Source organism: Dendrobates tinctorius, unplaced genomic scaffold (assembly GCF_039654945.1).
Source record: "Dendrobates tinctorius isolate UK_male_01 unplaced genomic scaffold, ASM3965494v1 ptg000211l, whole genome shotgun sequence".
Taxonomy (NCBI): domain Eukaryota; kingdom Metazoa; phylum Chordata; class Amphibia; order Anura; family Dendrobatidae; genus Dendrobates; species Dendrobates tinctorius.
In genome coordinates this window covers 20,760,238-20,832,326 of record NW_027361878.1, presented here as the reverse complement: position 1 = coordinate 20,832,326, position 72,089 = coordinate 20,760,238, and the positions used below count along the sequence as shown (strand labels likewise).

Here is a 72,089-nt window from a genome sequence, read left to right as displayed (position 1 = left end):
TCGGAAGGGAAGTAGTGATGTTTTGGAATGCAGACTTTGATGGCATGGTCTGTGGGTGTCATGTTGCCTTTGGAGAGCCCCTAATGTACCTAAACAGTGAAAACCCCCCACAAATGATCCCATTTTGGAAACTAGACCCCCTGAGGAACTTATCTAGATGTGTGGTGAGCACTTTGAACCCCCAAGGGCTTCACAGAAGTTTATAATGCCCAGGCATGAAAATAAAAAAAATCGTATTTTTTCCACAAACATGATCAATTAGTCCCCAATTTTTTTATTTTCCCAAGGGTAACAGGAGAAATTGGACCCCAAAAGTTGTTGTCCAATTTGTCCTAAGTACGCTGATACCTCATATGTGGGAGAAAACTACTGTATGGGCACACATCAGGGCTCGGAAGGGAAGTAGTGACGTTTTGGAATGCAGACTTTGATGGCATGGTCTGCGGGTGTCATGTTGCTTTTGGAGAGCCCCTGATGTACCTAAACAGTGGAAACTCCCCACAAGTGACCCCATTTTGGAAACTAGACCCCCTAATGAACTTATCTAGATGTGTGGTGAGCACTTTGAACCCCCCAGTGCTTCACAGAAGTTTATAACGACCGGGCGTGAAAATAAAAATATCGTATTTTTTCAACAAACATCATCTTTTAGTCCCCAATTTTTTTATTTTCCCAAGGGTAACAGGAGAAATTGGACCCCAAAAGTTGTTGTCCAATTTGTCCTGAGTATGCTGATACCTCATATGTGGGAGAAAACTACTGTATGGGCACACGTCGGGGCTCGGAAGGGAAGTAGTGACGTTTTGGAATGCAGACTTTGATGGATTGGTCTGCGGGTGTCATGTGCGTTTGGAGAGCCCCTGATGTACTTAAACTATTGAAACTCCCCACAAGTGACCCCATTTTGGAAACTAGACCCCCCACGGAGCTTATCTAGATGTGTGGAGAGCACTTTGAACCCCCAAGTGCTTCACAGAAGTTTATAACGCCTGGGCGTGAAAATAAAAAAAACATTTTTTTCCGCAAAATTATATTTTTGCCCCCAATTTTTTATTTTCCTAAGGATAACAGGAGAAATTGGACCCCAAAAGTTGTTTTGTAATTTGTCCTGAGTAGGCTGATACCCCATATGTGGGGGTAAAACACTGTTTGGGCGCATGGCAGAGCTTGGAAGGGAAGGAGCACCATTTGACTTTTTCAACGCAGAATTGGCTGGAATTGAGATCAGACGCCATGTTGCCTTTGGAGAGCACCTGATGTGCCCAAACAGAGGAAACCCCCCAATTATAACTCCAACCCTAACCTCAACACACCCCTAACCCTAATCTGAGCCCTAGCCCTAACCCTAGCCCTAACCCTACCCTAACCCTAGCGGGAAAATGGAAATAAATACATTTTCTTTTAGTTTTATTACTTTTCCCTAACTAAGGGGGTGATAACGGGGGGTTTGATTTACTATTTATGGCGGTTTTTATGTTTGGCGGCTGTCACACACTAAAAGATGCTTTTTATTGTAAAAGTAGTTTTTGCATCACCACATATTGAGAGCTATAATTTTTCCGTATTTTGACCCACCGAGTCATGTGAGGTCTTATTTTTTGCGGGACGAGTTGACGTTTTTATCGGTACCATTTTCGGGCACGTGACATTTTTTGATCACTTTTTATTCCAATTTTTGGGACGCAGAATGAACAAAAACCAGCATTTCATGAATTTCTTTTGGGGGGGTGCGTTTACACCGTTCCGCGTGCGGTAAAATTGATAAAGCTGTTTTATTCTTCGGGTCAGTACGGTTACAGCGATACCTCATTTAGGTCTTTTTTTATGTTTTGTCGGTTTTTTGCAATGAAAACAATTTTATATAAAAAATAATTATTTTTGTATCGCTTTATTCTGCGAGCTATAACTTTTTTATTTTTTTGCGGATGACGCTGTATGGCGGCTCGTTTTTTGCCGGACAAGATGACGTTTTCAGCGGTACCATGGATATTTATATGCGTCTTTTTGATCGCGCGTTATTGCACTTTTTGTTCTGTGGTATGATAATAAATCATTATTTTTTGCTTCGTTTTTTATTTTTATTTTTTAAGGGGTTCGCTAAAGGGGTTAACTAATGGGACAGTTTTATAGGGCAGGTCATTACGGACGCGGCGATACCAAATATGTGTACTTTTATTGTTTTTGGTTTTTTTTATTTTGAAAAAATGGATTTATTGGGGAATTTTTTTTTTTTTTTTTACTAATTTAGCGATTTTTTTTAAATTATTTTTAACACTTTTTTTTTTTTTTTTTTTTTTTTTACTTTATTACCTTGTCCCAGGTGGGACATCACTGTCCTGTGACAGATCGCTGATCTGTCACATCACAGATCACTGTGACAGATCAGCGATCTGTCACAGGCACTGCTGCAGACTTCCTCATGCCTGCGCTTTGCAGGCACTGAGGAAGCCAGCTTCCTCAGGCCCCCGTCGCCATCTTGGATTCGGGGGCCTGGAGGAAAGGAGCCCCCCGCAGCAGCGCTGCACATTGCGCTGCTGTGGGGGGCTCAGGGAAGCACGGAGGGAGCCCCCTCCCTGCCGATGCTTCCCTTTAACCCCCGGTACACCGCGATCGCGTTTGATCGCGGTGTGCAAGGGGTTAACGTGTCGGGGGCGGTCCGTGACCGCCCCTGACACATTGTGCCGGGTGTCAGCTATGATAATTAGCTGATTAGCTGACACCCGGCCGCGATCAGCGGCGCTCACCACGTGGGCACCGCTGATCATGGTGACGTAATATTCCGTCCATGGTAATTAGGTCCATGGTCACATGGACGGAATATTACGTCAATTGTAGATAAGGGGTTAACAAAAAAAAAAGGCAAATAAGAAAAACAAAACACAGGTTATTTTCCAATGACATCTTCCCTTGATCAACAAACGTAAATGCACAGCAGCACCATGTCACTGCAGTTTTTAAGCACATTGCAGATGTTCCAGTGCCGCCCCACCGAGTAATTTGACCCCATTATCCTCATGATTTGAGGGGTCAATCTATCATTCATAGTGTGCCTGTATGACAGAATATAATTTTGTAGTTTTTTTTCTGTACAACACAACCTAGCTGCAATATGATGTCACTTTATGAAAATACATATATATTATTAATCATTTTTTTTTTTTTCCCTCACAGACTGGGCGGAGGTGTCCTGTAAACTATAGACTTGCGTGCGGAGACTGATCCAGGATAGAAGACTCCTCTCTTTCTCTCTGTCTATGTTGTGACATGCACACTTGTGTTTTTCTGTGATATCAATGAAATCAATGCCTTAATAGTGTGATTATTTACCCTAAACAAAAGGCAGCAAAAAGGATGGAAATACCGCCCTAATCATTTCATTAAAAGCGGAGCTTAAAACCACTTATTGATCTGCTCTTCCATTAATCTGAGACATCTACGGGGACGTCACAATGGGGAAAAACATAGCCTGAGAATTTAACAGACACTCACATCACTCAGGAAATGCATCAATATCAAAAGATTAGCCATAAGGTACAGAATAAGTATGAAATTTATTGTGGAAATACTTTTGGAAAGATCAGTTATTTACACTGCTCCAATTATAATTCCTGTTCTGGAGAAAGGTGATTTAAATTACAAAATCTGACCCCTGGATGCATATTTCATGGTTCTTAAATGGAATCTGGCCGTGGGATTGAACTACCTAAGTTGTCTGTATAGGCATGTAGGCTATGAAAAGTTGAATAAAATGATACCTTGATATCTGCGATAAGATGTTTTATTCCAGAGTAATCCACATTTCTCTTAATATGTAAATGAGCTGTTAAGATCTATGGGCCAGACATAGATCTCCCTGAGAAACTGCTACCAGATATTATTTTAAATGAAAAAGGCGTTATCAGTGTGAGACATGTAGATCTGGAGATTGTCAGTTATTACATGTCTTACACTGCTAACACCTTCTTTCAATAAAATAATCTCTGGAGGCAGATTCTCGGGGAAATCTACATCCAGCCTGTAGATCTTAGAGCTAATTTACATATTAAGAAAAACGTGGATTTCTCTAAAATAAGACATCGGATCACAGATATCAAGGTATCATTTTAGTCAACTTTCTATAACCTTCATGACCATATACAGTAGATGACATAGGAGGGTTGATGCTACTAACAGATTCCCTTTAAAGGGAGTTGGTCAGCCCAAAGGGTCATCCTACAGTCTAATGTGTGTGGAGGCCCCTGATGCTTCTCCGACAGACGATGATGGGAATATAAGGATCTGGCATGTCTATTTTCAAACTGTCAATACTTTGGTTCTTGGTGAAATAAGCTGCCGCCAGAGGAGTCTAGGAGCAGCTCTTTCATGGAGGGCACAGGAGCGCTCGCTTCCTGTAGGAAATATAGCTGATACAAAAAAAAAAAACAACAACTTCATTCACACATTTGTGTATATTTTTGTGTCTATGTAAATCAGTCCATATTTCACATGTCAGCCATACTGTCTCCATGTTGCATCCGTTTATTTTCCCATCAATCATGAAAAACTGAAGGTGATGAGCAGTCTGCACCGATTATCCATTGACTCTTTACAATTGATCAGTTAAAAGCAGATGAAACACGGATGGAAAACTGAAGTAAAAAATGTGTCCTCGGTTTTTCATCCATTTTTTTTTTTTCCAATCCCCATAGATTTTAATGGCTGAGCCTGTTCCGCAGAACAGATAATAGTAGAGCTCTAGATTCTCACTGTTTGGACACGTGAATCCGTTTTTGAAAACTAATGTGTGTATGAATCAATGAAACTCTACAGGGTCAGTGTCATGTCCATCTTAAAAACTAACAGCACATGTACGTGTGAATGTAGCCTTAGTGTTCTAACTACTGCCATCCAAGCAGTAGAAACTGAAGTTTAATCAAATATGCTGTTAAGATGATCGGTGCACCCTTGGTGTGGCCAAGAGAGCACCATTCCACCAACCTCATGTCCTGCCTCACTCAACGTGAGATTCACAGCATTTATTTTCCTTGAGGGGAGCATTGTCTGCGGAAAAAGATCAGCGTTGTCAGATCACTAGTGATGGAAGCGGGGCATGCTAGACCAGTGGGCGGAATGGTGCACTGAGCCTCTTGGCCACAACGAGGACCCGAATTAGGATAATTGCTAAACTTCAGTTTCTGCAGAACAGGGGGGAGTAACTAGATCACTAAAAGTTACATTTTTATAGTGGCTACATGCTTAGTTTATACAGTAATTTTGGGCCAACAGATCCCCCCCCCCTCAAAAGTGTTACACAATTAAATAAAATATTTCCAATTTAAGGTAACGAACAATGTCATACGTGATTGTGGCTTACAGCATCTATAAGACCTTCAGAGCTGACATCGCTCATTTTCTGAACAGACGATTAATTGTCACCTTTTCAGCTGACATTATAGAATAATTTGATTTAGTAAAAGCTAACTGTCCCACTGCATTAAAGAAGTTCAGCTAAGTTGTTAAGGGTTTCCTTGTGATGCAATTTGACGGATCCTGGTCTCCTCTTAAATACTGTATCTATGTGATCTTTTGCTGTTGAACCCTCTGCAGTGCAAAATCAGCAAATACCACTGGAAGATTGTATTGTGGAAACATGGAAGCTTACTGCATATGTCACCATTTACATCGCAAAAGATTCAATCAGCTTAAGACACCTACAGCATAAATTTATACGTCGCAAAAATCCACAAAGTATACGCTCCTTGTGCGCTTACCCTTAAGAATTAACTGCATGCACCAACCTGTTATGAATGAGTCACCGGAAGAGGAAAAAACAAAAATGCAAGCTAAGTCCAGAAAACCGGAGAGGTTGGTAGCTAGCAGATTGCAGACCCCTGATCCTATTCACAACAACTAACAGTAGCTGTGGAGCGTTCCTACGGTGGTCCTAGACACCTCTTCACAGCCGGAGAACTAAATAAGCCTAAAGAAAGAAAGGGGAAATCTAAACTGCCCCAGAGCAGACCCCAAAGCAATAGACAGCCCCCAACATGTATTGTCGGTGAAAACAGATGAAAACACATATGAAAACACAAACAGAAAGACAGGCAGAGCAAACGATGGGGGCCAACTAACTAGATAGGAAAGGACAGAAAAGATGCTGGCTGCAATCCGCAAAAACCCTACCAAAAATGTCCCAACACGTCTGATAGGAAAAACGGCCCTGAAGTCACTAGACTTCAAAATCCATATATCAGCACTCCGATATATTCTGAAAACAGAGCAAAAGAGATTTAACCGATCAGGGACAAAAATGGAAAATCAGCAGAGCCCCAGCCGGGGCTGGCAGAACACAAAACTAAGCAAATCAGACAAAATCTCATGGAACAATAACAGAGCAAAACTTAGCTTTAGAAGACAAGAACTGAACTGGAGGCCAGAGCTCAGAGCAGAGAAATCACCAGCAACCCTACAGGGCGTCGGCTGCCTTATATCCACTCAGAGACTCCGGATGTCCAATCGCAATCCACCTGTTCAGGTGACAGGTTTCTCCCATCCAAATCAGTTTCACCACCTCCTTTCATCAGCAGAGGGAGTTAATCGGACATCAAAGGTGAACGAGAAAATGAGCTCACAACACCAACCCTTCCATCAAATGCCATGGACATCACACCTGGAAACAGTTTTCAGTGACAGCAAACAGAAATATAGATGCAGTTCTCGAGAGAAAGAAAAACTGCAGTTTAGGAAGGGTAAAAGAAAAGTAAAGTAAGGAATTTACAAAGTGACAGAAGCTCAAGTAAGACAAACTGGGGATATACTACATATGTCAAGATCAATTAAATGGCAGTGAATTGCGCTTCATCCCAGAATAACGTGAGACCATAAAGTGTTACAAGAGGTTTAAGCAGAGAGGTACTAAATATGGAACATGGGAATTTCCCACAATAAGTTGAGCCACCAGGCAGAGCATAATATGTAGAATCTATTTCTAAAGAAAAAGGGTAAAAAAAAAAAATAATTACAATTTAAAATGAACCTTATAGTGTATTGGAACATTCGAGCCTCAATTTGGATTTTCTTAGTAATATTGCATTAATATTATATATATATATATATATATATATATATATATATATATATATATATATACACACACACACACACACACACACACATACATACACTGTATATACCTCCATTGTTTCCCCCCAATGATACTTTTTATGTAGATATGCTGCCATCTAGTGGGATTACTTTATAATGCAGGATTGTGATATTGATCTTTTAGTCTACAGTTTAGGGCTTAAACCAGAGATGAGAAAATCGTTTCACAGGAACCTGGTGTGAGACCCATGTCAGTATTTAGTGACCACTGGACAGGACCTCTGCAAATTACCTCTCATCTGCTGGAATCACATTTAGCCATTTCAGCCTAAAAACAAAAAAAACAAAACAAAAAAAAAAAACCACAGTCCATACCACTAAGCAACGTGTCACTGTCCTAGGGCTCATTTAGACATGCAGTTACGTCAATTTTTCTACATAGCCTCCTCAGCGTCTCAAAAGTAATTGGACAAATAAACTTTACTATAAATACAATGTTCATTTTTAATAGTGTCGAGAATCCTTTGGAGGCAATGATTTCCTGACGTCTCCAAACACTGAGTTTTCTCCTCTGTGAGGCTTTGCCGGCCTTGACTGCAGCTGACTTCGGTTGTTGCTTGTTTGTGGGTCTTTCTACATTAAGTTTTTGTCTTAAGCCTGTGAAATGCTGCTCGATGGGGTTGAAAGCTGAGGTATGACTCGACCTTTGCAGAATATGTTTTAGGTCATTGCCCACCTATGCTGTGAAGCGCATTGTCCAATCAACTGGGCAGCATATGGCTGAATTTGAATAGAAAGTATCGCCCTGTACAATTCAGAATTCATCCGGCGGCTTCTGTCTTCAGTCATATCTATCTATATATACTGTATATAAAATTGAATGTATGTATCACCAACCAATCACTAAGCATCTTTCAATAAATGTCCACATCCAAAATGCAAAAGATGCAAGGCACTCACTGTCCCAATATATGTCCTATGAGGACCCGTAGAAGTGCCGTATTGCACGAAACGGCCATCGTCCAGTGCAGCTCCACTGAGAGATCTCTTGCTTTGCATGTATAATCCACAATAAAAGGACATATATTGGGACGGTGAGTGCCTTGCTTCTTTTGCATTTTGGATGTGGACATTTTCTGATTTGTTCACTTGGCATGGCACCTGTGATCCCTAGGAGTCGGAGGTAATTCATTATCCCGGAGATGTGCAGCTGTGCCGGTCATTTGTGCTCTCTCACGGCATTCATTCACTAAGCATCTTTCATTTCACCAGAGCTGTTTAAAAGAGCTGAGCTGTGATTGGTTGCTATGAGCAACAGTTTTCCCACCCCACAACACCTCAGCAGACACTGACCAGGTGGGAGAAATCTAGCATCCCTGGGAACATAAGCTCCCAGCCATTGAGAGCTCATGACAGAAATGAATCACCCCCTCCCGTGCCCATATCCCCATCACACATCCTCCATCCCATAGGCACATCTTCCCTCTTAAAGGGATCTCCGGTATGGAAGTTAGGGCAAATACCTCAGTGCTCTGATACTGACCCCAGACCTCTCTTAAAGGGATCATTGGTATGGAAGTCAGGGCAAATCCATCCAGTGCTCTGGTTTTGACCCCAGGCCTCTCTTAAAGGGATCTCCGCTATGGAACCCTCTGTATTTGCTCTCATGAAGTCTTCCCTTTATAGTAGACTTAGATACTGAAACACCTATTTCCTGAATCATGTTCTTTACTTAAGTGGATGTTGTGAAGGGGTTTTTGTTCACTATTGAAAGAATTCTGCGATCATCCATCACTGTTGTCATTCATGGACATCCAGGCCTTTTTGAGTTCCCAAGTTCACCAGTGTGTATTCTTTTTCGCAGAATGTTCCAAATTGTTGATTTGGCCCCTCCAAGCAAGTCTGCTATCTCTCTGATTGATTTTTTTTTTCAGACTAATGATGCACTGTTTGTCTTCCATTGAGAGCTCCTTTGACTGCATATTGTGAGTTCACAGCAACAGCTTCCAAATGCAAATGCCACACCTGGAATCAGCTCCAGACCTTTTACCTGCTGAAATGATGATAGATTATTGAGGGAATAGCCCATGCAGCCCATTAAAGAGCTTTTGCGATAATTGTCCAATTACTTTTGGTCCCTTAAAAAAGAGGCAGCTACATATTAAAGAGCTGTAAATCCTATTCACTTACTCAAATTAGGAAGTGAATACCATCCAATTAAAGCTGAGAGTCTGCGCTTTAAGCCGATATTAATTATATAACTATCTTGAATATGTTGTGGTAAACGGCTAAAATGACAAAACTTGTCATTGTCCAAACATTTCTGGACCTAGTCATTTTTTTTAATCATACCTGTAAAAAAGTATCACGTTTTTCATCAGCGTTTTTGATCACAGATGCACCCAACTTTCAGCAGAGTGCCATCAGAAATTGGTTTCATCAGTTTTTCTCAAATGAGAAAAAAAAAAAAGTTTCTTCAGCTTTTCCCATCAACCAGTCCGTGAAAAATGGAAAGGACACTAATGGATTTCTGATTTTTTGAAAGACCCATAGACTTGGCAATTTTGAGTCAACACTCAAATCAATAACAGACATGTGGCCATGATTTTTCATAATCCAATCGTCACGGAAAAAAAAACACACCCACAGACCATGATAGGTATGAGAGCTATGTGTGAAAGACATGGGAATAGAACTAGTGCATGATAAATGAAAGTCTCTCAATTCTAAATATTTTTCCATCTACTGGATAACACGGTACAAAGTTTGGATTGATTTTACATTTCTTTGCTAAAAACTTCACAGTCAGATGTTAAAATATTGAAAAGCCCGCAAAACAGTGTTTTAAGTGTTGACTTTTTTTTTCTTCAAACGTGAGGTGTGTTTTTCCCCAGGTTGCAGCATGCCCTAGATTGTTTTGTTTTTTTTTCCTGGTCCCTTATTTGCTTTATTTTAGTCCAAAAAATAGGCAGGTAAAACACCTGTACAAAATGTTACTAAATAAAGTCACTCTAACTGCTTGTAAAAAGAAAACACAGATAAAACCATTGAAAAAGCATGGAGTGTTTTTAAATTACATTTAAAATTGTGAAAAAGTGAGAAGAAATCAATGTCTAGCAGCAATCACTTAAAGGGAATGTATAAAAAAAAATGACCTATTGTTTAAAGAAAGTCACTTGCGCAAAACATTTGAATTAAAATATAAATTTCTGAGCTGATTATGACACTTTTCTGTTTTGTACTGTGTTGCTCTATTGCAAAGTTATTCATATTTTTTTCTTCTGGAGCTCAGTGTGTAAAAGCTCTGGGCATTTCTTCAGAGTCTTCTCTGGGGGCGAGAACTTTCACCCCTCCCTCCCAAATCCTCCAAGACTGCTAGAGCAGATGTGGAGCTGTGATTGGTTCGGTCTGAGAGGGAGGGGCTGAAAGCACTTTCACTCAGAGAAGACTCTGAAGAAACGCCCAGTTGCACTACAAGCAGAGATTTCACATACTGCGCTCCAGAAGAAACAAACATGAATATCTCTACAATGGAGCAACGCAGTGCACAACAGAAAAGAGCATCAAACTCAGGGAAGCGCAGGGATTTTACAAGATATTATACTAGCTATTAGACCATGTGCCCACCAGGAAGCCAGAGTTCAATATTAAGCCTATTGGCCCGTGTGAAAAATGAGATTTTTTTTTTTTTGCTTTTTACATAGATAAATGTTTGAAAAATTATTTTAACATGAAAAATAATTTAAGGAACAGTTTATTTTCTATTTAAAAATTTATTTTAAATTTATATATCTGCTTTCTAAACATTTACAGCATATCCCCAGGATAGATGTGGGAAGCCCCCACCTAGATACTGAGGATATGCCATAAATGTGAGAATAACTTTTTAAAATCAGTGTGATGGCTTCTCCATCCCTTCTCCCTTAGAATAGGATGTTCATTTCAGGAATTATATACAATTTATCTTTGATCCATTATAAATAATTCACTAATGGTTAAAAAAAAAAAAAAAGGAAACATGATCTTTCAAAGTGCCCATTTAGGAATAGATCCAGAAAACTATAAATTACAAAATCAGCTAAATGTCACTTAAATTCAGCTAATGGTTCCTATAAATCAGTCACATGGTGGATATAATCAAGCAGAGCTGTTTAAGTATACAGTCTATGCATTAAGGAACACAAGTCAGCATCTGAAAAGTATAGAAGAAAAAAAAAACCTGACCCATTTCTACCTGCCTTGCATTGGTATTGCAAGGGGAGTTCAGCATCGAAGATACATTTCTTCAGCAAATAGTAATGGGGGCAAATTAGTTTCTGCACTTTTGTCATTTCTCACAGAGGAATTTTATGGTCGGGCACTTTCCAGCTGCTACCAAACATTTGTGAGAATTAAAAAGTGAAAAGTTCAATATGGGGCAAAAGATGCTTTTTTGGTCTGATTTTAATATTTTTTTTCAGGAAAGTTCTTGACAGAATAACCCCTGTGTTACTTAGAGAAATTTACAAGGTCTTTGTATTTTCAGACTAGGCGTTAATAAGCCGACCTGCAGAATGGTGTTGAGAGTAATGTGCATGTGGATTGTTTGGTGCATTGGTACTTGCTGCATACATATTCTGAGCGAGTTGTTTTAGTGTGAACTGCTATGTGTATACTGAAATGACTGCGGGCCGTACGCTCTCCCATCCTGCTAGCAGAGACAGCTTTGCCTCAGGAGCCTAAAAGAAGCGCAGGGACTTAGGGCTGGCCAGATCCAGAAAGCAAACAGCTTGCAAGCGTTATACTACAGAATTAGAAATCCCTCCAGTCTGGAGAGGATTTTTAATAAGTGGTAAATCGTAACGTTGCCAGTTATTAAAACTATTTTCCAATTTTACCCATTCCGCATGAAAACCTGGCACCGCTGCCGGCACTCAGACCAGAGCGTGCGGCTACATGTATTTCTATGCAGCCGCACGCTCCGGTTCTAGTGCCGGCGGCAGTGCCAAGTTTTTATGCAAGTGAGTATGAGCCCTTAAAGGGAACCTGTCAAGTTCAGAAACACTATTTACCAGCAAACATAGTGGTGATCTGCAGGTAAATAGCATTTAAGCCCTGTGTAGCTGGCTTACGGGAGAAGCCTCTGCAGGGAGAAAATTAAGTTATATTCTCCCTGCAGCCATTTGCTACCAGTCATTGGAGCGGTGCAGGAACCAGCAGCCCTCACTATAGTGTGAACTGGTGTAATCACTACCATGCACTTTGACAATAAACAAGAGGAGTATTGTGTTTACACCTAGTATAAATTCTGTAGGGTTTTTTCCTGCAGGTTTCTGCACCATAATACGCAATAGCAATCTCCTCTGATTATTCTGCTTTTTCCTTTATTTGTTGAATTTTTGGCTCATATTTCAAGCAGGATTTTTACATTTAGAATCAAGATTTTTTTTTGCATTAAGCAAAAATGCAACTTTATTTTTTTTTTTTAACATGGGTTTTCAACAGGCTCCTCAATGAAGCCTATAAGAAATATGCACCTAACAACGCAGAGATCAGCAACGCACAGTGGCCTTGAATTTTCATATAATCACATCCACTTTGCTTGGATGGCTAATTAGTTAAGAATAATCATCAGAAAAAAAAAATCTATTTTTTCATACAGTAGTGATGAGATGCATAATTGCATGTATCCTAAATATATATGCATGCATGTATTGAACCAGAGATACAAAAGACCCTCGGTAGGAAATTCACGAATTAAGACGGTTAAATGCAGATTTTCTGCACACAAAAAAAAAATACAACAGGAAAAATACATTATTTATCTCCAACCAGGAATTAATCCGCACAGCAAGAAAATGCATTCATTGTGCACATGCCTGAGTGAACTGCCGCCTAAGAGTGCGTGCAGTATAAGAAGTTCTCCATAGACCGGGGTGCCACTCCAAAGCAATAGGCACAACAATTTCACCAAAAAAGAAATGCAGACGGCACTCACCGGTTAAAATCTTTATTCTATTTCTTTAAAACATCGGCATAGGGAGGATGGGAGCAAGAGTGGAGATGACGACAGCTGTTTCGCGCTGCAGTGGCGCTTCTACTGGTCACATTATTTACACCGTGGGCGCAATGTACAAACCCATCTTAGCGGTTGGAGATTGGCGCTTTGCAGGTACTGGCTATGAAAGCTGCTAGGTGAGGACACACATGATATATGCTTCTCAAACTTCTGTGTTTATCTTTCCGCAGTTTTCCACCAGGTCCTACCCTGTTGTTCTGTATCCTGGGCTATAAGAAAAAGGACATATTTCCTAGTCCAAAATGAGCCATAAACTGCATGGCGCGTGTGGCCGCATGTTACTAATTACCCGTCAGCTTGGCTACACTGTACAGTGTTACTTTATCTGTGTATCTTTTCATAGTCAGTTAATTGTCACTGTGCGTCCCGCACACAATAGTCGCTGCATTAGCACTAATTAGCTAATGGTGTATTCTATAGAGTCTGCAGCCTATGCTTTCACTCTGTAGAAAAAAAAAAAAGTTATTTCCAAGTGAGTGTAGGGAAGGTGACCTGACGGACGGACGGACTAGTCAGAGTGAAGAAAGATAGGTTTGCACAGTGTAGGTAGGAGACAGTGATTACAGTGGGGAAACAACTAGAAAAGTGTAGTGGACGTGCAGTACCTTGGGATGACCATTAGATGGCAGGGTGGAGTGTGAGCAAAGGACTTTACAGCAGCTTAGGGCTTTAGAAACCGTTGGTCATGGGGGGCGTGGTGACAGTTAGTGACAGTTTCAAGGAACCGGGGAAGTTATAAATACTGAGGGAGGGTTCCAGAAGAGTCCAGTCCCCAGGGGGAGCTCAGGTGACAGGAGGACTTCGCCAGTCTGTGTGCCCTGAAGAGAATCCGACCAAGGGGACTGAGGAGAGGAAACGTCAGGGGGGTGGTCCTGACAGGGAAGGACCGCAGCAGAGACAAGGCTCTGGGTGGAAGACACCGTATGTGTAACGACGAGACTGATTAGTAAAGTGCTGTTGGTGTACGGGCCTAAGGCGGCCACAGTAACCGAGCTGTCAGGATTGTCACAGTGTGAGACGGGACGTGACGTGTAAGTACGTCCCTTGTGTAACATACGGTGTTGGAGCGGCCCTGAACACGGAGGGCAGAGAGAGATATCGCGGTGTACCGCGAGGACCGTCAGCCGGACGGTGTGAAATAAACTTGGACCTGTTGCACCCAGAATCTGCCTCATCGTGTCTCTGTATCATCTCTGCGCGGTATAAAAGTAGGACCACCCCCCCCAGCTCGGCACCCCACCACCGACCCTACATTTGGCGTAGTCGGCAGGATCGCCGCCGCTAATACGCTATCTTCTGCGGCAGGCCTGCAACTGAAGGACTGAGGAAAACTTGGACTGCTCTATTTCGGATTATAAACACCTGTGGACTAAAAATTACTGACCTGTGGATTACAAATTGGGACGCTGTGTCGGATCTGTGTTGCTTGCAGAGGATCCAAGGCAGTAGCTGATTCTGCCCAAGATGGCGGTATTACTTCAGCGCAGAGGAGAGGTCCGGGTGTTTGCAGTTGTTCAGAATGGACTGGGACCCCCTCCAACGTACCCCAAAAGGAAGCAGTATATGCCCGGAGACCGACGTTTCCATATATTGGACCCTGGCAGATGGATGGAAAGGTCTGCCAACGCCCCACCCAGCAGGAGGAGTGGCACAGAAGAAAAACTTGGCTGCGGCTGTCTGACGCCATTCGAGTGCTGCCCAACGGACGGTATGAGATGCTGCGGGTGTCGGGGCATCGGCCGCCTAGAGTGGCAATGGCGGCGAGAGATGGAGCTGCACCAGAAGTCATCTTCAGATTTACGGGCAGGCAGCGGGATGCTGAGCCGGGGAGCGGAGCCTGAGGGGAGTCAGCGAGAACGGCTGCCACCAATACCAGCAGAGGACTTCTCAGCGGAGCCCCCGAGTCCGGAGGGAAGGCCCGCAGGACAGTGGAGCAAGGAACTGAGGCTGCGGGGGAAACTGCGTGATGATGGAACGGAGGCCGCAGCGCCAGGGAAGGTGAGAGTACCCCCGGCCCTACCAGTGCCTCCGCAAGCGGCCCCCACCATTCTGCTGCAGCACGCGGCCCCCTGCGCACCGGAAGGCCTAGTTACCACGGGCCCCGTGGTGTATGCAAAGCTGAGCGAGGTCCCCGCTCATGTCCCCGAACTACCCCGCCCGGAGTCACCAGTGCAGAGCTCACCCAAAGAAGATGCTGCTGCGCTTTCCCTGCTAATAGCAGCTGCATTGTTGAAATCGGCCGTTACTCCGGCTCTGTTGGAAGTAGTGGATGCGGCCTGTCCTGAGGCCGCGGTTATGCCGCTGCTGGAGTCGGCTGCGACCGATTTAGCGGGCCCTGTGATTCCAGCCCCCGAGGACCCGGTTCTCCCCATTTGCCACCTGACCCCAGCGGCTGCTGGGCCGCAGAAATCTTCGGCCGTTTCTGTCTTGCGGTCTTTTTCAGCGGAGTCCCGCCCACCGGACTCCAGGGCCCGTGCTGTTCCCTCCGTGTGGGAAGCGGAGGTGATCAGGAAGAAAAAGGCCCGGGAGCAGGAAGTGTGGAACCTGCTCCACACTCAAGGAGAGGCCGTCATGGAAAAGAAGAGGACTTGAATGGACACCCTCAGTATCCCCGTGGAGCCCTCACCTCTGTCCATTGAGAGTGGTATAGACTGTCAGGAGTTCGATGCACCGTTGTGCAGATTATAAGGACAGTTGCATTTAGAAAAAAGTTTTGTTGTTGTTTAACTGATGCAACTATTTTCTCTCTCTCTCTTTCTTCTTTCTATGTTCTTTATATACGAAAATATGTTTACCTGACAGAACGGGGATACGGAAAAGTGGAGGAGTGTCCAGGTCCAAGGAAGGGGGGGAGGAAGAAAGAGGAAATGCAATGTTATGTTATATTTTGGTTTTAAAAGTAAGAGAAAATGAAAAAAAAAAATTATAAAAAAATGGGTACTTGTGCTATTATAAAGTTGTATGATGTATAATATGCAAAGTAAAATGCAACAGGTCCGGGTAAGGGAAGGTCTGCGGGACCAAAGGAAAGTGTGAGATCCGGTAGGGATCTAAGAGTTGAGGTCTGGGAGACCGGGACGCCGACCATGACATGTAATTGAAAGAAGGAAAATGAATGGGAAGATGTGAGAAAGACAGCCGTCCTAGGTCAGGTCCCCGACACCACGGACACCCCTGAAGAAGGAAAGGCGGGCGCCGGCAATGATCTGGTAGGTGAGTGGCCTCGATCATGGCGTACCGGATAGTGAAAGGTAACAGTAGGGGAGAGTAGGGGAAAGATACACGCCGTAGAGAGAATACGGGTGTACCTTGCCCAATTTGAAAGGCGTTGTCATGTGGCGTGCGCGCTGGTGAGTAGCAGTAGGCTGCTCAGAGCTTAGTGCTCCCAGTATGGTTCGGCCCCCGCGGATAGTGGGTTTGGCTCAACTTCTGGTCCGACAACAGAACGTAGGTGTAGATTCAGAACGACGAAGGCAGGGATGACGATTGTCGAGGACGACAATGGACAAAGGAAGGGGGAGTGTAGGGAAGGTGACCTGACGGACGGACGGACTAGTCAGAGTGAAGAAAGATAGGTTTGCACAGTGTAGGTAGGAGACAGTGATTACAGTGGGGAAACAACTAGAAAAGTGTAGTGGACGTGCAGTACCTTGGGATGACCATTAGATGGCAGGGTGGAGTGTGAGCAAAGGACTTTACAGCAGCTTAGGGCTTTAGAAACCGTTGGTCATGGGGGGCGTGGTGACAGTTAGTGACAGTTTCAAGGAACCGGGGAAGTTATAAATTCTGAGGGAGGGTTCCAGAAGGTTCCAGTCCCCAGGGGGAGCCCAGGTGACAGGAGGACTTCGCCAGTCTGTGTGCCCTGAAGAGAATCCGACCAGGGGGACTGAGGAGAGGAAACGTCAGGGGGGTGGTCCTGACAGGGAAGGACCGCAGCAGAGACAAGGCTCTGGGTGGAAGACACCGTATGTGTAACGACGAGACTGATTAGTAAAGTGCTGTTGGTGTACGGGCCTAAGGCGGCCACAGTAACCGAGCTGTCAGGATTGTCACAGTGTGAGACGGGACGTGACGTGTAAGTACGTCCCTTGTGTAACATACGGTGTTGGAGCGGCCCTGAACACGGAGGGCAGAGAGAGATATCGCGGTGTACCGCGAGGACCGTCAGCCGGACGGTGTGAAATAAACTTGGACCTGTTGCACCCAGAATCTGCCTCATCGTGTCTCTGTATCATCTCTGCGCGGTATAAAAGTAGGACCACCCCCCCCAGCTCGGCACCCCACCACCGACCCTACATGAGACTGACTTATTCATAAAGATGCAGGTAAGGGGTACTTCACACTAAGCGAGATCGCTGATGTGTCACCAATTTTGTGACACATCAGCGATCTCGCTGTGTGTGACATGTATCAGCGACCGCCCCCCCCCACCGGGTATCGCTGATCGTGCACGATCGTCCTGGGCCATTTTTTGAGCAGCGTGAGACCAACGATCAGCGAGCTCCCAGCGCTGTAAGCAGACACTGGGAGCTGGTATCCAAGGTAAACAAAGGGTAACTAAGCACACACGCACGCGCTTAGTTACCCGCTGTTTACCCTGGATACCAGTTCCCAGCGCGAGTACGCTGGTATCCAGGGTAAACAGTGGGTAACTAAGCGACGCGCGCTTAGTTACCCGATATTCACCCTGGATACCAGCATCCTCGCTGGTCCTGATCGTGGTGAATCTGCCTGTTTGGCAGCTCATCAGTGATCATGTAGCGACACACCAGCGATCCTGACCAGGTCGTATCGTTGTCGGGATCGCTGGTGCGTCGTTTAGTGTAACGGGGCCCTAACATACAAAACCTGAGGCCATAGCGTTGGTGTTTTGTTAACATTCTAATCTATGGTGACAGCGGTTAAATGCAAGGTTTATATTTCATATAACATTTCTGAAAAGTAATAGTTTTTGAAGCTGCATAATTTCTTACAGTTCTAGCAGAGTGGATGGGCTTCATGCACACTGTGCTTTTTTTTGCTCAGTGTGTACTGAACTGCAGTGCAGGTTTCAAATCCACATGCGAGTTCCTCTTGCAGATATGCCAAGTTCTAGGTGTTGCTCATCCTCATAGAATTGCATTAGATGTGGAAAATGCAGCAGGTGAAAAAAAAAAGGATATGCACGTGTAATCTGCACAGGACTATATCGATAAAACTTTGTCAAAGCCAAATTTTAGGAAGTATGAAAAATGTCAAAGGAAAATTAAAATCCATAAGACATCACTAGGGAAGAGACATGCCCCCCTCCACATTTAACATATAGGGAAAATTACCTATAAGTTGAAGAGCTGACACTTCAACCTCCTTTTCACGTGGCATTAATTACAGTTAGGGAGAGAAAAACTAATGAAAACATTTGAAGCAGAGACCTCCTGCCATGGACAGGTTGATTAAAACAGTATACCAGCTGGGGAAAAGACAGTAAGCTTTGAGATCTGTTTATGTAAGTGGAGAGTCTGCCTTTGTTACAATGAAAGAAGCATTTTGGAACCAAAGGATTTTTTTTTTTTTTTTTGAGTGTTCCAGACGTAGTGTCTCTATTGTCCAGACATGAATATTGGGGTTTTGTATTGATCTGATATTTCTGGGATATTTTTTAGTCATCGTAGTGAAGGGAGGAACGTGAAACACTCACATCAATGTAGGGCTAGATCATCAACTTAATAACGGCTATGTTTGATCTCTATGTAACGGTAAAATCATAAGAAATATGATGTCAATATCTACAGCCTGCAACATTAAGATTAACCCCTTAACGACCGTCGATACACCTTTTAACAGTGGCAGTTACGGGTTCTTAACCCATAACGCTGCTTTTTGGCGCCACCATTGATTCCAGCCAATATTGCTTTCAAAAAGTCAAACAGTGCTCCCTCCCTTCTGAGCCCTGTCATGCACCCAAACAGTGGCTTTTCCCCACATATTGGGTATCAGCGTACTCAGAAATTTCACAACAAATTTTGTGGTCCATTTTCTCATGATACCCTTGTGAAAATAAAAAAAATTGGTTCCAAAGTAAATTTTTTTGTGAAAAAAATAAAATGTTCATTTTTTCCTTCCACGTTGCTTTAGTTCTTGTGAAGCACCTGAAGGGTTAATAAACGTCTTTAATGTGGTTTTGCGCACCTTGAGGGGTGCAGTTTTTAGAATGGTGTCACTTTTGGGTATTTTATGTTATATGGACCCCCCAAACGCACTTCATATGTGAGTTGGTCCCTAAAAAAATGTTCTTGTAAATTTTGTTGGAAAAAGAAGAAATCACTGGTCAACTTTTAACCCTTATAAGGTCCTAAGTCTTAACAAAAAAAATCGTTTCCAAAATTGTGCTGATGTAAAGTAGACATGTGGGAAATGTTATTTATTAACTATTTTGTGTGACAACGCTCTCTGATTTAAGGGTACAAAAATTAAAGGTTAGAAAACTGCTAAATTTTTGCCAAATTTCCTTTTTTTCATAAATAAACGCAAGTTATATTGAAGAAATTTTACCACTAACATGAAGTACAATATGTCACGAGAAAACAATGTCAGAATCACCGGGATCCATGGAAGCGTTCCAGAGCTGTAACCTCATAAACTAACAGTGGTCAGAATGGTAAAAAATTGGCTGTCACTAAGGCTTTAAAAGATATCCTGTAAGTTGGGGGTGTCAAAAAATGTTGACACAGCACATCCCAAAATTCCGCCCCCCACGAGCTCATTAAGTGGAGTGGCATGGGCATAACTTTGAGCTAGTAAAAAACATTATTTAGGTCTGGGTCATATAAGCTCACTGCGAGTGCTGTCCATTTTCCCAGTTGGAGTGCTTCCCTCCGCTAAGCTCAGAGCCATTTCCATGAACAGGTTTAGCAGTTATCTTTCGTGATATACAATTACAAGAAATAAAAAGGAATATCATATTCCGTTTTTTTCCCATTTTGTATCATCTTTCTATATTTTTGATTTTTCTAAACACTGCCTATCTTTCTGGATTAAATATATAAATGTAACAGCTCTGTTCCTCTTGCTCTGTAAACCGCACCCCTAAAGACATACACTACCTGTAACAGTTGTACAATCAGCCTGTATAAAAAATTGGTGGAGGCAGCGAATAGTTCTTTTGTTATTGCAGAGCTGACAGTGATTGTACCGGGGTGCATATACGTATATTCCATGTGTTGGAATCTGAGGTATATATATCATACACTCACTGCGAGTTACTCAATAACCGACCTAGTAATGGAAGCAGCTGCGGCCTCCTCCATCACCTCTCAAACAATTGCGTAATTGACCCAACGACTGGAGGCAGCAGAATTGAGTTCTCTTGACAATGGGTGGCAGCAGTGGGATCTGAGTGACCCTAGGCTGTGTATTCATCGCAAAACAAAACATTTAAAACATGACATACAAACAAGAGGCAAAAAAAAAAGCAACCAAAAACTGCAGTGTCAAAAACAGATGTGTAATAACTGTCATTCACGCATGCAAGCCAGCAGGAAGCCTAACACTTGAGGTCACCTACCTTTCACACCTCCCAATGCAGAAGTGAACAGATCTCAGTTTTGGAACCACTCTTGTTTATCATAGTCTATTAGTAGGCAATTGTTCATAATATGGGTTCATAGGATAACTCTTGAAATGGCTCCTGCCAAGAGCTTCATCTTAAAGTGATCTTGCCGGCATAGTCTCTTGTTGGACACCATCGGCCTGTATGGGACAAAGCCTACCTGGCTGGTGAACTCTCTAGATTGCTGAGGACAGAGATCTGGACCTCCAGTGCTGAGTCTTTGAGCAATGGATGACATGAATTAGTTAGGTGCCACAAGTTTGCAATAACAAATATTAAGAGGAGATAAAATTTGTAGTCAGACAAAATGTCAGGGTATGCTTCAGTACGAGGTCAGGGGCATGTCAAGTCTGTGCAAAGATGTGTAGCACAATTGCAAACTGATGGAAGCCCAGACCCTGGATTGTAAGGAATGAGAATTGCTGATCCTGAAGACATGATTGTATTCATTTTTCTTCTGCAAATACTAGAGTGTTGGAGTGCAGGAAAAATGCTGCTTAATATAAGCACTGTTTATTCCCATTTATTTGAATAGGTGAAAAATGCTGCAAAAATGCTGAAAGAATAGACATGCTGCAGACTAGAATCTGCTTCACATCTGCAAGGAAAAAAAATAATCAACATGTACATAAGATTTCAGAAATCTCATTCACTTTGCTGGTACTGTAAAACACTGCGTTTCTGCCTGTGGAAAAAAGGCATTAAAAATGCAATGTGTGCACATTCCCTGAAGGTGTTTTCCACTTATAGCCTTCTATACGCCTCTATTGGTGAGGAAAAAAATCAAATCAAATTGTACTCACCCTTCCCCGGCCCATTACTGGCTCTCTACCACTGCTCTCATGTTTTGGCTGCAGCGGTGTTGTGACGAGTACAGTGCACATCACCACTGCAGCCAATCACTGAGGTCAGAGGTTAAACTCGGCGACGTGTACTCTCAACATGACATCCCTGCAGCCAATAAATAGGGTTTGAAGCAGTGGTCGAGAGCCCATATTTTACTCAGCAAAGGGGAGTACCATTGAATTTTACATTAAATACTGGCTAATGGAAGCTCAAAGTCCATAAGTGGAAACCCCTATAAATCAAACCATGATCAGATGAAGTATGAAGACTAGTGATGAGCGCAAGCCTAGGGTGCTCGAGTGACTTGTTACCGAGTCCCCGCGGCTGCATATTTTGCAGCTATTAGCCACAAAACATACGGGATTGCCCATGTTTTCAGGCAATCCCCTGCATATTTCGTGGCCAACAGCCGCAAAACATGGGGCCGCGAGGACTCGAGCAGGTCACTCCAGCACCCAAGATACTTTGTGCAAACTCAAACACCTTAGGCAAACACGAGTAACGAGCACTTGCGCTCACCACTGATAAATACTCATCCTCCACATTATTTTATTTTAGTACAAGATTTTAGAACGTCTGAGTTATTAAACCGACTGCAGGAGAATCTCAGTGGCTGGTAATGGCCTGATATGATAATTTATGGAAGGAGAAATTAATTAAAGTTTATTAATAAAAATATGTTGGATTAAAGAGAAAAATCATTAAAATAATAGATCTTGATGTGCGAAGAGACAGAGTTCAAGAACTTAAAATGAAATTCAATAACTATGAAGAAAATACATTGCAACAAATTAAAAGCATATACCGTGTTACACTGCATATCACATATCCTCAATAAATTAAAGTAAATTAAGTTGTAAATCGTTCTGTATTCGGTGTCATTATGGAAAATGTAACATTCTGTGTATAAGTTACCTGCACATCTGTAATGTTGGCTTCTGTGGGTATTTTACATTTGGGAAGAACGATGTTCTCCAGGGTCGTAGCATTCAAATTGCAACAAGAAAAGTGACCTTTTATTTCATACTTTTGATACTTTTCTGATATTAAAATCTAAAAGTCTTTGTAAGTCCAAAGCAGAAAAATAATTTGGATGAATCTGCAATAAAACACAAAACTACGCCGGTTCCTCACAGAGCTTTCTGATGGATCACTTGTCAAGTGTGTTTACACGGCTGTATATCAGTCTGAGCTTTAGCGGTAAAGGTAGCTTTAGCAGAAGTGTAATAAAATGCATGATAGAATTGTTCCAGATCTGCTCTGGTTTTAAAGTGGTTACCTGGTGCCCATTTTTTTGGGAATGACATTACGACCCTATGCACACCTGCCAAGATGATTTCACAATTAGTAGATATTGTGCATGTGTCCCGTTGACATATCTCGGTAGATGTCGGGGGTTATAAAGGCAGAGATCACCTCTGATGCAGACATAATTAGCAGGGGATAACCCCTTTACAGGGTCGTTTCACTACTCTATCAACAAGCTATATTTAGGCTAGAGTCACAGCAGCATATAGTCACCCATCCAAAAGAATCAGGTCAATTATCCAAAGTTTGATCAGCGTGAGCCGATTTTCTTGGATAAGGAGAAGATGGATAAAAAAAAATTCTCCATCTTTTCCATTGTGTCAGTCCATGGAAATTGGATTGCAGTCAGATGTCATTTCCAGAGACTCATTGACTTGCTTGGCAGAGTACGATCCAAATATCGGATCCAACTCGGGAATGCTGTGATTTTCCCCAGGCCAGCTCTAAGCTCTGAGGTCTCTAAGCCTATGTCCCATCCATGGTGACACTGTTAGTGCGGTGAAACATGTTGGGGGGACGCTGATGCTAATAGTTGTTGTCCTATTCTGCCAATATGTATTAGCATACCGGGTGCTATACATTTTCTAAATATAAATAAGCAGAAATACTGCATAGAAAAACTGCAGACTTCTCTGGCAGGTTAGGGGCAAAAACATTTTATACCCTTTGTATATTCTTTATTTTAATTAATAGAAATTAAAGTTAAATTTTATAGTCTTCTAGTGAGGGGTTTATTTGGTGTTCTCCCAAATTTGGAAATTATATATAGTGCCTTGCGAAAGTATTCGGCCCCCGGAACTTTTCAACCTTTTCACACATATCATGCGTCAAACATAAAAATACCAAATGTAAATTTTTGGTGAAGAATCAACAAGTGGGACACAGTTGTGAAGTTGAACGAAATTTATTGGTTATTTTAAATTTTTGTGGAAATTCAAAAACTGAAAAGTGGGGCGTACAATGTTATTCGGCCCCTTTAACTTAATACTTTGTTGCGTCACCTTTTGCTGCGATTACAGCTGCAAGTCGCTTGGGGTATGTCTCTATCAGTTTTGTACATAGAGAGCCTGAAATTCTTACCCATTCTTTCTTGGCAAACAGCTCGAGCTCAGTGAAGTTGGATGGAGATCGTTTGTGAACAGCAGTTTTCAGCTCTTTCAACAAATTCTCGATTGGATTCAAGTCTGGACTTTGACTTGGCCATTCTAACACCTGGATACGTTTGTGAGCCATTCCATTGTAGATTTTGCTTTATGTTTGGGATCATTGTCTTGTTGGAAGACAAATCTCTGTCCCAGTCTCAGGTCTTTTGCAGACTCCAACAGGTTTTCTTCAAGAATGGTCCTGTATTTGGCTCCATCCATCTTCCCATCAATTTTAAAGGGAATCTGTCACCTACTCTTTGGCAGGCGATGAAAACGAGGTCGGTCCGGTCCGATGGGCAGTGTTCCCGATGTGTGCCGCCTCCCCATCCTTGCCCACCGTCCGCAGGTTATTGTTGAATTGGAGTAGGTGTACGCCATTTTTTGCGCGTGTGCCAAGCATTCATAGCTAGCGCACGCGCAGTATGCTTTGCCCAACTGCGGGCAAAGCCGAACTGCGCATGCGCCGGTTAACTAAGCCTCGGAAGTATTTTGCTGTGTTCCGGGGCTTAGTTAACCGGCGCATGGGCAGTCCGGCTTTTCCCGCAGTTGGGCAAAGCATACTGCACGTGCGCTAGCTATGAATGCTTAGCGCAAAAAGTGGCGTACACCTACTCCAAATCAGCAATAACCTGCGGACGACGGGCAAGGATGGGGAGGCGGCACACATCGGGAACACCGCCCATCGGACCGGACCAACCTCGTTTTCATCGCCCGCCAAAGGGTAGGTGATAGATTCCCTTTAACCATCTTCACTGTCCCTGCTGAAGAAAAGCAGGCCCAAACCATGATGCTGCCACCACCATGTTTGACAGTGGGGATGATATGTTCAGGGTGATGACCTATGTTGCCTTTACGCCAAACATATCATTTGGCATTGTTGGCAAAAAGTTTGATTTTGGTTTCATCTGACCAGAGCACCTTCTTCCACATGTTTGCTGTGTCTCCCAGGTGGCTTGATGCAAACTTTAAATGATACTTTTTATGGATATCTTTGAGAAATGGCTTTCTTCTTGCCACTCTTCCATAAAGGCCAGATTTGTGCAGTGTACGATTTATTGTTGTCCTATGGACAGACTGTGCCACCTCAGCTGTAGATCTCAGCAGTTCATCCAGAGTGATCATGGGCCTCTTGGCTGCATCTCTGATCAGTCTTCTCCTTGTTTGAGATGAAAGTTTAGAGGGACAGACAGGTTTTGTTAGATTTGCAGTGGTATGATGCTCCTTCCATTTCAATATGATCGACTGCACAGTGCTCCTTGGGATGTTTAAAGTTTTGGAAATAATTTTGTATCCAAATCTGGCTTTAAACTTCTCCACAACAGTATCACGGACCTGCCTGTTGTGTTCCTTGGTCTTCATGATGCTCTCTGTGCATCAAACAGAACCCTGAGACTATCACAGAGCAGGTGCATTTATACGGAGACTTGATTACACACAGGTGGATTATATTTAACATCATTAGTCATTTAGGACAACATTGGATCATTCAGAGATCCACAATGAACTTCTGGAGCGAGTTTGATGTACTGAAAGTAAAGGGGACGAATAATATTGTACGCCCCACTTTTCAGTTTTTGAATGACCACAAAAATTTAAAATAACCAATAAGTTTCGTTCAACTTCACAATTGTGTCCCACTTGTTGTTGATTCTTCACCAAAAATTTACATTTAGTATCTATGTTTGAAGCATGATATGTGGGAAAAGGTTGAAAAGTTCCAGGGGGTCGAATACTTTCGCAAGGTACTGTATATATCCCTCCAAAGACCATCTAAGTTCCGCCATTATTTTTGTTCTGTCCTGAGATCTTCACATTAGAAAATTTCCACTTTACTCCTCGAACATCTGGTAGGGTCACAGTCCTATTGAACGCGCTCATAGAGCACAAAGGTCTGGACAAATCGGCTCTAGATTGGACTGCAATGTAATCTCCCGACCAGAGTATGAAAGCGTAAAAAAAAAAAAAAAAAAAAAATGTATTATATACACACGCACACACGCACACACACACACACACACACACACACACACACATACAGTGGGGAAAAAAAGTATTTAGTCAGTCAGCAATAGTGCAAGTTCCACCACTTAAAAAGATGAGAGGCGTCTGTAATTTACATCATAGGTAGACCTCAACTATGGGAGACAAACTGAGAAAAAAAAAATCCAGAAAATCACATTGTCTGGTTTTTTTTCATTTTATTTGCATATTATGGTGGAAAATAAGTATTTGGTCAGAAACAAGCAATCAAGATTTCTGGCTCTCACAGACCTGTAACTTCTTCTTTAAGAGTCTCCTCTTTCCTCCACTCATTACCTGTAGTAATGGCACCTGTTTAAACTTGTTATCAGTATAAAAAGACACCTGTGCACACCCTCAAACAGTCTGACTCCAAACTCCACTATGGTGAAGACCAAAGAGCTGTCAAAGGACACCAGAAACAAAATTGTAGCCCTGCACCAGGCTGGGAAGACTGAATCTGCAATAGCCAACCAGCTTGGAGTGAAGAAATCAACTGTGGGAGCAATAATTAGAAAATGGAAGACATACAAGACCACTGATAATCTCCCTCGATCTGGTGCTCCACGCAAAATCCCACCCCGTGGGGTCAGAATGATCACAAGAACGGTGAGCAAAAATCCCAGAACCACGCGGGGGGACCTAGTGAATGAACTGCAGAGAGCTGGGACCAATGTAACAAGGCCTACCATAAGTAACACACTACGCCACCATGGACTCAGATCCTGCAGTGCCAGACGTGTCCCACTGCTTAAGCCTGTACATGTCCGGGCCCGTCTGAAGTTTGCTAGAGAGCATTTGGATGATCCAGAGGAGTTTTGGGAGAATGTCCTATGGTCTGATGAAACCAAACTGGAACTGTTTGGTAGAAACACAACTTGTCGTGTTTGGAGGAAAAAGAATACTGAGTTGCATCCATCAAACACCATACCTACTGTAAAGCATGGTGGTGGAAACATCATGCTTTGGGGCTGTTTCTCTGCAAAGGGGCCAGGACGACTGATCCGGGTACATGAAAGAATGAATGGGGCCATGTATCGTGAGATTTTGAGTGCAAACCTCCTTCCATCAGCAAGGGCACTGAAGATGAAACGTGGCTGGGTCTTTCAACATGACAATGATCCAAAGCACACCGCCAGGGCAACGAAGGAGTGGCTTCGTAAGAAGCATTTAAAAGGTCCTGGAGTGGCCTAGCCAGTCTCCAGATCTCAACCCTATAGAAAACCTTTGGAGGGAGTTGAAAGTCCGTGTTGCCAAGCGAAAAGCCAAAAACATCACTGCTCTAGAGGAGATCTGCATGGAGGAATGGGCCAACATACCAACAACAGTGTGTGGCAACCTTGTGAAGACTTACAGAAAACGTTTGACCTCTGTCATTGCCAACAAAGGATATATCACAAAGTATTGAGATGAAATTTTGTTTCTGACCAAATACTTATTTTCCACCATAATATGCAAATAAAATGAAAAAAAAAACCAGACAATGTGATTTTCTGGATTTTTTTTTCTCAGTTTGTCTCCCATAGTTGAGGTCTACCTATGATGTAAATTACAGACGCCTCTCATCTTTTTAAGTGGTGGAACTTGCACTATTGCTGACTGACTAAATACTTTTTTCCCCACTGTACATATATACACACACACACACACACACACACACACACACTGCTCAAAAAATAAAAGGGAACACTCAAATAACACATCCTAGATCTAAATGAATGAAATGTTCTCCTTGAATACTTTGTTCTGTACAAAGTTGAATGCGCCGTCAACATAAATCACACAAAAATCATCAATGGAAATCAAATTTTTGAACCAATGGAGTCCCTAACACTTATTTCTTATGTTAGCTGTTCAGATTTAGTGTTAGGGACTCGTAAAGTCAGGGGATCCTTGGCGTTTGGATTGCGAGTTTATCTGTCTTGGCCAAAATAGTAACTAATACCCCATGTTTATCTTTTTGCACTTTTTATCATTTTTGCAGGATGCAGCTGGGCCTCTTTATGTTGGTTTGGTTTTTTCTGTGCGATGCATGTATATAGTGCAGAACAGCCCGCCTGCTAATACTATGGGCGTGATCAATTGGCTGTTCAGACACTTTGCACCACACTGTGTGACTGATGTCCTATGCAAGCCTTATCTGTGTGCATTTTTCACACTAGGCAGCCAACCCCTCCTTTGTTGGGTTACTGGCTGTCTTCATCAGTGGGTTGCACCTGTGCTGCCCAAACCCTTTATCAATGGAGGTCTGCTGCATCCTGCTAGTGCATCAGTCAGGGATTGGTGAGTTTACCTTTCATATGTAAGTTTTTTTAATTTTTTCTTATGTTCGCTGTTTTTCCAGGATAACCTTGTATGCGGCTTGATTCATACGTCCTTCACAAAAACTAACCTGCCCAATTCCAGCCTTGCCGAAGCATCCCCAGATCAACACCGATCCTCCACCAAATTTCACAGTGGGTGCCATCCAGCTTGTCCTATTGCAAGAGGATTGTGAACACCACAGCAGGGTTTTCTATACTTTCCATTGTTAAATAAGATTTGGTTCAGGTGATCACCTAATCAGAAGCACATTACGTAGAATGAGGTGTACTCTGGTTGGAATTCAACTGACACTGGAATGGAATGGCTGTCAGACATGGAGAGAAGCTGATTTTTATAAAACTGTGCAGTGATCTCAATTTTTGCCAGAGCTGTATATATGAAGCAGTCACACTTGGGAGGGGAGATCCATAGCCAGTCTGAGTATTTTGGTCCGTTCTCATACCAATTTGCGAAGATATCCGAATGTGCACTTAGTTTTTCACAGCACACACATCTCAACCTAACTCCTAAAATTACACATGGTGACATTTTCAGGGGACAGCATGGTACACATTGGCATTGACCACATTTTTTTTTTTCTCTCTCAAAGACTGAGAAAAAAAAACAAAAAACTCAACACATGAAAGCCTAAGGAAAAAAAAGGCATTGGGGACTAGATCATGGCCGTCGTCTGTTTTCTCCAATGCAGTCATGCAGGTGAGGAATCACGGGATACTCAGGACCAGAGTTCTAGTGATCATCACATTTATGACAGATCTAGTTTGTTTGTGGGAAAATACCTTTAATTTGATACGACGTGGATGAGGGTATTCTGAAGAGGAAGATTTCCACATGTCAGATCTTTTATTCTAGTAGACATGGGCAAAAAGAACTGCTGTACGAAATATCTGGTGGTGACTTCTACTTATACAGACATATTACACTTAAAATGTGGCATTTCACCTCTGGCAACACTTAAAGGAGAAATAGCAGTAGATGGAATTCCAACTGTATTTTCCCAACTGGGTTGTTTCCTATGTTCGTGGCATACAACTAGAATGTCTTGTCAGCAGAGGTCCAGCTGTGATACCCCCAACAATCTCTACAACAAAGTGGTACCAGTACAAAGACGACGCAACGTCACTTAACATTTTTCCAAGTGGCAGGATGGAAGGCCGTTCTAATTATTGTCAGAAGTTAAACCTACTACAGCCTGTGATCATCACAGCATTGGTAGCTCTTGCATTTAACAGGTTGTCTGCAATGAGAACTTCATTAATGGTTCTCACATTTATTGTGCTTTAGGACACTATCACAATATATGTACATCTGAATTACAAAGTGAAATCACCCAGACCTGCATAGCCACATAGATGGGTGGAGCACTGTCAGTTGCTGAAGAGGTGGTCACGATACTCCTACAAAAAAAAAAAATTGGGAATACAGACCACCTCTCCATTGATTGGTGCATATCAGATAGATGTGGGTCCCAATGGTGGGACACATATCTACTATACTATTTTGGCATTTCCATAGGCAGCATTCCAACGCCAGTCCACAAGAGCCACCAGTAGATCATGTTTTCAGGATATCCGCACTCCTCTTTCACACTTCAGTTATTTGCATCAGTCAAAATCCGCCAAAAAGGCGTAAATGCGGATCCGCTGTAACTGATGGGAACGGATGCAATAGGATCCGTTTTATGACGGATCCGCAGAATGAAGAATTTTAAAGGAGCCACTGGCCGGGAGACAGAGAATTTTTTTTTTTTGCCCGGCACCCAGACAGAATTTCGGGTTAAATCAGTGTGTGGAGGATCCGCTGGCCAAAAAAAACGTTGCAAGCTCCGTTTGGAAGTCTTTGAGGATGTTGACGGACAGCAACATTTTGGCGGATCCGCACAAAAACGGATGCAAAGGACGGCAATCCGTCAAGATCCGCCATTAAAGTCAATGGGTAAAAAAACGGATCCGCAAAGAAAAATGGCGGATCCGTTTTTTTCCCAAATCGGCGGATCTTGACTGATTGTCAAAAACGGAAGTGTGAAAGAGGCCTTAGTGATAACCCCATCACATGTGCAATACATAAGAAAATCCTTTCAAACATTAGCTGTTGGTAGCTCGAGGACTGGAGTTGGGGGAACACTGCTGTATGCAAATGACAAAAGTCTACAAAAGGCAATACCATTTTAATTATTGCTGATTATGTAGGTGGCACAGGTCTGAAGACCTCTGCTCAGGACCAGAAGCACTCAGCAACCAGGGTGAACACAGAATACGTTTCACTGCCGCCCAATCAAAACAGGCAATGGATTGCAAGTACTGGGGCAAAACTAAAAGTGACCCGAAAAGACCTGCATAGTTCTTCTGTCTGCATGTACCATGCAAAAAACCTCACAATTGTGGTGAATGTGTAAAGACCTTTCCTGGACTGTCCATTAAATCCCTTTAAACTCAGCCTGAGTGCAATTTGTCATTTAGATTTTTTTTTTCTTTTTTGGTGGGGGGGGGGGGGCTGCATTTAATTCAGTGTAGTATATGAAGAAATTAAACCATTTCTGCATGCATTATAAGTATGGTTTTTGATTTTAGTCATATTCTTCTCTCCACTAATTTCATTTTGGCTATTAAAAAAAAAGAAAAAAAAAAAAGAAAAAGAAAAAAAAACAACTTGCACCATTAGGCTCACGCTAGATGCTTGGCTGCTCTACCTCTTGCCACTAGAAATAGTGACAAACTCTGTATGGCTGGTTTAACATGTCTGACAGTCACAATTTAAGCATGGACAACGTCCACACCAGGCGCGGGGGCTCCAGCCCAAACCTTAAAGGGAACCTGTCACCCCCCTGGGCGTTTTTAACTAAAAGAGCCACCTTCACAGAATGCAGCCTTAGTGCAGGGCCCAGACAGCAGCACAGGGGCATGATTGACGGCTATGGGAGGCGGGGCACAGGGGCCTTCAACAGCATCTCTGAGCAGCAGTGGAGATTCGCCAAGTTGTAGGTTTCTTCCTTATATTTAAAAAAAAAAAAAAAAACCTTTGAATTCCTAGAAAATGCCTTTTTCTAAAAAAAAAAAAAAAAAAAAAAGTCCTGCAGGCCCCAGAAACTTCTGCCAGTACTTTTATAACAACCAGTACTTTTGTAACAAATGTTAGGGCAGTCTGCCCTCTGGTGGTGGACTTGTGTACAATCTTTTACTGTACTGCAGAATTACATCAGTCTGTATTACAAAGCAGACATTACGTATAATCAGATCAATTGTCCACATTTATAAATAAGGAGGCCAAGTGAGAAGCACACTAAGGCCGGGGTCACACTAACCAACGCAAAATACAGTCAGTATTTTACAGGCGTAATACGGATGAATGACCCCTAAACAGTGCTCCGTATGTCATCCGTAATCAAGGTGTGGTCGCGTATTTTGCGCATGTAAGCATCCGTATGTAATCCGTATGGCGAGAATTTCTCGCAGGCTTGCAAAATGGACATATAATGGAGCCCTATGACAGGGTTTCTAACAAACGAAAGAATAGATAGACACATAGAATGTGTATATATATATATGTATTCTATGTGTCTATATGTGTATACATCTATTCTTTTGTTTCTTTATTAAAACTGTCAGTGTGAGTTTACTGTATAGCGCACTGAATTGCCGGCTTTGCTAAAAGACACCTGGTGCGTATTTCTCGCAGGTCACACGTGTGGTCCGTGTGTAATCCGTATTTTTTGCGCACCCATAGACTTGCATTGGCGTACTACGGCCGTAGCACACTGACAATCGCAGCATGCTGCGATTGGCACGGAGCGTAGAATACGGATGAGAAATATACGGCTGGTGCGAGGGACCCCATTGGAAATCATTGTTCCGTGTCTAATGCGTGCTTTTAGGGCCTCTCACTCGGCCGTATTCCTCGCCAGTGTGACCCCGGCCTAATAGAATCTCAGGAGAAATTAACTAGACTTTGAAACAGAAGTAAACATTGCCCAAATCTAAACAAATGAGCCCCTTAGGCTACTTTCACACCTGCTTTTTTTGCGCTGCGCACCGTGCGCAGTGCAAACGCACAAAAAACGCATCATGCGTTTGTGTGCGTTTTTTTTGCGGGTTTGGGTGCGTTTTTTTAAAAACGCATGCTTTTTTTGCGCATACGTGCGCATGGTACCCATAGACTACAATGGGTGTTTGGCTGTAAAAAAAAACGCATTGCGTGCGCATGCGTTTTTTGGGGGGCAAGTCGGACGCACAAAAAAATGCAATGGGATGCATTTTGTGTGCCCGAGCGCACACAACAAAAAAAACGCATGCCCATACAAACGCATGTGTATGCGCACCCATGTAAAAGATAGGGGAAAAAAAAACGCATACTTTTTTTGCGCTAAAAAAACAGCCCAAAAAAACGCAAGTGTGAAACCAGCCTTACAACTGTTGTAACATTATTAAGTCCGCTTCCAATTTTCAGATTTCCTCCCCGTGTTGTAGTTTTAAATGCAGCATTAGAAATTTACATGGTCACTGAAGCTGTATAGACCCAGTAAGACGTCTAGCTTCAGAGCAGCACTCACAAGCTGTATAACAAACTGCTTGTAAGCATGTGCTCCAATGCCTAGGAAACCGGTCACTGCAGAGGTGACTGGTAACCTTGTCAAGAGGCTGTATACTATAAAAAAAAAAAATAATAATTTTTGCAACTTAAGAGGTAAATTAGAAAGCTGCTTGTTCTTACAAGCACTTTGCAATTTTAAGTGCTTGAGCATTAGACAATACCATTTTAAGGAGAAAAATGAGGTGTTTTTTTTTTTTTTTTAAAGAAAGGAGTGGGAGATTGAGCCTCCTAGGGTATGCACATCTTTCAGCTGCCAGCATATCTGTATTCTTGCAGAATAATGCCGGTGATGTTTTTCTATATGTTTATTGTGGCTACTTTGCTATTGACTTATTTCCGCCCTCCCTCTTTAATTCCATACATAAAGCTGCCAGAAAAATTGACTGGTCATTTTTTTTTGTAGCTGCTTCACAGTTTTCAAAGTAATTAAAAGTTGCAAGAGACAGAACATACACATACAGCAAGTGGGTTTTTTTTTTTGGTGGTTTTTCATGTGTTCCAAGCAGGAGTCACTGTGCACACACCTTTATTGTAGTTATTCCTCATGCACGATTTATAAACCACAATAAGACCAGGGCTATCCAACACTCCGTATTAATGCATAAACAGGTAGCCACTATGGCTACCATGCAAGTTGTGATGTATTTGTTCCTATTTCCAGACCAGACAGCCTTGCTGACAGGTTACGGGAGAAATCTGCACCTTTACAGTACAAATATTGATGCTGTCACATCTCGGTGACATTTAAGACAACTCTGATTTCTAATGAACTGTTCACAGTTGTGAACTTACATGGATCTGCAATATGACTGAGCGCATTAGATCTTATTAGAGAATTCCTACCGAGTACATGGTGTATACAAAATACCCCCCTCTTTCAAAATTTGATGGCATGTACTGGAGAAACAGATTTTTTTTTTTACCTTTAAAAACCGTATGGAGAAATTAGCAACCAGTTTTATATTAAAAAAAAAAATAAAAAAAGTGAGCAGATGCCTCCAAATTCTGTAGAACTTTTAGCTTATTTTTCGCTAACCCAATCACTTGAACGGATGAGTTCTGTGGGCAAAATGGACCATCAGTCAAAAGAAAAGGAGGGGGGGAAAAAAAAAAAAAAAAAAAAAAAAAAAGTCACACTGATGTGCGACTACACAATATAAAAGGTGTGCTGTGTCGACCAAAAATGGATGTGTGAATAAAGCCCGACAGACGTTTAATTTAAAGGGGTTGTCTAGCGCAGCTCACTTACATACTGAAGGCCATTGGTGCTGAATGATGTTGCATCGGTTTGCCAGCATAGAGCTGATCGTGCATGTGCAAGAGGTTGTAACGTCATCGCCACTGTTCAGATGTGATCGATAAGCGAGTGGAACCGAATAATCCTTTTAAAACAATTTCCTACAGGTCATTTGGAACAATCCTTTGGGGGGGGGAATTACAAAAACCTACTGAAATCCCAATATTACCCATTAACAAGAGGAATGTGTGAAATCTTTGATGAAAAGGGAAAAGATAAAAAATGCAAATGGGCTATAGAAAAAGCTGCAGAAATACAGAGCACCATATTCACACTGAGCACAATAAAGAGTCTCTCCAATTACAAGCACTCAGTGAAATTTTATTTACTGCTTCACCCCTGCAGATCTGCCCATACTGGCCCCCCAACACAACTTTTCCATGAGTCTGTAGAGTTCATTTATTTTGCTCCATTGAAATAAAACATAACAAGCTGAGGATAATGTACAGATAATGGGGAACAGATTAAAGCGCAGAGGAAGGTGGAAGGGAGAGAATGTGATTTTGGGGGAAGGGAGTGTACAGAACAGCACAGAGCAGGTCACTTATAAAGAATGTCGTAGTGTCCGGGTCGGTAGAGCAGGAACACCTGTGGATCTGAGCCCTCAGGAAACACATGGGTGACTGTGCTGCCCCCCTCACCCCTGTCCATATATTCAACCTGGATAGAAACATTCAAGGCCTGGGAAAGAGCAATGATGTGAATATGGTCACTTTCCTTACACATGGGCTCAACCTCCTGAGCAGGGATAATAGAAGGAAAAGAAGAAAAAAAAGTTAGCAGTGCAAAGTCATAGTAAATGGTGAATTACAAGCTAAACACTTAAATGCATTATTGTGTAGTGTACAGGGACCAATTCATCATTTGCGATTTACTGAAATCACTTGTCTTGTGGCATTTGCTTCCATTTTTTTCAGTGTCAAATGATTAACCCCTGGGTTATTTTCCGATTTTTTTTTTTGCTCCCCTTCTTCCCAAAGGAATAACAAATTCTTTGGACAATATGGCCATGTGAGTGCTTGCTTTTTGCGGGACGAGTTGTACTTTTGAACTACACCATTGGTTTTAACATCTCGTGTACTGAAGAACAAGAAAAAAAATTTCCAAGCGCAGAGAAATTGCAAAAAAAAAATCCTGCCCTTTTTATTTTATCTTATTATCTTAACCGTGTTCACTAAATGCTAAAACTGACCTGCCAGTATGATTTTCTGGGTCATTGCAAGTAATTAGACACCAAACATGTCTAGGTTCTTATTTACGGAGGTGAAAAAAAAATCCAAACTTTGTTTTAAAAAAAAAAAAAAAAAAGGGACCATTTTCTGAGACCCGTAGCGTCTTCCTTTTTCATGATTTGGGGTTGGGGAGGGCTCATTTTTTGAGCACCGAGCTGACGTTTTTATTGATACCGTTTTGGTGTATACACGATTTTTTGATTGGGCGATTCTGAACGCAGCGATACCCAATATGTGTATGTTTGATTTTTTAATGTTTTATTTGAATGGGGTGAAAGGGGGGGGGTGATTTGAACTTTTACATTTAATATTTTTAAGTTTTTTCTTTTTACATGCTTCAATAATCTCTATGGGAGACTGGAAGTTGCAGTTGTTCGACTGGCTCTGCTACATATAGGTGATGATCAGATTGCCTGTATGTAGCAGAAATGCTCACTTGCTATGTGCGCCGACCACTGGGCAATGACAAAGGTCTGCTGGAAACCTCTGTTTGTCATGCCAACCCACTGGTGACCCACGATCATGTGATGGGTAACCAATGGGTGGGATTTCCGACACATTTGCCGGAAGTGCAAGCTAAATGCCACTGTCAGAGACTGACAGCAGCATATAACGGGTTAATAACCTCGGGTGGATCGCGATTTCACCCGCGACTGTTCCGAGGCGCATGTCAGCTGTTCAAAACAGCTGATGTGCCGAGAAAGATGTGGGCTCAGCGCCATACTATTATGTCCAACGCCGGAAAAGGGTTTAAAAAAAAAAAAAAAAAAAAAGCACACACGGGTTCATCAATTTGGTGAAAAGTCAAAAATGCTCTTTATTTTTGTCTTTAACCAGTCTTGAGATGTTTTAACACCAAATAAAAAAATGCCAAACTGAAACCACCACCAGAAATCTTACGCCAGGTGAAGACTAGAGTGAGATGTGCCTGACTGACACTGGCTCCACATTGCAGCCGGCTGTCACGATTACAGAAGCCGCTTTGTATACTCAGAGCGGTGACTGAACCAGCGCCGGCACTCTGCCGCTATGACTGAATTGAGAATGCTGGCTAGGAGATTAAAGATTTTCTCCCCTCTGCATTTGGCCGTGTGCAGGTCAGCATCGTAACGCTGTTAACCTTGAGATATGCGCTCAATCTGCAGATTAACAGCGTTATTTCTGGTGACAGGTTGGCTTTAAAAAATGTAGCAAGAAGTACAGAGAATAAGGCGTGGATACTAAATGACCAAATTACTGCAGAAAAGTGGAGAAAAAACAACAATGAATTGGAGCCATAGTGTCTAAGACACTATAAATGAGGGGGCAAAAATGGAACAGTACAGTATACAAATAAGTTTACTATTACCATAGAAACCACTGCCGACAAGACAATTCAGACTTTTTCCAACTACAGTATGTATTAAAGGGAATCTATCAGTAGGATTAACCTTCCTTACTCCTCTATATGGGCATGTAGGTTTTAGTAAACTGAATAAAATGACACCTTGATATCTGTGATCTGATGTCTTATTCCAGAGAGACATTTTTCTTAATATGAAAATGAGCTGTTAAGTGCTATAGGTCAGATATAGATCTCCCTGAGAATCTGGTACCAGATTTTAAAGTGAAAAATGTGAGTGTGAGACATGTAATGACTGACAGTCCGCTCACTTGGTATACATGTCTCACACTGCTAGCAGTATTAGAAATGAAAGACAGCGTTAGCAGTGCTAGATATGTACATCAGGAGAGCGGACCGTCAGTCATTACATGTCCCACACTCACTACCTTTCATTTAAAAATAATCCTGTAGCAGATTCTCAAGGAAATCTATGTAATTCATTTACATATTAACAACATTTCTCATAAATAAAACAGGAGATCGAAGGTATCATTTTATTCAACTTTCTATGACCTATATACCCACATAGATTAGTTAGAAAGGTTGATCCTACCATCAGATTCCCTTTAACAAAATGAAAGCTACATAAGCTGGTTCACTACAAATGTGGCACTTACTGAATTTATAGGTTTTGACTATTAAAAATCTCACTGAAATATAAAAAGGTTTAAAAGATATTTATATTTCTGGACAGTGTAAGTTTAATGGATGAAAATTCTGTGATGGCCTATTATGTAACCACAGACATGTTATTGTTAAATGGTTGGCTTCTAATATGTTATATATTCTCTCTTATCAATAAAGATCTGATTCAACAGAAAAAAAAAAGGAAATATAAAAAAAGTCATAAAGGTTTAAGCCAAGAGAGGGAAAATATGCACGCTTTATATCTAACAAACATATAGCTACTACACGAGTGCAGCGTGATCTTCCCATCTCAAAAGTATAGCTCATTGTACACTGTCGATTGTTTTACCTGCTGGCAGAATTCCTTGACGCTTCTTCCACCTTCTATAAAGTGCTGATAGAAGATACTTTCTCTCTGCAAGTGTCCAGAGGTCAAAAGACGCAGATAGACGACCACATAATCTGAAACAGTCTGCTCATTAAATGCTGCTAGGAGCTCAGACACTGCAGGACGTTTCTCTGCAAGAGCAATTAGATCCATGAACTGTGAATGAAAAAAAAAAAAAAAAAAAAAATATAGTACAAGAAGTCCCATAGACAGTCGCCACAATGGCCAAGGCACATGAACAGGGCATCACAAAACAAGTGTTCTAAACTGGAAGGGATACAAAAGTTAAAAGGAGAAAAGGTATAAGAGTATTAGGGAATAAAGCTTACTGTGTTATGGAAATCTTCTATTGTAAATTCTGTAAACCCTTGTCTGATTAGCTCTTCTTTGCTACGCATTGCCACCTCCTTAAACCTAGAAGAGATAGCAAAAACAAGATTAAATATGGACTAGAAAAGGGGAAGAAAAAAAAAAAAAAAAAAAAAAAAAAAAGCTTGATTCACAAGTAGTGACAAACGAACATGCTCCGGATAAAGTGTTATCCAAGCATGCTCGTGTGCTATCCGAGTATCTTCGGAGTGCTCGAAAAATATGAAAAGTATGTTTGAGTCGCTGGGGCTGCATGTCTTGTAGCAGTTCAACAACCGCAACACATACAGGGATTGCCTAACAGGCAACCCGTGCAAGAGTTGTGGCTGTCGAACAGCTGCAAGACATGCAGCCGCGGGGACTTGAACAAATTCTTCAGCATGCCAAAGTCACTCAGAGAACGTGCGCTCATCACTTTTATATATTAACCACGCCAAAAAAAAAAAAAAAAAAAAAAAAAAAAAAGGCACCATAGGGCAGTATTTCAGGTGCTGCAGTGGAGCAGCTTTATCCCATAGAGATTCTGTACCCCTACAATACGACCTGGTCAGGATCGCTGGTGCCTCGCTACATGATCGCTGTTAAGCTGTCAAACAGGCAGATCTCACCAGCGAGCAAGACCAGCGAGGACGCTGGTATCCAAGGTAAATATCGGGTAACTAAGCACGTGCGTCGCTTAGTTACCCGCTGTGTACCTTGGATACCAGCGTGCTCGCACTGGGAGCTGGTATCCAAGGTACACAGCGGGTAACTAAGCTATGCACACGCTTAGTTACCCAACGATATTTACCTTGGATACCAGCTACCAGAGTCTGCTTACAGCACTGGGAGCTCGCTGATCCTTGGTCTCCCACTGCCACACACAGCGATGCACGCTGACCAGCGGGAGACCAGCGATCAAAAAAATGGCCCAGAACATTCCTGCACGATCAGCGATACCCGGCAGGGGGGCCGGTCGCTGATGCGTGCCACACACAGCGAGATCGCTGATGTGTCACAAAATCAGCGATCTCGCCATGTGTGACGGGGCCTTAAGTCTTGGAATAGATGCCAATTTTTCCAACAAGTGGGCGTATATGCTTAGAGTAGAGAAGATTTGCACCCTCATTACTGTGATGGTGGTGACATAACTTTGGAATAGATGGGCATATAGAGAATAAATAAATTGCTCCATAATCTGTAAAGCCCACTGAATTTCTGGCTGCAGAATGAGTTAATCTCTTGTTGAGTTTGCTCTGATGGGAAGTTTGTAATTCTTATCGTTCTGGTTTCCTCTCAGTAAAACCCCATCAACACATCCGTCGTATAAGTATGACTCAAGTCGGAAGAGGGTGTATGGAGCAGGCTCATGGGGTGAGCCCGCCCCATACCCGGAGATGATGGCTGCATATTACAGCCAGTACATACCTCTAACAATAGGTGTTAAGAGCAGTGCTCAGCTTGTGATTGTTAAAATGTTGCTGTCAAAGTGACGAGAGAGAGCGAAAAAAAAAAAACACCTTTCCTCATTTAAGAAAAATAAGGGTCATCACAGCAATTCAACAAGATAAAAAAAATGCTGTAACAAGTGAACAAAATCAATCCTCTCTTTCCACAAATAAGTCATCTCACAGCTCCAACCACCAAAAAATAAAGTTATGAGTCCCGTAAAATGGTGACAACTAAGAAAAATTTACAAACTTTTTATTTTTTTTACCAATAAAAATAATGAACATTTGTCATTCTTATCACAAACTGTGCACCGTTACAAGAATTCCTAAAAAACTGTCACAATTGTGGGGGGGGTTCCCTCCACAATTTCTTCTCACTTGGAATTACTCATTTTCTAGTAAACTATGCGGTAAAATAAATGGTCATTCAAAAGTACAACTCGTCCCACAAAAAGTAAAAAGCTCTCATGTCTATGTGAACAGAAAAAGTGAATCTTGCCTTGTTGTTAAGATATTTAACAAAGTCTAACTGCAAGATTTATTTTTAGCAACAAATATATTACAGAAAAAAGCCCCCAAAAGTGTCTGTAGCCATTATCAATCTGTATAAAACCTAAGTATTAAATCACTTAGAAGAACATGGATATATGCAAAGTGTAAGTGACTAAAAACTGCACCCTTCACATTCAAAACCCCAACATTATGGGAGTAATCTCCTATATAATACCATACCGTATCATGCACAATTAATAAACTCGCTGCCTTACCTTTCAAGTTCGTTTCCTCCATCCAGCAGAGCTTCTAAATAGGAATAGCCAAATGCTCTGTAGAAACAATTGCCATCTGGTCTTGTTCGGCGTATGTAAGTATATCTTCTGTGCAAGTCCTGGGAAAATCAATGTAAGCAGCTCTAAACTTCAGTTCTTACATTAAGTAGGTCATGAATCAATACATTTGTTAATAAAGCCTGCATGTGTTGAGGCTGTTTAACAGCCACAAGATATGCAGCCAGAGGGTCTCTAACATATTCCAAGCACGCAGAAGACACTTAGCACCCGAACATGCTCGGATAACACCTTATCCGAGCATGATCACTCATCACTAGTAATAAACTGTACTATATACCTTTATCTTGTCTTGGTAAATTTGGTCATCGGGAGCGTATTCCTGGTCGAGCACAGAGACGTCCAACCGGTCAGATAGCAGCGGAGTGTGTCCAGCAATCTAAGATAGAAGAGCAAGTATTACACTCCATTAAACAACAGCCTGCATCACAGACCTAAAGGTACTGTCACACTTAGCGATGTACCAGCGATCCCAACCAGCGATATGACGCGGTCAGGATCGCTGGTACATCGCTAAGTGGTCGCTAGTGAGCTGCCACACAGGCAGGTCTCACTAGCGACATCGCTGGGGACGGGGGTCGCTACTTACCTGTCACACTAGGCGATCCTGCGTCCTCCCACCCGGCTCCACGCGTCGCTCGTCGTCACAGCAGGAAGCTGACGACGAGAAGCGGTCCTGAACGTTCTCGCGCGATCAGCGATAACCAGCGGGGAGCGGGTCGTAGGCAAGTATCAGACACAGCGATGTCGCTAGCAATATCGCTATAACGTCACAAGTTATAGCGATATTGCTAGCGATATCGCTTAGTGTGACATGCCCTTTAGTGGCAGTCATTTGTTCAAGCATCTATTTCAATTAGCAGGAAAGCTGACAAAGCTCAGTGAAAGTATCCAGACGGCACATCTTGCCAATGTGGTGCAATATTCCCTCTAACCATCAGAAAGAACAGGCGATACTCACCTCTTGCTGTATACGGTCCTGCTGGGCAATAATTGCTTCATCGTATGTAAGGCAATTTACACCTAAAAATATACAAACATAAAAAGGATAAAAAAAAATGATTACAAGAAGTAACCTCTAAAAGTCACTCGGGTCTGGACATAAATCCTACATTGCCAGTTGGGTGAAAGTCCCATTGATGCTGTAATCTCAGGCTTGGGTGCCATCTAGATTTTTTAGAAACAATTTACAAGTTACTAAGAATATTAAAATTAGAAGGCTTTATACAACAGGGAAATTCTGGGACTTTTTCTGATGGGGATTTTTTTTTTTTTTTCTGTTGGGAAAAAAAAAAAAAAGTGGTAAAGACTTTTAGGTTTACCCTTTAATTTTTAGGTGGTTCTGCTTATGCTGAGAAGTTCCTTTCGTGGACCGTTCAACAAACAGCCTTCTATTTTTTATGGAGGTCTTCAACGAGTCTTTTAAAATACGGTAGTCACAATACAGGAAGAGGAAAGAACAAAAAGCAAACATCCGGAAACAACCATGCGGGTTCAGCAACTAAAGGGCTTTATGGTTAACAAGAAAAACAAACCCTATTCTCTGGCTGTGTTTTTTTTTTTTTTTTTTAATTATTATTCCTCTCACCCTCCCTGGGTTCAGCGCAGAATCTCTGCAGCAAACAACCTAAAAACTTAGGGGCACTGGCTACCCGGAATACAAAGCTGTTTACTCCAATGTCACCTGAGCGTATTCTAGTACGTATTTCCAAGTCAAAACCAGGCGTGAGCTTAAAATAATGTAAATCCTTTCAGCATACTTAGCTTTCCAGTAGGTTGTGAAATGCTGATAATGTATTCTCTAAAGGGGTTATCAGGAGTGATACTAATGCCCTACCCATGGGATAGTTCTGACACTGGGCACCCCCACAATCAGTGTATGGACAAGCAACAGTACAATTCCATGTACAATTCAGTGGCCAGACATGATCTATAGCCCCCGGAAGCAGCCACCACATAGTGCATGAAGCCGGGCTCTTGTACAGTGTTTACATCAGGCCACGGATGGCTCTGACAGACACTATGCACACACCGGGCGCGATATACAGGGTCCAAGGGCATGCCGGCCAGGGATATTCTGTGCTATACAGCGGTCATATATCGGACCCCCGCACTCCGACCCCAGGCCCCGCCGCCGGCCTCCCTCCTTTCGGGTGACTAGGACACAGGGATGCCCCATGGAATGTGCCCATTATACAGATGGGGCTTTGTACATATGGTCATTTTCTATACTGAACAGAGGAATTCAGTAATAACTAAGTACACCCCAAACAATAACATTTTTAACGGTGACACCGCCCTGTAACAGGAGCCTCCCCCTCATACAATGCGGTGAGGAGAGCGTCAGCCTCCGTACTGATACCACCCGCCCACAGTCCGGTAACGCTGCGGCTATATACTGGGGGTTACACGCTGCTTGCACCCGGGCATCACCGCCTCTCATCTCTTACCGTCACAGTCGGTCTGGAGACGATCAGATTCCTCAGCCGCCATCTTCCCAAAGGTCCCCGCTTTTGCTATCACTTCCGGGAGACCCGGAGCGGAAGTCAGGCCTTCACTCTTCACGAGACCGCCGGATGTCACATGCGCTGCTGCTTATAGCGTAAATTCTGAGCTCCCCTCAGTCAGTGCGCGCTGGCGCCTGCGCAGTGTGCGCCTTGTGGTTTACCTCACGGTTGAGGCTAAATCCAAGTCAGCTAAAGGACCTGGTCCTAGACCTAGCTTTCCCACACAGAGTCGGCTATTTCCTAGCTGGCGGAGGGACCGGGTCCTTTATCTGACTTGGATTTAGCCTGCTCTCTATAAGAATGCTGAATCCCAGGAGACAGAAGGACACTTATTGTATATAGATATATATGAATCCTGTCTTGTCATTTTCTGCAGTAATACTGAGCCGCAGACTAGATCTGACTCTGATTACACCTTTATTTATATGCGACATTCATACTCCAGAATTTTCCCCTTAAGGCCTCTTTCACACATCAGTTTTTTGCCTTCAGGCACGATCCGGCTTTTTTTGGAAAAAACGGATCCGGCAAAATGCAATGCCGGATCCGGTTTTTCCCCATTGACTTGCATTAGCGCCGGATCGTGCCGGATGGCATTGCGTTTCATCCGTTTTTTGCCGGATCCGGCAACTTGTCTCATTCCGGCGTCTTGAAAAAACGTCTACTGTAACGTTTTTTGTCTCCGGCGAAAAAGCCGGAAGCGCCGGATCCGGCGCTTCCAGCTTTTTGCTACAATGAAAGTCTATGGGCGCCGGAATGCGCCGGATCCAGCAACCGGATCCGTTTTTTTTAAGTCTGCGCATGCTCAGATCCAATTGGCCAGCCTCCAGGAACAGAGACGGATCCAGCAAAAAAACGGATCCGTTTCTACAGTTCTCCAAAATTTATGCCGGATCCGTTTTTTCTAAAAAAAGCCGGATCATGCCTGACGGCAAAAAACTGATGTGTGAAAGTAGCCTAATTCCAGTGTGTACAATATTCTGCTCCAATCTCAGCCGCGTCCTGTTTACTGGTGATCATTTTTGTAGATCACACAACCACAGATTTTTTTCTGTGCATGCACCTAGTAGTGTTTTAACCTTCGTCAGATTTTCCGTTTTTTTGTTTTTTTTTCCCCATCACGTTTTTATTTTTCCATCCACATCACCATTGGGATTTTTTTTTTATTTTCGCGGGACATTTTTAGGCCTCTTTCACACTTCCGTTTTTGACCATCAGTCAAAATCCGCCAGTTTTTTAAAAAAACGGATCCGCCATTTTTTTTGGCGGTTCCGTTTTTTTCCCCATTGAGTTGCATTACCGGCGGATCTTGACGGATGGCCAACCGATAGATCCGTTTTTTTGCGGATCTGCCAAAATGTTTGCGTCAGCCAGCATGCCTGGACGGACCCTGCAATGTTTTTTTTTGCTGTAGGATCCGCATTTTACAGTGCGCATGCCCGGAGAAAGGAAGTCAGCCGGAGATTTAACCCTGAAATCCTTTCTGGCGGACGAAAAAAATTATCTCTCTCTCTCTCTCGTTTTAAAATTCTTCAGCCAACGGATCCATCAAAAAACCGGACCGCTGACATCCGTTCACTTCAGTTGACAACGGATCCGCTTTCCGCCATTTTCGCGGATTTTAACTGATGACAAAAAACTGAAGTGTGAAAGAGGCCTAATTGATACCATTTTGGCGCAGATGCCATGTTTTGATCACCTCTCGTTTCATTTTATTGCAATGTTGCGGCGACCAAAAAAAATGTATTTATTGCTTTCGTTTTTTTCTCGTTATGCCGTTTACCGATCAGATTATTTTAGATTTTGATTAGCCAGACCTTTTTGAACACGTCAATTCCAAATTTGTGGGGGTTTTTTAATGGAGCAAAAAATACGTAATTATGACATTTCAATTTTTTTTCTCGTTAAGGCCTGTTTCACACTTCAGTTGTTTGCCGTCAGTTGCAATCTGCCAAAGTGGGAAAAAACGGATCCGTTTCTTGGATGGATCTGCTGCAGCTGCTAAGTACTTGAAATTTAAAGGAACTGATAGAGAGAGAGAGAAAGGAAAAAAGCGTTACATTGTCCGTCTACTGCAGCCGGCGGACGCTAAAATTTAAACAGAACTGTCAAAAAACGGATGTGACGGACAACCATCAGTCAAAATCCGCCGCTAATGCAAGTCTATGGGGGGAAAAAAGCGGATCCGCAAAAAAAATGGCGGATCCGTTTTTTTAATAAAAATGGCAGATTTTGACTGACGTCAAATAACTGAAGTGTGAAAAAGGCCTATGCCGTTTACCGATCAGATTATTTTAGATTTTGATTGATCAGACCTTTCTGAACACGTCAATTCCAAATTTGTGTATTTTTAAAATGGAGCAAAAGCAATATTTTTGTCTTATATTTTTATGATATATGACGTAACTGAATCATGCATTGTGAAGGGGTTACTACTATAACTATTGGCCAAATGGACCAGGTCCTTCTGCCAACTTGAATTTAGCCTGCTCTCTGTGAGAAAGCTAAATCCCAGTTGGCTAAAGGACCAGGTCCCTGTGAGTGTTTTAATACTAGACCTAGCAGGATAAAGGACCAGGTCCTTCTGCCAGCTTGGATTTAGCCTGCTCTCTGTGAGAAAGCTAAATCCCAGTTGGCTAAAGGACCATGTCCCTGTGAGTGTTTTAATATTAGATCTATCAGATTAAAGGACCAGGTCCTTCAGCCAGCTTGGATTTCGCCTACTCTCTGTGAGAAGGCTAAATCCTAGTAGGCTAAAGGACCAGGTCCCTGTGAGTGTTTTAATACTAGACCTAGCAGGCTAAAGGACCAGGTCCTTCTGCCAGCTTGGATTTAGCCTGCTCTCTGTGAGAAAGCTAAATCCCAGTTGGCTAAAGGACCAGGCCCCTGTGAGTGTTTTAATACTAGACCTATTAGGCTAAAGGACCAGGTCCTGTGAGTGTTTTAAAACTAGACCTAGGAGGCTAAAGGACCAGATCCTTCTGCCAACTTGAATTTAGCCTGCTCTCTGTGAGAAAGCTAAAACCCAGTTGGCTAAAGGACCATGTCCCTGTGAGTGTTTTAATATTAGATCTATCAGATTAAAGGACCAGGTCCTTCTGCCAGCTTGGATTTAGCCTGCTCTCTGTGAGAAAGCTAAATTCCAGTTGGCTAAAGGACCAGGTCCCTGTGAGTGTTTTAATACTAGACGTGGCAGGCTAAAGGACCAGGTCCTGTGAGTGTCTTAAAACTAGACCTAGGAGGCTAAAGGACCAGGTCTTTCTGCCAGCTTGGATTTAGCCTGCTCTCTGTGAGAAAGCTAAATCCCAGTTGGCTAAAGGACCATGTCCCTGTGAGTGTTTTAATATTAGATCTATCAGATTACCCCCAAGGGTGGTTTGCACGTTCATGACCGGGCCAATTTTTACAATTCTGACCACTGTACCTTTATGAGGTCATAACTCTGGAACGCTTCCGTGGATCCCAGTGATTCTGACATTGTTTTCTCGTGACATATTGTACTTCATGTTAGTGGTAAAATTTCATTCAAATAACTTGCGTTTATTTGTGAGAAAAACGGAAATTTGGCGAAAATTTTGAAAATTTCGCAATTTTCCAACTTTGAATTTTTATGCCCTTAAATCACAGAGATACGGCACACAAAAAACTTGATAACTAACATTTCCCACATGTTTACTTTAGATCAGCACAATTTTGGAACCAAAATTTTTTTTTGTTAGGAAGTTATAAGGGTTAAAAGTTGACCAGCGATTTCTCATTTTTGCAACACCATTTTATTTTTAGGACCACACCACATTTGAAGCCACTTTGAGGGGTCTATATGCTAGAAAATACCCAACAGTGACACCATTCTAAAAACTGCACCCCTTAAAGTGCTCAAAACAACATTCAAGAAGTTTATTAACCCTTTAGGTGCGTCACAGGAATTTTTTTGAATATTTAAAAAAAAATGAACATTAACTTTTTTTCATAAAAAAAATACTTCAGGTTCAATTTTTTTTATTTTACCAAGGGTAACAGGAGAAATTGGACTGCAAAAGTTATTGTGCAATTTGTCCTGAGTACGCAGATACCTGATATGTGGGGGGGAACCACTGTTTCGGTGCATGGCAGAGCTCAGAATGGAAGGAGCGCCGTTTGACTTTTTCAATGCAAAATTGGCTGGAATTCAGATTGGACGCCATGTCACGTTTGGAGAGTCCCTGATGTACCTAAACAGTGGAAACCCCCTACAAGTGACCCCATTTTGGAAACTAGACCCCCCAAGGAACTTATCTAGATGTGTGGTGAGAACTTTGAACCCCCATGGGCTTCACAGAAGTTTATAACATAAAGCCATACAATTAAAAAATCATATTTTTTCCACAAAAATGATCTTTTCACCCTCGATTCTTATTTTTCCAAGGGTAACAGGACCCTAAAAGTTATTGTGCAATTTGTCCTGAGTACGCTGATACCCCACATGTGGGGGTAAACCACTATTTGGGCGCATGGCAGAGCTCGGAAGGGAAGCAGCGCCATTTGACCTTTTTGGCTGGAATTGAGATCGGACACCATGTCGCGTTTGGAAAACCCCTGATGTACCAAAACAGTGGAAACCCCCCACAAATGACACCATTTGGGAAACTAGACCCCCTAAGGAACTTATCTAGATGTGTGGTGAGAACATTGAACCCCCATGGGCTTCACAGAAGTTTATAACATAAAGCCATAGAATTAAAAAATCATATTTTTTCCACAAAAATGATCTTTTCACCCTCAATTCTTATTTTTCCAAGGGTAACAGGACCATAAAAGTTATTGTGCAATTTGTCCTGAGTACGCTGATACCCCACATGTGGGGGTAAACCACTATTTGGGCGCATGGCAGAGCTCGGAAGGGAAGCAGCGCCATTTGACGTTTTTGGCTGGAATTGAGATCGGACACCATGTCGCGTTTGGAAAACTCCTGATGTACCAAAACAGTGGAAACCCCCCACAAAATGACACCATTTTGGAAACTAGACCCCCTAAGGAACTTATCTAGATGTGTGGTAAGCACTTTGACCCCCCCAGTGCTTCACAGAAGTTTATAATGCCCGGGCGTGAAAATAAAAAAATCGTATTTTTTCCACAAACATGATCTTTTAGTCACCATTTTTTTATTTTCCCAAGGGTACCAGGAGAAATTGGACCCCAAAAGTTGTTGTCCAATTTGTCCTGAGTATGCTGATACCCCATATGTGGGAGAAAACTACTGTATGGGCACACGTCGGGGCTCGGAAGGGAAGTAGTGACGTTTTGGAATGCAGACTTTGATGGAATGGTCTGCGGGTGTCATGTTGCCTTTGGAGAGCCTCTAATGTACCTAAACAGTGGAAACCCCCCACAAATGACACCATTTTGTAAACTAGACCCCCCAAGGAACTTATCTAGATGTGTGGTGAGCACTTTGAACCCCCCAGTGCTTCACAGAAGTTTATAACGCCCGGGCGTGAAAATAAAAAATTCGTATTTTTTCCACAAACATGATCTTTTAGTCACCATTTTTTTATTTTCCCAAGGGTAACAGGAGAAATTGGACCCCAAAAGTTGTTGTCCAATTTCTCCTGAGTATGCTGATACCCCATATGTGGGAGAAAACTACTGTATGGGCACACGTCGGGGCTCGGAAGGGAAGTAGTGATGTTTTGGAATGCAGACTTTGATGGAATGGTCTGCGGGTGTCATGTTGCCTTTGGAGAGCCCCTAATGTACCTAAACAGTGGAAACCCCCCACAAATGACCCCATTTTGAAAATTAGACCCACAAAGGAACTTATCTAGATGTGAGGTGAGCACTTTGAACCCCCAATGGCTTCACAGAAGTTTATAATGCCAGGGCATGAAAATAAAAAAATCGTATTTTTTACAGAAACATGATCAATTAGTCCCCAATTTTTTCATTTTCCCAAGGGTACCAGGAGAAATTGGACCCCCAAAAGTTGTTGTCCAATTTGGCCTGAGTACGCTGACACCCCATATGTGGGAGAAAACTACTGTATGGACACACGTCGGGGCTCGGAAGGGAAGCAGTGACGTTTTGGAATGCAGACTTTGATGGAATGGTCTGCGGGTGTCATGTGCGTTTGGAGAGCCCCTGATGTACCTAAACTATTGAAACTCCCCACAAGTGACCCCATTTTGGACACTAGACCCCCCACGGAACTTATCTAGATGTGTGGTGAGCACTTTGAACCCCCAAGTGCTTCACAGAAGTTTATAACACTCGGACGTGAAAATAAAAAAATCATTTTTTTCCACAAAAATGATATTTTTGCCCCCAATTTTTTATTTTCCTAAGGGTAACAGGAGAAATTGGACCCCAAAAATTGTTTTGCAATTTGTCCTGAGTAGGCTGATACCCTACATGTGGGGGTAAAACACTGTTTGGGCGCATGGCAGAGCTTGGAAGGGAAGGAGCACCATTTGACTTTTTCAACTCAGAATTGGCTGGAATTGAGATCAGACGCCATGTTGCATTTGGAGAGCCCCTGATGTGCCCAAACAGTGGAAACCCCCCAATTATAACTCCAACCCTAACCCCAACACACCCCTAACCCTAATCTGAGCCCTAACCCTAGCCCTAACCCTAGCCCTAACCCTAGCCCTAACCCTAACCCTAATGGGAAAATGGAGATAAATACTTTTTTTTAAATTTTATTATTTTTCCCTAACTAAGGGGGTGATATCGGGGGGTTTGATTTACTATTTATGGCGGTTTTTATGTTTCGCAGCTGTCGCACGCTAAAAGACGCTTTTTATTGTAAAAATAGTTTTTGCATCACCACATATTGAGAGCTATAATTTTTCCGTATTTTGACCCACCGAGTCATGTGGGGTCTTATTTTTTGCGGGACGAGTTGATGTTTTTATTGGTACCATTTTCGGGCACGTGAGATTTTTTGATCGCTTTTTATTCCTATTTTTGGGACGCAGAATGAACAAAAACCAGCGTTTCATGAATTTCTTTTGGGGGGGTGCGTTTACACCGTTCCGCGTGCGGTAAAATTGATAAAGCGGTTATATTCTTTGGGTCAGTACGGTTACAGCGATACCTCATTTAGGTCGTTTTTTTATGTTTTTGTCGGTTTTATGCAATGAAAACTATTTTATATAAAAAATAATTATTTTTGCATCGCTTTATTCTGCGAGCTATAACTTTTTTATTTTTTCGCTGATGATGCTGTGTGGTGGCTCGTTTTTTGCGGGACAAGATGACGTTTTCAGCGGTACCATGGATATTTATATGCGTCTTTTTGATCGCACGTTATTACACTTTTTGTTTGGCGGTATGATAATAAATCATTATTTTTTGCTTGGTTTTTTATTTTTATTTTTTAAGGGGTTCGCTAAAGGGGTTAACTAATGGGACAGTTTTATAGGGCGGGTCATTACAGATGCGGCGATACCTAATATGTGTACTTTTATTGTTTTTTTTTTTATTATTTCCAAAAAATGGATTTATTGGGGGAATATTTTTTTTTTTTCTAATTTATTTGGCGATTTTTTTTTAATTATTTTAACACTTTTTTTTAATTTTTTTTTTACTTTATTAAATAGTCCCAGGTGGGACATCACTGTCCTGTGACAGATCGCTGATCTGTCACATCACAGATCACTGTGACAGATCAGCGATCTGACACAGGCACTGCAGAAGGCTTCCTCATGCCTGCGCTTTGCAGGCACTGAGGAAGCCAGCTTCCTCAGGCCCCCGAAGGCCCCCGTCGCCATCTTGGATTCGGGGGCCTGGAGGAAAGGAGCCCCCCGCAGCAGCGCTGCACATTGCGCTGCCGGGGGGGGGCTCAGGGAAGCACGGAGGGAGCCCCCTCCCTGCCGATGCTTCCCTTTAACCCCCGGTACACCGCGATCATGTTTGATCACGGTGTGCAAGGGGTTAACGTGTCGGGGGTGGTCCGTGACCGCCCCTGACACATTGTGCCGGGTGTCAGCTGTGATAATCAGCTGACACCCGGCCGCGATCAGCGGCGCTCACCACGTGGGCGCCGCTGATCGCGCCGACGTACTATCCCGTCCATGGGCATAGGGGCCCAGGTCCCATGGACGGGATAGTACGTCGGATGGCAGAAAGGGGTTAAAGGACCAGGTCCTTCAGCCAGCTTGGATTTCGCCTACTCTCTGTGAGAAGGCTAAATCCTAGTAGGCTAAAGGACCAGGTCCCTGTGAGTGTTTTAATACTAGACCTAGCAGGCTAAAGGACCAGGTCCTTCTGCCAGCTTGGATTTAGCCTGCCCTCTGTGAGAAAGCTAAATCCCAGTTGGCTAAAGGACCAGGTCCTTCTGCCAACTTGAATTTAGCCTGCTCTCTGTGAGAAAGCTAAATCCCAGTCGCCTAAAGGACCAGGTCCTTCTGCCAACTTGAATTTAGCATGCTCTCTGTGAGAAAGCTAAATCCCAGTTGGCTAAAGGACCAGGTCCCTGTGAGTGTTTTAATACTAGACCTAGCAGGCTAAAGGACCAGATCCTTCTGCCAGCTTGGATTTAGCCTGCTCTCTGTGAGAAAGCTAAAACCAGTTGGTTAAGGACCAGGTCCCTGTGAGTGTTTTAATACTAGACCTGGCAGGCCAAAGGACCAGGTCCTGTGAGTGTCTTAAAACTAGACCTAGGAGGCTAAAGGACCAGGTCCTTCTGCCAGCTTGGATTTAGCCTGCTCTCTGTGAGAAAGCTAAATCCCAGTTGGCTAAAGGACCATGTCCCTGTGAGTGTTTTAATATTAGATCTATCAGATTAAAGGACCAGGTCCTTCAGCCAGCTTGGATTTCGCCTACTCTCTGTGAGAAGGCTAAATCCTAGTAGGCTAAAGGACCAAGTCCCTGTGAGTGTTTTAATACTAGACCTAGCAGGCTAAAGGACCAGGTCCTTCTGCCAGCTTGAATTTAGCATGCTCTCTGTGAGAAAGCTAAATCCCAGTTGGCTAAAGGACCATGTCCCTGTGAGTGTTTTAATACTAGACCTAGCAGGCTAAAGGACCAGGTCCTTCTGCCAGCTTGGATTTAGCCTGCTCTCTGTGAGAAAGCTAAATCCCAGTTGGCTAAAGGACCATGTCCCTGTGAGTGTTTTAATATTAGATCTATCAGATTAAAGGACCAGGTTCTTCAGCCAGCTTGGATTTCGCCTACTCTCTGTGAGAAGGCTAAATCCTAGTAGGCTAAAGGACCAGGTCCCTCTGAGTGTTTTAATACTAGACCTAGCAGGCTAAAGGACCAGGTCCTTCTGCCAGATTGGATTTAGCCTGCTCTCTGTGAGAAAGCTAAATCCCAGTTGGCTAAAGGACCAGGTGCCTGTGAGTGTTTTAATGCTAGACCTAGCAGGCTAAAGGACCAGGTCCTGTGAGTGTTTTAAAACTAGACCTAGGAGGCTAAAGGACCAGGTCCTTCTGCCAACTTGAATTTAGCATGCTCTCTGTGAGAAAGCTAAATCCCAGTTGGCTAAAGGACCATGTCCCTGTGAGTGTTTTTATATTAGATCTAGCAGACTAAAGGACCAGGTCCTTCAGCCAACTTGGATTTAGCCTGCTGTCTGTGAAAAAGCTAAATCCCAGTTGGCTAAAGGACCATGTCCCTGTGAGTGTTTTAATATTAGATCTAGCAGACTAAAGGACCAGGTCCTTCAGCCAACTTGGATTTAGCCTGCTGTCTGTGATAAAGCTAAATCCCAGTTGGCTAAAGGACCATGTCCCTGTGAGTGTTTTAATATTAGATCTAGCAGACTAAAGGACCAGGTCCTTCAGCCAACTTGGATTTAGCCTGCTCTCTTTGAGAAAGCTAAATCCCAGTTGGCTAAAGGACCAGGTCCCTGTGAGTGTTTTAATACTAGACCTAGCAGGCTAAAGAACCTGGTCCTTCTGCCAGCTTCGATTTAGCCACCTGCTCTCTGTGAGAAAGCTAAATCCTAGTTGATTCAAGGACCAGGTCCCTGTGAGGGTTTTAATATTAGATCAGTTGGGACGCCCTCACACCCAGGGCTGTAGGGTACTCGGTACCGGTCCCGATGAGCCTCAGTGGGAGATGTCACGGCAGCTGGGACCCGGCCCGTGACCCTGGGCGCCCATTGTAACAAGGCAAAATGTTCAGTGTGAATGAATAAGTCGTGACGCCACCTATGGTGTTCGGCAATGAAGATGTTAAGCCGACGCTGCAGACAGATCCTCTGGGACAGATGGTGTGGTGCAGCAATGATGTTATAGCCCTCCAAAGGCAGGGCTGTAGTCCTAGGGCAGAGTAGATGTAGTGACACTTCGATGGTGTAGTGTCGGGCACAGGGGATGTAGGCGTGTCAGGCAGGTTGACGCAGGAATAAGTGAAGGACACCAGGGCATGTAGTTCCAAAGCTTTACTCACAGTCTGTTGTGGCACAAGAGCCCGCATCAGTGCCGTGTCCTCCGGGTCAGGAGCTAAGCCAACTTCCAGGCAAGATGAAGTACTCCCTTCCAACACTCCACCAACATATGTGCCTTTTCTGAACGTCTCCCTCTTAGCGCCTTTAGTGAAGTACTCACAGTACTGAGTTACACTGGAGTTCCTCTTGTCAGATGTTCCTATGAACTCTACTTGTGCAGCAGACAGCTGTAGCCTGCTTCGGGGACTCTCTGCTACCAAGTCCTGGCTCACTATCGTTGCTGTTGTGCCCCCAAGTCTTGAGTGGGAATAAAGTGGTGACAAACTTCTATTCCTCCTGTGTCTCTTGCGGGACCATTATTATCCAAACAACCTCGGGGACCGGACCCCGGCCTTGCGCTTAGAACTTGGGAAGGGTTCTCCTTTAACCCTGATCCTTGGTTCTCTTCCTCTCCTCAAGTTCCGTACTAATCCGTTCCTTCAAATGGAGAGTCAGGCTTTCTATCAGTGTTCCTTTCCTTTGCCAGCGGACCAAGATCACTGAGGTTGGCTGTAGCACTTCCTTCCATCCATCCCTCTCAGGGGATCTCCTTTCACAGACTGCCCTCGTCAGACTCCTGTGACTAACTAACTCGCTCCTATCCTCTTCCTGCTCTTTTAGTGCAAACTAAACTCCACCCACCTCTCAGCACGCTTTGTGTTCCAAGCAGGGAGCCACCAAAGGGTGCTTTGCTACACTACTGTGTTGTGTGGGATGCAGGTGTTGGAGTGTGGTCAGGTGTCTCCACCTTACCTGGATTGTGGGGTACCACACCTCAGGAGGAGGTGCAGTACCTCTGTGGCGACTGAACCCTCGGGGCGTCACACTAGCAGGCTAAAGGACCAGGTCCTTCAGCCAGCTTGGATTTAGCCTACTCTCTGTGAGAAAGCTAAATCCCAGTTGGCTAAAGGACCAGGTCCCTGTGAGTGTTTTAATACTAGACCTAGCAGGCTAAAGGACCAGGTCCTTCAGCCAACTTTGATTTAGCCGGCTCTCTGTGAGAAAGCTAAATCACAGTCGCCTAAATAACCAGGTCCTTCTGCCAAATTGTATTTAGGCTGCTGTATATGAATATTCACTGGAAGACTAGTTTTGAAAGTCAATTAATTTTTTGCACGTAGCCTTAGTGATGTGTAAGACAACCATCTGATCTTTTTCATTCTCCACCAGGTTAAGCACTATGTCTCCTCTGCTGTCCCGTTCTCTGTTGTTTGGCTTGAGCTGTGATGTCACTTCAACAGGGCTGCAGCCAAGCATAGATCTCAGTGACTCATCTGATGTTGCTGGAAGGATTTGACGAGGTCAGTGATTTATGCCGATGTTTAACTGTTTTTAAATCTGCAGCCAAACAACATGTCCCGATGTCTTGATGAAGACACAATTCTGGCTCCATGGAGTGTTAATAAGGTCTAATTTTGTTGTGTTAAGTTTTGTGACGCAACAGCGATCTCACCAGTGAGATCGCTGTGTGTGACAGCTATCAGCGACCGGCCCCCCTGCCGGGTATCGCTGATCATTGTTGAAACGACTGGACATTTTTGGGGTCGCTGGTCTCCTGCTACCCATCATGCATCGCTGCGTGTTACAGGCGGGAGACCAGCAACCAGCGAGCAGGAGCTGGTAACCAATGTAAACGTCAGGTTTCTAAGCGACGCGCGGCGCCTAGAAACCCGATGTGTACCTTAGTTACCAGCGCGCTGATGCAGGGAGCTGGTAACCAAGGTACACATCGGGTTTCTACGTGCCGCGCTCCCCTTAGAAACCCGATGTGTACCTTGGCTACCAGTTCCCTGCAGCAGCGCGCTGAAAACTAAGATACACTGCGAGTAACTAAGCGACGTGCGTCGCTTGTCGCTGTTCCTGATCGCTGGTGAAGCTGCTTGTTTAACAACTCACCAGCGATCATGTAGCGACACACCAGCGATCCTGACAAGTTTATATCGTTGTCGTGAACGCTAGCGAGTCGCTATGTGTGACGGGGCCCTTACACATGTAAGCAAAAAAAGAGTAAACTGTGTCCACACCTTTAAATTAGAGGTATTCTTTGTATTTACTGTATCTTTAGTACACCTGGATCAGACGGGATTTATGCCTCGTAAGTCAACGGCCCTAAAAATTAGAAGATTGAACAGAGTCAGCATGGGTTTGTAACTAATAAGTCATGTCAGACTAACTTAATTTCTTTCTATGACGGAATCACTGATTGGTTGGATCAAGGAAATGCTGTAGATATAGTATATCTTGTCTTCAGCAAAGCATTTGACAAAGTATCTCATACAATCCTTATTGAAAAAATGACTAAGTATGGAATGGACAAGGCAACTGTTAGGTGGATTCATAATTGGCTTAGTGATCAGACCCAAAGAGTGGTCATAAATGGCTGCACATCCAGTTGGAAGAATGTCTCAAGTGGGGTACCACAGGGCTCTGTCCTGGGCCCTGTATTGTTTAACATCTTTATCAACGATTTAGATGAAGGAATTGAGGGTAAACTGATTAAATTTGCTGATGACACAAAGCTAGGAGAGATAGCTAATACTAGAGAAGAGAGAGAGAGGATTCAAAAAGATATAAATAAACTGGAGCAGTGGGCAGCAACTAACAGAACGGTTTTTAACAGGGAAAAATGCAAAGTACTACATCTGGGCAATAAAAATGAAAAAAGCATATACAGAATGGGAGGAATAGGGCTAAGCAACAGCACATGTGAAAAAGACTTGGGTATACTAATAGATCACAGACTGAATATGAGTCAACAGTGTGATGCAGCAGCAAAAAAGGCAAATGCAATTCTAGGATGTATTAACAGAAGCATACAATCTAGATCACGTGAAGTCATTATTGCCCTCTACTCCTCTTTGGTCAGACCTCATCTGGAATATTGTGTCCAGTTTTGGGCACCACATTTTAAAAAAGACATCAACAAACTGGAGCAAGTTCAGAAAAGAGCGACCAGAATGGTGACCGGTCTGCAAACCCTGTCTTATGAGGAAAGGTTGCAGGATTTGGGAATGTTTAGTTTGCAAAAGAGAAGACTGAGAGGAGGCTTAATAGCTGTCTACAAATATCTAAAGGGCTGTCACATTGTAGAAGGATCATCTTTATTCTCATTTGCACAAGGAAAGACTAGAAGCAATGGGATGAAACTGAATGGGAGGAGACACAGATTAGATATTAGAAAGAACTTTTTGACATGATCAATGAGTGGAACAGGCTGCCACGAGAAGTGGTGAGTTCTCCTTCAATGGAAGTCTTCAAACAGAGGCTGTACAGACATCTGACTGGGATGATTTAGCGAATCCTGCTTTGAGCAGGGAGTTGGACCTGATGGCCCAGGAGGTCCCTTCCAACTCTACGATTCTATGATTCTAAGATTGTATCTTAACATGCAGGTGGGGGTGGATAATGTGGGGAGGAGGGTGGTCTTGTCTCTTGATGCTGCTAAGGCATTTGACAGCGTGGAGTGGAAATACCTTTTTGCCACGCTTCAGTGCATGGGTTTCGGTCCAGGCTTCATTGGTTGGATTAAGCTTCTGTACTCTGCGCCATTGGTAAGAGTGCGGGCGAACGGATTGCTGTCTGGGCCCTTCCCTTTTCACAGGGGTACGAGACAGGACTGCCCTTTATCTCCGCTGCTCTTTGCCCTGGCGGTGGAGCCCTTGGCTTCGAGGATAAGACTAAACCTGGAAATTGAAGGATTTAGGTATGGGGCATTGGAGGAGAAAGTGGCTCTTTATGCAGATGATATTCTTTAGTTCTTAGCGGACCCTGACAGATCACTGAATAGTGCAATGTCACTTCTTACCTCATTTGGAGCTGTCTCGGGACTAGTTATAAACTGGGAAAAGTCTGCTATTCTCCCATTAGACCCAACTGTGATCAGAGTTCCACAAGTGCCGGCATTGTGTTGCCTTAAATACCTGGATATTAATGTATCTAATAACATACCAGACTATGAGCGTTTAAATCTCTCACCGCTTGTAACTAAGATTAAACAAAAGATTAAGGCATGGGCTAAGTTACATGTGTCAATGGTGGGGAGAGTGAATCTGTTGAAAATGGTGATTATGCCACAACTTTTGTATGTTGTTCATAACTCCCCGATTTGGCTCTCTGAAAATAGGTTCTTTAAAATTAATGCACTATTCAGGGAACTTATTTGGCTAAAAAAGGGTGCGAGGATCAAGTTAGAACACTTACAAAGGGGTAAGGAGGAGGGAGGGCTGGCATTGACTAACCCTTAGTTATATTTTTTATCTTCTCTGTGTCAGCATCTCGCAGGGGGATCGGAAGACGCATCTGTGGAGATGGGGGGAGGTCGAGGGATTCTCCAGTTTCTTGGGGGTCGGGGACCTCTATTGTCTAAGTTGGAGGCGAATAAATTCAGACCTTGGATAGCTAAACTTCCGACGGTAATGCTTATGGCTAAGGTGTGGGGTAAAATGAAAAGTTTAAGAGGAATTGCTGGGTTCACGAGCTATGCTCCCATATGGGATAATCTGCATTTGCCGCAATTGAGGACATTGAAAGGGTTCGCGCAGTGGCGACGTGTGGGTATCTGGTGGCTTTCACAGCTGATAGATGGGGGGGGGTCTTCAAATCATTCGATGACCTGCGAAGAGATTTCCCACTTCAACACTCTACATTCTACCAGTATTTACAGGTGAGGCATGCTTATACAATGCAGACTCGCATGCACCCTATTGTTTTACATCATGATGCTGTAATTAATAGGCTCGGTCTGCTAACATCCACGAGAGGATTCATTTCTTTTGTGTATGGGGAACTCCTTTCAAAGGTGCTATTAGGTCACCCGATAACAGCGCTAATGAAATGGGAACAACAAGTAGGTGGGATTTCGGCAGACCAATGGGAATCAATAATGCAAATGATCCCTAAGTTGTCCCTTAGTGAGCCCAATCATCTGTCCCAACTATACATCCTCTACAGGGTTTATAGAACTCCAAAGTGGTTGCTTGATTTGGGTTTGAGACCGGATTCAAAATGTCCCAAATGTGCGCTTGACAATGCGGATTTCTACATATGCTCTGGACGTGTCCGTGCTTACAGATATTTTGGATTATGGTTCTTAACTTAATATATGTAGCCACTGAGCAGGACATTCCTAGAGATCCCACTGTTTGTGTACTGGGAAGTGTGGAGGAGGTGAGGGGTGACGATCATCTACAAATATCAGTTGCTAGAATTCTCTTTATTGCTAGGAAACTAATAGAATATACCTGGATCTCGGATAAAGTCCCCACGCGGAAAGAATATGTAAATAAGCTCAACCTTACATTGTGCAGAGAGAAGGCCATTTATATTAAATGAGAAAGGCCGGAGATGTTTGAAAAAATCTGGGCAGGATGGTTGAACATTCCTGGTTTATCGTCTGTAAATTTGTTATCGTTACAACATGTTCATGATACTCTGAATATGATTTATGTGTATATTATCATACTATGCGCCTTAGGATGTGTGCCCTATCTATGTATGCTTTGTATCTATTTTGGTATAACTTAGCATTGGACCAGGGAACGGGATGGGGGGGTAGGCAATGTGGTAAGGAATGCGGGGTACTTTGAAATAAGTGATGTTATGTTTTAAAAAATTTCAATAAAAAATATCTGATTAAAAAAAAAAGTGTTATCTCTGTCCAAATTTATATGGACCTAACTGTATAGGTGATATATGTCTGACCATAGCTGGGAAAGTATTTTGTTCAGTGTAATATGCTGTTCATTCAATACTAAGTTGAGGAGCCCATTGAACACTAATCAATAATGTTGTACCAGTCTGGGTAATCAAATGACTATCCAAGGATCTTAGCTAAGAAACAGTTCGCAGAGCTCCTGTCCATCACATTACTGACCTGACCACTGGGACAGTTCTTACAAGTCGCCTAGTAGAAACGTTACATTTATTTATTAATTTTTCATCTTTAGCTTTCCACCTTTAGTAGATTTGCTTCTTTCCCATTTTCAAGTGTCATCTCTTGGTCTTGTGCCAGCTTCTCAACCCACTCATCATTCTGATGATCATGTTCTGTTGACGCTTACCATGATCATCTCTCTGTCCATTACCCCTAATCACCAAGATATGCTTTGTTTTTCCTATCATTTTTCTTTCTATTCATTTTACTCCTCTGTAGTATAGAACATACAGTAGGCATCAAAAGCTCGTTCCAATATCTAAAGTTAACTTGTCAGTAGGTCTTACACCCCAAAGTAACCTCATCACAGTATTAGCGCCATTACCAGGGTGGCAGAAGGGGTGCTTTCTCCTCATTCGGTAGGCCCACTTGCAGCTTCCACCATTGTTAAATATATACAGTGAAGTTTCGCGGTAGAGGAGGAAGACATGGTATCCCTCCAATACTTCTCTAAATTCTGTAGGCCAAAGGTGGCTTTAGTCCTACAGAACAGCAGGGGGCGCACTGGATGAGCCCCAGTCTGCATTATCACCAGCGGGAGCAGTCAGTGATCTCTCTGAGCAGGTGCTGAATAGAACAGACAGGCAGTTAGCAATTTCCTGCCAGTTATTTATGAGGAAAATAGTAAAATAAAATTACAAAGTAAAGTTGAACACTTTTAAATGGGTGCTTAAGAAGCATTACTTTCATAGTCACTCAGGGTATTGTGACTGTGAAAATACTTTATTTTCTAGAGGGCAAAATGTGAGCACTGTTTTCTAGGGCATTTGCACAGGGCATTAATATATTCTATGAGTCAATTTTACCATCTAGAGAGCACACAGGAGGCATTTTACTTTGTAACTGGCGGTGATCACCATTGTTATGCGGGGGATACAGTGGTGCGTATTATTATGTGGGGCAGTAAGCGGAGCACTGTTTTTGTGCCACACAGCAGGTGCAGTAATGAGGATACATACAGCAGCAGCGGCTCAGTATTGGGGCATCAGCCGGATGAGACATTTTCGCAGGTTAGGGATACATGGGGACGTGGCCTCAAAATGTAAGGAGTCAAATGTGTCATTGTAATCTCTGCAGACGAGTCATGACTGGAAGACATTATGTCGGTCTGGGCCAGATGGAAAAGTGAACGACTCCCATCAGATAGAACGTCAGCTGTAACTATCTACAGTTGCTTCTCTTTTCATTAAATCCTGTTTTTGACATTACTAGTTTTGTCTGTTCACAAAAATTTGGAAAAAGAGCATGTGTTTATATAGCCTAAGAAAGCTGGGATACACAAGCAGATGTGAACATGAATGTTTCATATATATTTTTTAAAAATGCAACATAAGGTTTAAATATTTAAATAACTTGGTTCAATAATTCAATTATGAAAAGTAGTTATTTTAAAACTTTACTTTAAACTTGACCATGTGAAATACTGTAGTCTGACAAATGACAATAATACAAAATTAAACTAATTTTTACATGTTTTACATAAAAAAATCAATTGGGCAGCAACTCGTTTCTCCTTTGCTGATATTCCTGCACATGAGTTTGCTGGTCCAAGCACTCCACCAAATGGTCTCTCATCTGGTTTTGAATGAGAAACATTTTACTAGGGTCCATTTTATTGGCCAAAGCCAAACAATTTGCAATTGCAAAAACACCACAATCACTTGCACCCTCCTGTATTTGTGCACAAAGATAATGAGCTGTCAGTACTTTATTAATTCCTGTAAAAAGATGAGCATACATTTTTACTATTTGTTTCCGAAGAGTCTCTGCAATTCCTGAAAATGGAAGTGAGTCATAGATTGTAAGTTTAGTCCCACATGCCTCAGATACAACCCAGTGTGCACCTACAGTTGTGGCCAAAAGTATTGACACCCCTGCAATTCTGTCAGATAATACTCAGTTTCTTCCTGAAAATGATTGCAAACACAAATTCTTTGGTATTATTATCTTCATTTAATTTGTCTTAAATGAAAAAACATAAAAGAGAATGAAACAAAAAGCAAAACATTGATCATTTCACACAAAACTCCAAAAATGGGCCAGACAAAAGTATTGGCACCCTCAGCCTAATACTTGGTTGCACAACCTTTAGCCAAAATAACTGCGACCAACCGCTTCCAGTAACCATCAATGAGTTTCTTACAATGCTCTGCTGGAATTTTAGACCATTCTTCTTTGGCAAACTGCTCCAGGTCCCTGATAGTTGAAGGGTGCCTTCTCCAAACTGCCATTTTTAGATCTCTCCACAGGTGTTCTATGGGATTCAGGTCTGGACTCATTGCTGGCCACCTTAGAAGTCTCCAGTGCTTTCTCTCAAACCATTTTCTAGTGCTTTTTGAAGTGTGTTTTGGGTCATTGTCCTGCTGGAAGACCCATGACCTCTGAGGGAGACCCAGCTTTCTCACACTGGGCCCTATATTATGCTGCAAAATTTGTTGGTAGTCTTCAGACTTCATAATGCCATGCACACGGTCAAGCAGTCCAGTGCCAGAGGCAGCAAAGCAACCCCCAAAACATCAGGGAACCTCCGCCATGTTTGACTGTAGGGACCGTGTTCTTTTCTTTGAATGCCTCTTTTTTCTCCTGTAAACTCTATGTTGATGCCTTTGCCCAAAAAGCTCTACTTTTTTCTCATCTGACCAGAGAACATTCTTCCAAAATGTTTTAGGCTTTTTCAGGTAAGTTTTGGCAAACTCCAGCCTGGCTTTTTTATGTCTCGGGGTAAGAAGAGTGGTCTTCCTGGGTCTCCTACCATACAGTCCCTTATCATTCAGACGCCGACAGATAGTACGGGTTGATACTGTTGTACCCTCGGACTGCAGGGCAGCTTGAACTTGTTTGGATGTTAGTCGAGGTTCTTTATCCAACATCCGCACAATCTTGCATTGAAATCTCTTGTCAATTTTTCTTTTCCGTCCACATCTAGGGAGGTTAGCCACAGTGCCATGGGCTTTACACTTCTTGATGACACAACGCACGGTAGACACAGGAACATTCAGGTCTTTGGAGATGGATTTGTAGCCTTGAGATTGCTCATGTGTGACGTATGCTGAGATAACAAGATAGGTTACGTCCGAGAGTGGACCCTCTGGATCGCGGCACTGGAGCTCCCAGGGGTGAGCGCGCCAGGTGGTGCCGACCCCTATACAGGGGCCGTTAGGGGCAGACCCTCAGAAGACAGATACCGCGACTGCTAGAACCAAGAGGGGCGGCTCGAAGGACTGAGTGGAGGGTGCCGGACTGAGAACTGGAGTATAGGACTGGGCACTGGAGTACAGGATGGAGATACGGAGTGCGGGACGGAGACACGAATCACAGGACTGGGCAGCGGAGTGTAGGACTGGGCACTGGAGCACAGGACGAAGGCACGGAGTACAGGACGGAGCAGAGGCACGGAGTACAGGACGGAGCAGAGGCACGGAGTACAGGACTGGGCAGAGGCACGGAGTACAGGACTGGGCAGAGGCACGGAGTACAGGACGGAGCAGAGGCACGGAGTACAGGACTGGGCAGAGGCACGGAGTACAGGACTGGGCAGAGGAATGTAAGGAGTGAGAAGGGGAGAAACCCCTAAACACCCAGGCCAGGACACCGCACGGAAGTCCACACGATAATCAGGCGTCTCCACCATGTTGGAGACGCCTGATATACCCTGCAGAAGTCGGCTGATTGGGCGCTCAGACCGCTGGGCGGCGCTGCAGGGTTAAAGGATCTGCAGAGCGCGCGCCCGCGGCCTAAGGCGCCCGCAGAAAGCCGGCACACGCGGGACGGAGGAGAAGGAAGAGGAGGTGGGCACAGAGCGGCGCGGCGAGCGCAGGTAAGTAAAGGCGGCGGGCCCCGCCGTTGCTGGAACGGCGGCGGCTACCGCCGCCAACGTGACAGTACCCCCCTTTACGTCTCCCCTTCTTGAGGTTAGACAAAAACCTCTTTAAAAGACGAGGAGCATTAATATTCTCTTTAGGCTCCCAGGACCTCTCCTCGGGACCAAAACCCTTCCAATCAACAAGGTAGAGGGTACGCCCCCGAACTTTTTTCATGGCAAGAATCTCTTTCACCTCAAAGACATTATCAGCCCCTACTGGCTGAGGAGAAGAAGGGGGAACTGAGCAGTACCGATTCAGCACAACAGGTTTAAGGAGCGAGACATGGAAGGCGTTAGGGACCCGAAGCGAAGCCGGCAACTTCAATTTATAAGCCATGTTATTAATGCGTCCCAAGACCTGGAACGGGCCGATGTACCGAGGACCTAGTTTGTAAGAAGGCAACTTCAAACGGATATACTTAGTTGACAGCCAAACTTTGTCGCCAGGTTGGTAAGGTGGAAGGTCCCTGCGCCTCTTATCTGCATGTCTTTTAATCCGGATACTGGATCTTTCAAGAGCTTCTCTGGTCTCCTTCCAGACTTGAGAAAATTCGGTGGCGAGGGCATCTGCTGCAGGAACACCAGAAGGCGTAGGGAGAGGTAGTGGAACACCAGGGTTCTGTCCGGAAACCACGAAGAACGGCGTTTTGGTGGTGGACTTACTTGGGTGGTTGTTGTGGGCAAACTCTGCCCACGGCAGAAGAGACACCCAGTTGTCTTGATGGGCGTTCGAGAAGTGACGCAGGTAGGCTGTTAATACCTGATTGATTTGCTCAACTTGCCCATTGGACTGAGGGTGATAAGCAGAGGAGAAGTCCAGAGATATACCCATGAGCTTGCTGAGTGCCCTCCAGAAACGGGAGGTAAATTGGACTCCGCGATCGGAGACAATTCGTTGAGGGAGTCCGTGAAGCCTAAAGATCTGGTGTATGAAGACCTTGGCCAGCTCAGATGCCGTGGGTAATCCGGGCAGAGGGATGAAATGGGCCATTTTGGAGAACCGATCGACCACTACTAAGATGGTAGTACATCCGGAAGAACGTGGAAGATCGGTGATGAAATCCATACCAATTTGTCGCCAAGGGGCTTCAGGAGGAGGCAAAGGGTGGAGCAGGCCGGTCGGCAGACTTCTAGGTACCTTGTTCAGAGCACAAGCCGTACAGGAGGCTATAAAATCAGTCACATCTTGGCGAAGGGATGGCCACCAGTAGTAGCGCGAAAGAAGGCTGAGGGTTTTCCTGACCCCGACGTGACCCGCAACCTTGGAAGAATGCCCCCAATCCAGGACCTCAGATCTCTTATTCTGTGGAACGAAGGTCTTGCCTGGCGGGATGGGAGAAAGCGTCATGGGCGCCATGGTGACAATTTTGGCAGGCTCAATGATGTGAGATGAACCCTTCTCAACCTCAGGTGATTGTAGGGACCTGGACAGAGCATCTGCCTTGATGTTTCTGTCCCCCGGTCGAAAATGGAGTTTGAAGTCAAACCGGGAGAAATATAGCGACCACCTGGCTTGCCTGGAGTTGAGCCTTTGCGCGGACTGAAGATATGCCAAGTTCTTGTGGTCAGTGAAGATTATGAATGGATGAACCACCCCTTCCAAAAGATACCGCCACTCCTCCAGGGCCATCTTAATGGCCAGTAATTCCCGGTCCCCAATGGCATAATTGCATTCTGAAGAGGCCTTTCTTGCTTTGAAGCAGTCCTTTGCTACCGCCCCGATTCTACATCGACCGTTGGTCAATAGGCCCTTCATCCTAGAAGTGGATGCCTCTTCTACTGGTGCGGGAGCGGTGCTTTCTCAGCGGACGACTTCTGGTCAAGTGCCTATTGACCAACGGTCGATGTAGAATCGGGGCGGTAGCAAAGGACTGCTTCAAAGCAAGAAAGGCCTCTTCAGCCTCTGGAGTCCAGGCATTTGGTTTGGTCCCCTTCCTGGTCATTGCAGAGATGGGCTTGGTTACCGAGGAGAAGAAGGGAACGAACTGTCTGTAATAGTTCGCAAAACCCAGGAACCGCTGGATCGCTTTTACTCCAACCGGACATGGCCACTTGAGCACGGCAGCCAATTTTTCGGGATCCATCATTATTCCGGAGTCCGTGATGATATACCCTAGGAAAGGCAACGAGGACTGCTCGAACAGACACTTTTCTAGTTTGGCGTAGAGTCTGTTCTCCCGTAGACGTTGCAGAACCAGCCGAACACTTTTTCTGTGAGTGGATAAGTCGGGGGAAAAGATGAGTATGTCATCTAAGTATACCACGACAGAAGAGTAGAGTTGGTCTCGGAAGATCTCATTAACGAACTCCTGAAAAACCGCCGGGGCATTGCAGAGACCAAAGGGCATAACCAAATACTCGTAATGGCCGTCCCGAGTATTGAAGGCCGTCTTCCATTCATCCCTGGAGCGGATTCGGATCAAATTATAGGCTCCCGCAGATCCAATTTGGTGAAGATCCGGGCCCCTCTCAAGCGGTCAAAGAGTTCTGGGATCAGCGGCAGGGGATACCTATTCTTGACCGTGATACTGTTCAGGCCTCGGTAGTCAATACATGGCCGAAGGGATCCGTCTTTCTTCCGGACGAAAAAGAATCCTGCTCCAGCAGGAGAAGATGACTTCCGAATAAAACCCCGAGCCAAGTTCTCCTGGACATATTCAGACATGGCCGCGGTTTCTGCCGGCGACAGGGGATAAATTCTTCCCCTGGGAGGGATTGCTCCTGGCAACAGCTCAATAGGGCAGTCATAGGCACGATGCGGCGGTAGAATCTCAGCCTCCTTCTTACTGAAGACGTCGGCAAACGAGTGGTAAGCCGTAGGAAGCCCAGGAAGATCGATAGGAGCTTGCTGCGGACTGGGGCGAGATACCGGCAACAGACAGCGTTTATGGCAGAAGTGTCCCCAACGGAGGATCTCCCCGGAATGCCAGTCTAGAACGGGCTCGTGTAGACGAAGCCAGGGTAAGCCGAGGAGCACGGCATGAGACAAACTGGGCAAAACATAAAAGGCGATTTTTTCTCGGTGAAGAGCTCCAACTTGTATCTCCACCTCAAGAGTGACCATGGTGATAGGTTCAGGTAGCGGTTTGCCATCCACGGAAGCGATGGAGCACGGACTCTCTAACGTCACAACCGGAATTCGCAGCTGGTCCACTTCCTTGAGCCGGATGAAGTTACCAGCCGCACCCGAGTCCACATACGCCTCCACAGATCTGTGCTCCTGACCTGAAACAATTAAAGCCGAAATAGTAAGGGGTAGAGAGGAATCGGTGTCACCTAGGGAGGCCTCTCTTACCTGGCCTAGGCGGAGGCGTTTCCCGGCCGCACTGGGCACAAGCGCACAAAATGGTTAGCCCCGCCACAATAAAGGCAAAGGCCCTGTGTCCTTCTCTCCCTGCGTTCCTGCTCTGACAACCTCACACGGTCTACTTGCATGGGCTCAGGAGTGGAATTACTGGAAGACGCTGGAGAGCGGGGAATGGGCGCCTGGTATAACCGAAAAGATCTCTTCTCCCTAACTGACTCCCGGGAGCGTTCCTGGAACCGTAAATCAATACGGGTAGCTAGGGATATGAGATCCTCCAGAGTGGTAGGGGTGTCCCGGCCAGCCAGCTCATCCTTTATTTTACCCGAGAGTCCCCTCCGAAAGGCCCCAACCAAAGCCTCGTTATTCCACCCCAGTTCAGAGGCCAGGGTGCGGAAGCGGATAGCATATTGACCGACGGTGAGGGAGCCTTGGCGAAGATTGAAAAGAGCCTCCGTGGTGGAGGCCACACGGCCAGGCTCATCAAATACCCTGGGAAAAGTATCCAGGAAGTTGTGGATGCTAGATACCACCGGGTCATGTCTCTCCCAGAGGGGATTTACCCAGGCTAAGGCCTCTCCCTCTAAATGGGACACAATGAAAGCTACCTTGGCCCGATCCGAGGGGTATTGCTGAGGCAGGAGCTCGAAGTGCAAACGGCACTGTTTCAAAAAACCCCGACACAACTTGGGGTCACCGCTAAACCTGGGAGGTTTCCCCAAGCGTGGTGGAGGATGGGATAGGGGATCCCGAGGTAGGGCAGAAGCGGCAGCAGAGGACTGTAGCGATTGGAGTCGGTCGTCCACGGACGCCATGTAGCTAAGAATGTGGGATTGGGCGTCACGCTGCTGCGCGAGCTCCTGCTGGAGTCCTGCTAGCAACGGGGCGTTCCCCGGGTCGGTGGTTTGTAAGGCGGAAAGGCGGGTGTCCATGGACTTCATAAAAGACATTATTCTAGTCTGATTTTCACGCAAAAAGAGCAATTCTTTTTGGGTGGCCGCTGAGGCGCTAGCAGGGTCCATGGCCTGATTATGCTGTGACGTATGCTGAGATAACAAGATAGGTTACGTCCGAGAGTGGACCCTCTGGATCGCGGCACTGGAGCTCCCAGGGGTGAGCGCGCCAGGTGGTGCCGACCCCTATACAGGGGCCGTTAGGGGCAGACCCTCAGAAGACAGATACCGCGACTGCTAGAATCAAGAGGGGCGGCTCGAAGGACTGAGTGGAGGGTGCCGGACTGAGAACTGGAGTATAGGACTGGGCACTGGAGTACAGGATGGAGACACGGAGTGCGGGACGGAGACACGAAGCACAGGACTGGGCAGCGGAGTGTGGGACTGGGCACTGGAGCACAGGACGAAGGCACGGAGTACAGGATGGAGACACGGAGTGCGGGACGGAGACACGAAGCACAGGACTGGGCAGCGGAGTGTAGGACTGGGCACTGGAGCACAGGACGAAGGCACGGAGTACAGGACGGAGCAGAGGCACGGAGTACAGGACGGAGCAGAGGCACGGAGTACAGGACTGGGCAGAGGCACGGAGTACAGGACTGGGCAGAGGCACGGAGTACAGGACTGGGCAGAGGCACGGAGTACAGGACGGAGCAGAGGCACGGAGTACAGGACTGGGCAGAGGCACGGAGTACAGGACTGGGCAGAGGCACGGAGTACAGGACTGGGCAGAGGAATGTAAGGAGTGAGAAGGGGAGAAACCCCTAAACACCCAGGCCAGGATACCGCACGGAAGTCCACACGATAATCAGGCGTCTCCACCATGTTGGAGACGCCTGATATACCCTGCAGAAGTCGGCTGATTGGGCGCTCAGACCGCTGGGCGGCGCTGCAGGGTTAAAGGATCTGCAGAGCGCGCGCCCGCGGCCTAAGGCGCCCGCAGGAAGCCGGCACACGCTGGACGGAGGAGAAGGAAGAGGAGGCGGGCACAGAGCGGCGCGGCGAGCGCAGGTAAGTAAAGGCGGCGGGCCCCGCCGTTGCTGGAACGGCGGCGGCTACCGCCGCCGACGTGACATCATGCTTCCTCACAATTTGGTTTCTCAAGTCCTCAGACAGTTCTTTGGTCTTCTTTCTTTTCTCCATGCTCAATGTGGTACACACAAGGACACAGGACAGAGGTTGAGTCAACTTTAATCCATGTCACTTGGCTGCAAGTGTGATTTAGTTATTGCCAACACCTGTTAGGTGCCACCGGTAAGTTACAGGTGCTGTTAATTACACAAATTAGAGAAGCATCACATGATTTTTCGAACAGTGCCAATACTTTTGTCCACCCTCTTTTTTATGTTTGGTGTGGAATTATATCCAATTTGGCTTTAGGACAATTCTTTTTGTGTTTTTTCATTTAAGACAAATTAAATGAAGATAATAATACCAAAGAATTTGTGTTTGCAATCATTTTTAGGAAGAAACTGAGTATTATCTGACAGAATTGCTGGGGTGTCAATACTTTTGGCCACAACTGTAAGTGATGACTCTAAAGCATGTGGTCCACTTTCATAACATCAATGCTGCTGTGTGATAAAATTAATGTATCCAAGAAACCACCAATTGTTGGATGTTGTTTCGATATTAAGTACTGGCATACATTAATCAAGTTATCATGCAACCATTTACCATCACAGACCTCTTGTCTGTCTTGGCTGGAGAGTTTTATGCCATGAACCAAAATCCATTTCCCGGATTTAGAGACTGTTTTTTCATCCATAAATTTTTGAGCAGATTCAGTTGTAGTTGTCCAAATGTCAAGTTTTTGTGCCTCAGCTTGCTGTCCAAATCTCTTTGCTCCTGGTACCTTGGACTTTCCGTATTTTCTGGTTGGCAGCGGCTTTATCTCTTTTCTTCTTTCTTGTTTTGGAGACTGAATGATCGGTACCCATGATCTTTTGGCACATAACATTTTATTTTTTTTTAAATCTCTTCACCATTCTGAATTAATTCGTTAAGTTGGTCTGGCTCCTCAATTAAATATATAAGGTCTATAACCTTTCGGAAGTTTTGGACACATTTTATTTTTAACTGTGTTTTTGTATTTCTTCTGCGAAGGGGTAAGGGATGTATTTCTTGTACTGGATCACACAGTGATGTTTGGTCAGTGTCATGGTGTTCTGTGTTTTCCAGTTTATTATTTGAAAAGATGCAGTCCTTGTCTAACACAAATGATGCATTTTCTGTGTATAGTGAGTTAATATTTTCCCAGTGCCACAGTGATAAACGCAAAATCACACACATGTGTTTGCATGGCCATAGGTATTTTTTCCAATCCATGCATGTACATGAGGGGTAGTCTCCCCCTAACATCACTGTATGCTTTTTTTCCAAAATAGATTCACTCTTGACAGAAAATGTGCCAGTGTTCTCATTTAAAGAAGTTACATTTTCTTCAGTTAGGTCGCTTGTCCACCTTGTCAGAATGTTTAACAAAATCTCTGGGCCTGTTTTTTATGAATGGTGGCAGGTCCTCCCGAAATTTTCTATAATGTTCCGAACCTTGGACATTTAGTTGTATGTACCTGACAAGAAAGTAGATATTAGTAGAATAATATATTCTAGTATATGTTGGCATAATATTGTTGTATTTTAAAAATTAAATCGACCAATTACACATTTCCATTAAAGTTACTTTGCAGTTCTGGGAATGTTTACCAACATTTCTTCTCTTAGGCTATGTGCCCACGATGCAGAAATGCTGCAGATTTTTCAACAGCATGTATGCATCTCCCTGGCGGGAAAGACGCATACATAATTCACATGCATTTTTTCTGCCAAAAAAAGCATTTTGTGAGCGTTGTTACATGCAATTTCGAATGCGGGTTGTCAAGCTCTTTTCCACGCGATTTTTATCATCACTTGGAAAAGTGATTGACAGGTTGGTCACACAAGCACTATGCTTGACAAGTGTGACTAACTTTTTACTATTGATGCTGCCTATGCAGCATCAATAGTAAAAGAAAGAATGTAAAAAATAATAATATTAATAAAAAAAAATTCTTCTAACCTTACGTCGCCTCGCTATGCTCCCGGTGTCTGTGGCTCCAGAGCTGAACGGCCTGTTGTGACGTCATTTAGTCATGTGACCGGTCTCGCTACCACCGGTCATGTGACTAAATAATGTGACGACAGGTCCTTAAACAGATCAGCGATGGACAACACAGACATCAGGAGCAGAGCAGGACAATCAAAGGTGAGAATAATTTTTTTTTTTTTAAATTCTATTTTTAATGCAGATACAATGGTACCCAGGCCTGGAGGAGAGTATCTTCCCCAGACCCAGGTACCATATGCATATTGAAACGCACAATATCCGAGTGTGTACATGGAGTCATGCGGATATTGTGCGGTTCAATGCAAGTGAAAGGTGGCGTAAACGCCGCAATTCGGCCAAATAAATGGACATGCTGTGGATTTTTACCCAATGCGAATATGCAGCTGAAATTTCACCAACATGTGCACAGCACGTGCGGATTTGCATTGATGAACATGGGGGACCTCTTTACAAGCATTTTTTAAGCATTTCCACTGCTGATTTGCAGCTGTGGAAATGCTTAAAAAACACTTTATGGGCAAACAGCCTCATAGTGTAAATACTTTGCATTTAATAAACAATAATCTTACTTTTTATAATTCTCTGGAAAGAAACGTGACGTAAGTACTTCTATTAATTCGCCAAGTGTGCAGTTTCGGTAACCACGCAGATATGCATGTTTTAACCCCTTACCTACAATTGACGTAATATTCCGTCCATGTGACCATGGACCTAATTACCATGGACGGAATATTACGTCATCGCGATCAGCGGCGCCCACGTGGTGAGCGCCGCTGATCGCGGCCGAGTGTCAGCTAATTATCATAGCTGACACCCGGCACAATGTGCACGACACGTTAACCCCTTGCACACCGCGATCAAACACGATCGCGGTGTACCGGGGGTTAAAGGGAAGCATCGGCAGGGAGGGGGCTCCCTCCGTGCTTCCCTGAGCCCCCCACGGCAGCGCAATGTGCAGCGCTGCTGCGGGGGGACTCCTTTCCTGCAGGTCCCCGGATCCAATATGGCGACGGGGGCCTGCAGGAAGCTGGCTTCCTCAGTGCCTGCAAAGCGCAGGCATGAGGAAGCCTGTGCAGTGCCTGTGACAGATCGCTGATCTGTCACAGTGATCTGTGATGTGACAGATCAGCGATCTGTCACAGGACAGTGATGTCCCCCCTGGGACATTGTAATAAAGTAAAAAAAAAATAAAAAAAAGTGTAAAAATAATTTTTAAAAAATCGCCCAATAAATTAAAAAAAAAAAATAAAAAATATTCCCCAATAAATTCATTTTTTGGAAATAAAAAAAACAAAAAACAGTAAAAGTACACATATTTGGTATCGCCGCGTCCATAACGACCCGCCCTATAAAACTGTCCCAATAGTTAACCCCTTAAGCGAACCTCTTAAAAAATAAAAATAAAAAACGAAGCAAAAAATAATGATTTATTATTATACCGCCGAACAAAAAGTGCAATAACGCGCGATCAAAAAGACGC

At 43.8% G+C, this 72,089-nt stretch overlaps 2 protein-coding genes across 4 annotated transcripts in view; one reads left to right on the top strand and one right to left on the bottom strand.

The window, feature by feature from the left end:
- The window catches only part of MACROD1 (mono-ADP ribosylhydrolase 1), a 963,591-nt gene extending 960,192 nt beyond the window's left edge, over positions 1-3,399 (top strand). For all 3 annotated transcript variants that reach the window (XM_073554582.1, XM_073554583.1, XM_073554581.1), the window contains one exon: positions 3,172-3,399. Coding sequence is in view for 2 of the 3 variants with exons in the window: in XM_073554583.1 (XP_073410684.1) it covers positions 3,172-3,219 (48 nt within the window). In the remaining variant the exon portion in view is untranslated. The remainder of the gene's footprint in view (positions 1-3,171) is intronic.
- Positions 3,400-34,556: 31,157 nt separating this feature from the next.
- On the bottom strand, positions 34,557-43,154 carry OTUB1 (OTU deubiquitinase, ubiquitin aldehyde binding 1). The gene is made up of 7 exons (XM_073554576.1): positions 42,982-43,154; positions 41,493-41,554; positions 40,812-40,910; positions 40,454-40,572; positions 38,217-38,301; positions 37,849-38,043; positions 34,557-34,994 (listed from the first exon to the last, which is right to left on the bottom strand). Exons 1-7 carry the CDS (start codon positions 43,022-43,024, stop codon positions 34,797-34,799), a joined length of 801 nt encoding a protein of 266 aa, XP_073410677.1. The 5' UTR covers positions 43,025-43,154; the 3' UTR covers positions 34,557-34,796.
- Between the last annotated feature and the right edge of the window lie 28,935 nt (positions 43,155-72,089).

Coding starts and splice junctions, on each gene's coding strand:
- OTUB1 (XM_073554576.1), bottom strand. CDS start 43,024: ATGGCGGCTGAGGAATCTGATCGTCTCCAGACCGACTGTGACG. Junction 41,555..42,981: donor TCTCCAGACCGACTGTGACG/GTAAGAGATGAG, acceptor GTATATTTTTAG/GTGTAAATTGCCTTACATAC. Junction 38,302..40,453: donor GGAGGAAACGAACTTGAAAG/GTAAGGCAGCGA, acceptor TATCTCTTCTAG/GTTTAAGGAGGTGGCAATGC.